Source organism: Triticum dicoccoides, chromosome 7B (assembly GCF_002162155.2).
Source record: "Triticum dicoccoides isolate Atlit2015 ecotype Zavitan chromosome 7B, WEW_v2.0, whole genome shotgun sequence".
Classification (NCBI taxonomy): domain Eukaryota; kingdom Viridiplantae; phylum Streptophyta; class Magnoliopsida; order Poales; family Poaceae; genus Triticum; species Triticum dicoccoides.
The window spans coordinates 518,957,419-519,029,507 of NC_041393.1; the positions used below are offsets into that span (position 1 = coordinate 518,957,419).

At 47.1% G+C, this 72,089-nt stretch overlaps 2 protein-coding genes across 2 annotated transcripts; one reads left to right on the top strand and one right to left on the bottom strand.

Annotated features, from left to right (window-relative positions):
• The first annotated feature begins 52,127 nt into the window (after positions 1-52,127).
• Positions 52,128-53,101, top strand: LOC119340820. The gene is made up of 3 exons (XM_037612725.1): positions 52,128-52,243; positions 52,359-52,694; positions 52,792-53,101. Exons 1-3 carry the CDS (start codon positions 52,238-52,240, stop codon positions 52,840-52,842), a joined length of 393 nt encoding a protein of 130 aa, XP_037468622.1. The 5' UTR covers positions 52,128-52,237; the 3' UTR covers positions 52,843-53,101.
• Positions 53,102-54,971: 1,870 nt separating this feature from the next.
• Positions 54,972-57,290, bottom strand: LOC119339055 (ethylene-responsive transcription factor 1-like). The gene is made up of 3 exons (XM_037611232.1): positions 56,972-57,290; positions 55,057-55,934; positions 54,972-54,977 (listed from the first exon to the last, which is right to left on the bottom strand). Exons 1-3 carry the CDS (start codon positions 57,288-57,290, stop codon positions 54,972-54,974), a joined length of 1,203 nt encoding a protein of 400 aa, XP_037467129.1.
• Between the last annotated feature and the right edge of the window lie 14,799 nt (positions 57,291-72,089).

Here is a 72,089-nt window from a genome sequence, read left to right on the forward strand (position 1 = left end):
AAGTAAACTTGGATCGACCGTACCAACACCATGAACAGAAGCATGAGGCCCGTTCCCCATCAGCACGGGTGAAGTTCTTGTGAGCTGATAAGAAGAAAACATGTTGATGTTAGAACACACATGTATATTGGCACTGGTGTCAATCCACCAATCAGGAGAATGACAATACTGAAAGAACGGTAGGAAATTTACCATACCCAACATCTTTCATTTCGATATCGCCAATAACAACATTGGCAGTTTTGCCGTTGTTCTCATTTTGACCCATGTCCCGACGGTCATTGCAAGATGAAGCCCAATGATTCTCACTGCCGCATACATGACATTTTCCTTTCTTCTTATATGTCTCCTTCTTGAAGGTGGCAGGCTGTTGGACTTTGTTCTTGATGTCAAACTTTCCTTTGCCCGCATAGTTGTTTTTGTTCTTGGGTTTGTGAGGTTGGACATTTTTCTTCTATACCAAATTGGCACTAGAATTCCCCTCATGAAAACAAGCATGTGTGTCTTTTGCCCTCGCCTTCTCTTCCACATCAAGAGTGCCAATAAGATTGACAATAGTAAACTCTTGCCTTTTGTGCTTCAAAGAGGTAGCAAAATTCCTCCATGAAGGTGGAAGCCTGACAATGATGCCCCCGATAATGAATTTTTCTGGTGAATCTCATGAGCCTGCTCAACAGCGGAGCGGTCATCAGTCATCTTGTAGTCATGATACTGTTCCATGATATACAACTCACTTTCTACGTCCGCGTCCCCAAACTTGGCCTCGAGCGCATCCCACACATCCTTACCGACCATGATGGTCATGAATGGATCGATAATCTTGTCGCCAAGAACACTCAGAACAGCACCTCTGAAGAGGGTGTCTGTTGCCTGGAAAGCTTGCTCCTGCTCGGCAATCAGCTCTCCCTCTGGCTTGCCTTTAGAGGCATGAAAACAGTTCATGGTGGTAAGCCAAAGAACTGCCCTTGCACGCCACCTCTTATAGTTAACACCCTCAAATAGTGCGGGCTTGAAAGTTGTAGCAAAAGCAATAAGATAAAATTGCCCACACATATTAGGTTTTTGGATTGTTGAATAATTAGGCATTTTTCCATTATGTTTAATCCATAAAAACAATAGGTAAAACATAATCAACATGATAGAGAGAACTATTGAGACATGCAACCGATTGATGAAACTAGTCAAGCAGTTGAGATAATAAGCAACGAGCAACATATCCATGTCGATCACTAGTAGTAGTAAACCAAATGCTAGCCCTGACAGAGAGGATAAGATGATGTACGGCACAACAACAGAAGATGCAAACGTGTTGTTCGTCATGTCGTCAAAGAGGTCTTCGACGTTGGGGAAGTCTTCGTTGTTGGGGAACTCGTTGTCGAGGATGTCGTCGCTTGAAGCCACGATGAACAAAAATCCAGCAGTCTTGCAGAGACACTCCCCAAAAACCTAATCGGCCCTCTCCCGTATCGGATCACAAGAGGCGGAGTTTCGGAGGCCTGTTGTCTCACTCCCCGGTGCACGCCGAGAAGCGAGATAGGAAAGAGATAAGCGGCGCAATGCTTTGGAATGAGACGAAGAGTCGTTGTTCTTGCAAAACAGAGGAGCGACCTCTTATATACGCGAGAAGAGTTGAAACTGGCCCTTCGTTAGTAAAAGAGAAATCGGAGCAATAAACACCATTAAACAGAGGCACTAAACACCATTAAAGAGAGAAGAAATGAGCACATTAAAAACACATGAAGTGTTCTGTTTTTTCTCCCATTTATGCATCATTCGTTTCAACTTTTTTCTTGCATGATAGAAATAAAGCAGCGCATACATGTATTTTTCACACCACCTTGTCATGCTTGGGCCACATAAGCCTCTGGGATTTCCCTTGAATTATTGGAAGAAAATATGAATTATTATATGGGCTAGACCCAATAATTCCAACAAGTAGAACCATGTCGATATCTTTTATGGTGAGCACACACGGGAACTGCTAATAAAGCTAGGGCTCCATGGAGTATGAATTTTGAAAAAACCCACTAATTAACCTTTTATGTTCTATTCATAAAAGAATACACACACATACGGATGTATACTACATGTTTGTAAAGTTTTATTATCAAACATATTTTGATGCGACGTGCACAAAAAAATCATGAATTTCTAGCACATGCACTATTCACTATGAAAGTTTGTGATTCTTTTTAGTTCATATCGAAACACATTTGATCATAAAGTTGCTGCATGAAGATGTACACGGAGCCTTGCCCGCCACCGTCAGCCGCACGGGCTTGCCCAGCGACGTCGTTCGACAGTGGCGAGGGATACGCAAGAGGCAGGGAAGGCGTGGAGTAACTGGATCAGGAGTTTTCCATGCCATCCATCCGAACGACGCACGGGAATTTAGCCTCTAAACTAGTCTCACACTTTTTCTGCAGTATGTCTAGCGAAATATGTTCGTATTTGGTTGTTCACCCAACTTCTTTATGCCCTCTACGTTGCACGGGATTTTAAAAACATAGGAACAGAAAAAACACATAAATGTGATAGAGTTGTATGTGTAAAACATGACTGTGGAAACACATGAATTGTAGAATTGGGTGTTTCACATAAATAGGAAAAACACAAGAATGTTAAATACAATGGTCAAATTAAGGTTAACACATATAAAGAGGTAAGACAAAGTTAATATTATGCTATTTACGACCTTTGCCTTGCTCTTTGTGAGTGGCAACGTAAAAAAATAGATTTGTTAAAATCCCTTTATTTTTCTTATGAAACTCAATCCAAAGAAATATTTCTCTGTATTACCTGTGGTGTATTCCTTATAGTTAAATGGATGAATAGTGTCATCATAGGAAAATTTTGTATTGCTACATTTCCCTCCACTATTCCTATGAATCAAAGAGGTCCTTCGCGAATCTTATCTGGCAGTAAGAGCCTGTCCTTGTTATATTCACCTCAATTTTCTAACAAGTGGTATTTTTCTAGAATAAAGGCTCAAGAAGAGCCCTTCTTTAGAATAAAACGATCAATACCTTAGAAGGAAAAGAAATGACATATACAAAGTGCTACCAGACAACTAACAAGCACCGGGAACAAAATGCAACAACAAAAAATGAAATGAAAATGAAAAGACATGCTTGGTGTTGGCAATATCCTCCCAACGCAAATGGAGCACCAGAGTGGGAGTACGATCTTGAGGTGGAGATGTATGCTGTCGGATATCGGGTTCCGGCAAAACCCTTCAGGTTCAAACTCTGGGGTGCGCACGAAGATCTTCTCCCTACCGATTTATGCCCCAAAGCCTCACCGCGATTCTAAGCTAGCACGATGAACAACACAAGGGACACGAGATTTATACTGGTTCGGGCCACCGTTGTGGTGTAATACCCTACTCCAGTGTGGTGTGGTGGATTGCCTCTTGGGCTGATGATGAACAGTACAGAGGAAGAACTCCCTCGCGAGGAGAGGTGTTCTCGTGCTTGGTGGTGTGCTTAGGGAGGAATCGGTCTAATCGGTCGGGGGTCCCTCCATGCCGTGGTGGTGGCTAGCCCTATTTATAGAGGCCCTGGTCCTCTTCCCAAATATTGAGCGGGAAGGGAGCCAACAACGACCATTTTGAAAGGGGACAGCTAGTACAGGCTATCCTGACTAAAGGTGGTCTTCGACTGCTAAAGGCACTGGTGATGACGCCATCTTGGGCTCCATGGTGACCTCCGTCCTACCGCTCTGCTGGTCTTGGTCTTGTTGCACTGATATGGAAACCTTTGCTTGATGTCTCGGTACTCCGCGCCTGCGCTTGCCCCCTTTGCACCAAAGGGGAAACGAGGACACTACACAAGCTGGCACCCGCCTGGTCTCGATCGTCATGGCTTGCGTCATGAGCACCTTGCGAGGTACCCCTTGCCTTGATCTCTCCGCCTCCTTACGAGCCCGCCTGGTGAGGCCACCCCTGAGGAGGCCTTGTGTCGTCCGCCCCGCGAGGCTTGGCCTCTCGCGAGGGTCTTAAACTTGGGTTGATGAAGGCGGGCCGTACTGGGCCACTGCTTGAGCCATGCTGCGGGCTGCAGGCAGGCAAGCCTGGGGACCCCCATTCCCAGAACGCTGACAGTAGCCCCCGGGCCCAAGGCGCGCTCGAACTTGGCTTAGCAGCGAAGCCAAAGGGCAAGTGTGGAGCGCCGCGGGCTCCAATAGCCTGCGGCCTTGGCAGACGTGTGGTGACTGATTGGACGTGGGCGTCTCCGCTTCCCCACGCTGCCTCAGCAACTGCCCGATTAACAAAAGGCTGGCCTGGGTAAGGCTTGCCTTCATTGCTCTCCTTCTCCTTACTCCAGATCCCCTTCCTTGCTCTCTTGCTTCCGAAATCTCCAGATCCGCTCCATCCTTCCTTTTTTGGCGAGCAATGGCGCCCCGCAAGGCCGCGGCCAACGCCCTACCAGCTTGGTACTTGCCGGCCTTGGACGCCCCCAACATGTCGGAGAAGAACCTCGCCGCTACGTGCCTGATGACGGCGGTGGAGGGTAACAAGATGGGGCGACCGAACTCCGGGCCGGCTCTGCCGAGCCGGAGGCCAAGGGGAGCACCTTCTACCCCTTCTTCATGAACACCGTCATCGCCAGCTTGGTCCCTCCTTTCTCTGAGTTCTTCTACGCCGTCCTCCGCCATTACAGGTTTCAGGCCCTTCATCTCCATCCTAACTCCATTCTCCTTTTGCCAATTTTCGCCTACTATTGTGAGGTGCACGTTGGGGTGATGCCATCTGTGGCTTTGCTGTGCCACTTCTTCTCCCTCCGAATCACCAGTGAGCATACCTCGGCGTGCGCCGGCTTCGTTGCGTACTCCAAGGCCAACGTAATCTCGAAGACCAGGAAGCGGGTCGACGGCTTCCGTAGCAAGTGGGCTATGATGGATGCTAGATGCATCCACTCCCGGTTGGTGCTGCCAACAAAATAGCCTCAGCCCGATGAGGGGTGGTCCCGCACGAAGCTTGATGACAGTCGGGCGAAGTCGGCGCTGGAGAAGATGAACACCGACCTGAGGTCGGGCAACATGAAGGCAGCAAAGTGGACCGGGTCTTCGCTCCTGAGGGAGTTCCTGACGCAATGGGTGGCTCCACTCCAGGCGCACTCACGCCCGTTGTGGACGCTTAGGGGCGCGAACGATGATCTTCGCGTGAACCCGGAGGCCCTGGCCGACGAGGACCTGATCGCAGCTCTCCGCCTTTTGGTCGGGGACGACCTGGGAGTCATGGAGGGCGCTCATGCCCCCCTGTTCCTCCGCGGCGACTAGCAACTGGCGGTGGATGCCATGCCCACCTTTGATGGGCGTGGCCTGGTGCCGGCGGTGCCTCCTGAGGGTCAAGGGGCGACGGTGCCGGTGGAAGTGTCTTCTGGTGAATCCCGTGGGGGAGGAGAGGAGGACGAGGAAGAAGAGGAGCACGACTCGGAGGCGACCGCTGAGGGAACAGGGAGACCTCCCACTAGCGCAGGGCCAACATCCTCCGCACCCTGGACGATGATGAGGCCGACGCCATGCGGGAGGAGGAGGACTTGCTCGTGGTCCCGAAGAAGGACAGGTCGGTGCTTATCTCCCGAGGGGTTGCTGCTGCCAAGGTGCCGCCCAAGGCCACTTCCAATTCTTCCGGTGCGCCCCCTTTGCATCTGGACCTCCCGGGGCTGCGCCCATACCAAGAGGCTTATGGGCTTTAAGCTTGGCAAGAGGCCGGCGACCTACGCCGCGATTGACTAGTAAGTGCTTGAACTCCGTCTTGTTCTCGTTTTACTGCTAGGGCTTGACGTTCTCCATCACTTGATTAGGCCACCGCTTGCGGCGAAGAAGAAGAAGGGCGACACGGTGGCCCCGTTTGGGGCAGGCTCATCTGCTGCGGCCGCGCCTTCGCCCGTGGGAAGGGGAGGCAGCGGAGCTCGCACCTTCCCTATGAAAGGATCGAGATGGACCTAGAGGGGGGGGTGAATAGGTACAATTACAAATTTTAATTATTACTAAGCAATTTTAGGCAATAATGCGGAAAATGAAAGTGAGCCTAACAATTGCAAGTATGATACTAATGAGCTAAGCAAGATAATCAAGGGGCACAAATATATGAGTAAGTAAGCACAAGATGAGATAAGTAAGTGCTAAGAGACAAGTAACCACAAGTAGAGAGATAGGGTTAGGAATAACCGCAACTCCGAGAGACGAGGATGTAAGCCGATGTTCATTTCCTTGGAGGGAAGCTACGTCACCGTTTAGAGAGGTGGATGTTACCACGAAGGCACACCAACTCCACGAAGGCTCACCCTATTCTCTCTTTGAGACAACACCACGGAGGCGTTTCTCAACCACTAGTGGTAGACCTTGGGGTGGTCTCCAAACCCTCACAAACTTTTCTGAGGGTAATCACAAAGGTCGATTCCTCTCCGGATGACTCCTACCGCCTAGGAGTCTCCAACCTCCAAGAGTAACAAGAACGATGGGGAAATGCTCAAAACTTGCTCAAGTCACGAATTCCTTTGGTGCAAAGAAAGGGAAGAAGTGGATCTATCACTTGATTGGAGAACTTCTCTCAAAAAGCTCCTAGAACACTTGGAATCTAGGATTTAGTGTGGATGAATGAGAGAGAGAGTGAGGAGTGTTCTTGTGGGGGCTCAAAGTGAATGGTCAACCCTATCCCGTGGAAGGGAAGGGAGTATATATAGGTGGTGGGAAAAAGTGACCATTTGGGGTACAGGATGGCCGGACGTCCGGAGAACGTCGGACGTCCGGAGGCCCAAATGGGTCCGGACGTCCGACAGTCATCGGACGACCGGCCGCTGTGAAAAGTGTGACCCACAATCCAGTGTATAGGATACGGACGTCCGAGCTGGGCCGGACATCCGTAAGAGTGCTTCTGATGTGAAAGTGTCGGACGTCCGGAGGGTTCCGGACATCCGCAAAAATGTTTCTGTTGTGGAAGTATAGGACGTCCGGAAGTGTCCGGACGTCCGGGCAATCAGGAAGGACCGGACGTCCGTAGAACACCGGACGTCCGAAGGTAAGGTAGCAACTTTGAGCAAGTATTTCACAGATCCATCGATCCCCTCTTAGTAGTGCGGGATCCCTATACTCAAGAACAAACCATAAATGAAGTTAACATCTTGTATCTCCATTCTTGAGTTATATGCTTTTGTCCCTAGTCATGATCCATGCACACGGTCTTTGGAACATAATCCTGAGATATACTTGATAAACATGATTAGTCCCGAGCATATGTGTTGTCATCAACATCAAAATATGATTAAGGGCATGATTGCACTTTCAAGCTCCCCATTTTTGGTAGTTGATGACAACTCATATGCATACTCATAATAGTAATCGGAAGTATTTGTTGTGGAGCTCAATACCATAATAAGAATAAGTAGCGAGCGAGCTCCCCCTCAAAGTGATACCACAGATACTACTAAAAATAAAAATGAATGAGGGCTCCCCCTCAAACTGATGCCACGATAGTTGGATCATTTCATATAGATTCACCAAATCTCAGATTCAACAAACTCATAACCAACAAACTCATAACATAGTTCAACAACTCATAACATAGTTCAACAAACTACTCCTAACATAGGTTCGATTACATAATGAGCTAGAGTAATGCATATGGAGCCTACTCCCCCTTTGGCATCAAGTATCCAAAAAAGAACTAGGGGGAATGACATGACAGTATTAAAGATCATCCTCATCATCATCATCATGAACACCACTGCCACCAGCCTTGTCAAAGAAATCAGCCCACTCAGGACCGGAGGGAAAACCAAAATCAGAAGGGGGAGCTGCAGGAAGACGCTCATCATCACTCACATCATATACGCCTGAGTCTCTCAGACGAGCCTTCAGAGCATTCTTGGAAGTGACCATGCGGGTGACCACATCGTGGTGTTGGGAGCAATGGAAGGTGAACATCTTCATCATGGCTGAATGAGCCTTCCCAAGAAAACAAGCAATGCGCCCAAAGGGGGCAGCACTGGAAGGAGGATGGGTAGCGTGAGAGGGAAAACTAGCGGCGGTGCGACTAGCAGTAGCGGGAGGAGGAGGAACATGGTCAGCCGCCATGTGAGGTGGGATGACCCATCTCTCATGTATCTGAGTGCGTGCAATGGGAAAGGGAGCTACACTCTCGATAAATGCCTGAAGAAAAGGTGCATGAGGGAAAGCCCGCTTGTGCTGGAAGCTAGCAAGGCGAATCTCATGCCATAGAAAGTGTGGAATATTGATCTTCCCTTTAGGAGATGTGTAGAGGCGATGCATGAGATCAATGCAGTAGCTGCTGCAGGAGCCCTTGTCACCCATCTTGGGATAAATGGTGCGGATGACACACTGATAAATGATGTTGAATGGAAAACGCCAAATGGAGACTTGATTTAGACCCTTTTGTTTTTCAGTACTAGACAAAGATGATATGGGTCTAAGGAGATCCGCACAGACCGCAATGCCTTTGGGCTTATGGTTGGGGTCATTGGTGTGGATTTTGAACCCAGTGTCGGGAAATCCAAGTGCGGTGACAAACTCAGCATAAGATGCTGTGAGTGCAGTGTTGGAGGTCATCCATGTGACAGTGTTATCAGGAGCAAAGTAACATGTGGCATAAAACTGATGGATGGCAGCGTGCTTAAAATCGTGTTGAAAGGCGAATGGAGAAGCAAGATTTGACGACTCAATGAGCTCAATGGCTCCCGGATATTTCTCCAGATGAGTGCGAATGTGCTCAAGATCCATGCAAACGTGAAGTGACAAGCCTTTCGGGATGACAATCGTGGTGAAGATGTCGGCTTGGACATTTGTGCGAAAACGACTATCCTGAGAATCCCTAACAATAGTAAATTGATCTACATCACGACGCAATTTGAGATAAGAAGATTTGGGGACCTCATTGAAACGCTTAACATGACGGCCTAGTGATAGTGGAGGCTCAATGGAGATGTGACGGGCATCACCGTGGGGTTGCACCGGAGGAGGAGCAGGTTGAAATGTTGGACGACGAGCGCCGGGCTTGGGGGCAGCGACGCGGACGCCAATCATCGGGGATGGATCCACCTCTTCAAGCTCATCCTCAAAATCGGACCCCTCCGAAGAGGAATCACTGGACGAGCTGGGAGGACGAGCGGCACGTTTCCGAGGGCGATCTTCCTCCTGGGAGTCATCGGAGCCACCACGACGAGACGGACGAGCCGGCCCTCTGGTGACTTGCTTGCGTGCGGAGTGCTTGGACCGAGGCATCGTGACCTAGGGGAGAAGGAAAGCACATGTCAACACCCCTCCATAGATCAGGGTGAACCAAGTGGAGAGGGGGGTGAATGCATGAGGAGGTTGTGCCCTACCTTGCGAGGGGGGGGGTCGACGGACGGGCGGGGAGAGAAGCAGATCCGCGGCCGGACGGCTGGACGGGCCGGACGGCTGGACGGGCCGGACGGCAAGTGGCAGATCCGCGGCGGGGAGAAACCCCGGCGAGGGGTACGGCGGCGGGCGGCTGCGGGGAGATGATGCACAACAGGAGCGGCGGCGGCGGCGAACCGAGTGGAGAGGATGGGGTTGGTTGACCAAAACCCTATGGCGCAGTATATAGAGACCCCAGTAAAAACGTACGGACGTCCGGAGCCTACGGACGACCGGAGTCATATATGCGTCCGGACGTCCGGGAACGGACGGACGACCGGAGTCAGGACCATCAGCTAAGAGAGGATAACAGAGATGATTTTACGGACGTCCGACGACGTCCGACGACCGGGCATATTGTAACAGAATGGTTTTTACTGACGTCCGGAGTCTTCCGGACGTCCGGAGCTTCATTTGCTAGGACAATTTAAGTGAACCAGTGGATTTTACGGACGTCCGGCGAGGCCGGACAACCGGTCGAAGGTAACCAGAGCAGAATATACGAACGTCCGGATGCTTACGGACGTCCGGCAGTGAAATACCACACGGACGTCCGGAACCTACGGACGTCCGATGCCAGAAGTTTGGACAGGAGGGCTGATCATGATGATGAGAAAAGCATTTTCTCATAGTAAACCTTATCTATTTTAGTAACTCAGATCCTATCTTACTCAATCATAGCCATAGACTACAAGTGGTGGCTAATTCCACCATGTCTGAGTAGACATGACATGACACAGAAAGACTTGAACTTTAAGTGCATAGTCACTACTCCATCATGTTAAAGCACCATAGGTCTAGACCCATGGATACTTTGAGAGTGTTGGTTCTTTTTATGCATTGAGTAGGGAGAGAACATTCATGAATTGAATGTCTCCCCCTAAGTATATGCCTACATCATGACAAGACATTAGATTCATGTATGACTGGGTACTAGATTTCACATAATGTTGTCAAGCTCCAAGATACCAAGTTCACGCCTAAGTCGACAGAACCTTGCTTCATCTAGAGGTTTGGTGAAGATATCTGCTAGTTGAAAATCTGTACCAATGTGATCAATGTGAATATCACCCTTTTCAACATGATCTCTCAAGAAATGATACCTAATATCAATGTGTTTGGTGCGGAGATGATCTCTGGGGTTCTCAGCAATATTGATGGCACTTTCATTATCACACAGAAGAGGCACATTTCTATAGGTGATACCGTAATCCTTCAAAGTTTGCCTCATCCATAACAACTGAGTTGCACAACTAGCGGCAGCAATGTATTCAACTTCTGCGGCAGAGAGAGCAATACAATTTTGTTTCTTCGAGGACCAACTCACCAAGGATCGTCCAAGAAACTGACATGCACCGGATGTGGACTTACGATCCACTTTGTCTCCAGCCCAATCCGCATCCGTGTACCCAATGAGATCAAACTTAGCATCCTTGGGGTACCAGAGGCCCAACTTTGGGGTGTGAACAAGGTATCTAAGAATATGCTTAACCGCTTTATGATGACTTTCCTTAGGGAAAGCTTGAAATCTAGCACACATGCATACACTGAACATGATGTCTGGTCTAGATGCACAAAGATAAAGCAATGAACCAATCATAGAGTGGTAAGTAGATGGGTCGAAAGGAGTAACATTTGTGTCTTCAGTGAGAATGATTTTGGTTGGCATGGGTGTCTTGCATGGACTAGCGTCAGACATACCAAACTTTTCTAGAATATCCTTGAGGTACTTTGCTTGAGATAAGAAAATTCCTTCTTGAAATTGTTGAATTTGAAAACCGAGGAAGAACTTCAAATCCGTATTGAGTGACATTTCAAAATTCTTGGTCATGGAATCCGCAAACTTCTTGCACAAATGAATGTTAGGAGAACCAAAAATGATGTCATCTTGCCTTGTTTCGGATGATGACACCATTTTCATCTTGCTTGTTCTTGAAAATCCATTTTGTTCCAATGACGTTGTGCTCGGTGGACGGCCTCTTGACTAGTGACCACACTTGATTGCGTTCAAAACTGTTCAACTCTTCTTGCATAGCAACAAGCCAATCATTGTCCATCAAAGCTCTTGTACCTTGAGTGGTTCAATACTAGACACAAACGAGAAGTGAGCACAAAAGTTTGTCAAATGTTTACGAGTGAGTCTACCTTCCGAGATGCCGGTGAGGATTTTGTCAACATCAACACGACCGGCCACTCGAGGCATGATGGAGGTGAGGGTTTCATGAGGTTCAACTTCATGTCCATCATCCACATCTTCAACATATGGATCATTCACGTGTGGAGGAAGATCTTCTTGTTCATGTTGCATTTGTTGAGGTTCGTCATCCATGATTGGACTTTCTTGTTCTTGCTCTTGATGATGATCTTGTTCTTGATGGTTATCATTTAGTGAGACTTGATGAACCTCATCAACTTGGGCTAAGGATATAGGTTGAACAATAGGAAGTTGTGTTGGTATGGATGTTGAAGTAGTTTGAAGATGCGTGAGACCTCCATCTTCTTCTTCATCATCATGAGGTTCTTGTTCCATAGGAAGAAGTGCACCGACACCCATGTTCAAAATGTCTTGAGAAGAATCTTCTTCACCTATATCACTTAGATCAACTTGATCCCCATGGGAGCCATTAAATTCATCAAACACCACGTCACAAGTTTCTACAACACATCCATTGGATTTGTTGTAGACTCTATAGGCGTGAGAGTTTGATCCATAACCAACAAATATACCTTCAATAGTTTTGGATTGAAATTTTCCTAACCGTTCTCTTTTGTTGAGAATGAAGCATTTGCACCCAAATACACGAAAGTACTTGACATTTGGCTTGTTACCAGTTAGAAGCTCATATGGAGTCTTTTCCAATATAGTGCGGAGGAAGAGTCGGTTTGATGCATGGCATGTGGTATTGATAGCTTCAGCCCAAAAACTATGTGGTGACTTGTATTCATCCAACATGGACCTTGCCAATTCTACAAGTGTATGGTTCTTCTGTTTGGCTACACCATTTTGCTGAGGAGTGTATGGAGATGGATATTGATGCTCAATCCCTTCATCACTAAGAAATTCTTCCAAGGTATAGTTCTTGAACTCAGACCCATTGTCACTCCTTATTGCTCGGATTTCTCTGTCAAACTTGCGTTGAGCTTGCTTGGCAAAATCGATGAAGGTGATCTTCGTTTCGTCCTTGGACTTGAGGAAGAACACCCATGTATAGCTTGAGTAATCATCAACAATGACAAGCCCATACTTTTTCCCACCAAGACTATCCCATGAAGGAGGCCCAAAAAGATCCACATGAAGGAGCTCCAGGGGCCTTGAAGTAGATACTATGTTCTTGGGTGGGTGCTTTGATTGTTGTTGCTTCCCGGCTATGCATGCACTACACACACGATCTTTCTCAAAAGAGACATTGGTTAGTCCAAGGATGTGATTTCCCTTTAAGAGATCTTGAAGATTTCTCATGCCGACATGGGCTAGCCAGCGATGCCATAGCCACCCCTTGTCAGCCTTAGCCATTAGACAAGTTGCATGGAATGTGCTCTCTTTCGAGAAATCAACCGTGTAAAGGTTGCCATCCAACTCTCCAACAAAGGCCACTTCGAGAGTATCTCTCTTAAAGACTTTCACATCCGTTAGTCCAAAGAGTGTATCATAACCAACAGAAGCCAATTGGCGAACAGAAAGCAAGTGATATTTAAGGGATTGGACAAGCATAACATTTGCAAGAGACATGTCATTGGTGATAGCCACCTTGCCCAACCCGAGTACCTGTCCTTTTGAACCTCCACCAAACATAATGCTCATGAATGGTTGAATAGCTTCCATGAAATCGTAGAGCAATTTGCTATCTCCGCTCATATGATTTGTACATCCACTATCAATCACCCATTTCACTCCACCGGAGAAGCTTACCTACACACAATTAGGACTTGGTTAGAGGCACCCATTTTGCAATGGGACCTCTCAAGTTAGTTACAAGGGTCTTAGGGACCCAAATAGCATAGAAACGGAATGCATTTCGAGGACCAACAAATTTTGCAAAGACTTCTCCATCCTTAGTCTTCCGAAGTACATAGGAAGGAGGCATGAACTCTTTAGGCTTGTTGAGAGTGGGCATGCCCCTTGTGGCCTTTCCACTCACAACCTTACCTTTCTCCTTGTGCCCTTCTCTTACAAAAGTTTCGTTTAGAGGAGTTGTGCACTTTTGGGAGAGCGTCTTCTTCTTACTTGTGCTAGGGTCAAACCCAAGTCCCTCTTTGGCAAACACTTCATTGTGTTGACTCAAAATCTCATCAAGATTCTTTTGCCCTTGAGCACATGTCATGAGACCTTTCTCAATTTGAGCCTTGAGAAAACGATTTTCCTCAAGAATAGATGCTAGATCACTACTAGAGTTAGTAGCACAAGCATCAACATTTATAATAGGGGAAGAGTAAGCCTTGGCTAAAGTTTCAAGATAAGTAAGTTTGAGCGTCTCAAAACTCTTTCTAAGAATGGTGAGCTCTCCTTGCTTAGTCTTGAGGGACACAGATAGAAGCTCACAATCCTTAGATAGAGAAGCATGAGACTTCACAAGCTTGCTTTTATCATTCATTAACTCGTCACAAGAGTCAATAGCCTTTTTCAAGGAGGCAAGATCATTAGTGTGAACATCAATGTTTGCACCAATTTTTAAGCATAGTTCATCATTTCGTGCTTCCTCATATTGGACTTTCCGCTGAAGGATTTCACACTTTTCCTTTTCCTTGGTGACGAGGGTTTCGAGTTCCTTAATGGTGATGGTGTGCTTACTCACCATCTCCATAAGCATACGAAACATAGTGAGTTTCTTTCCTTTGAGGGAGCACATGAACTTATTAAGTTTAGCAATCATAGGATCATCTAGATCATCATCCTCATAGCTATCCTCCGCATCAAGGTACTCATCACTAGGAGTAGAAGGTGTGAAAAGAGGAGGATTTGATCGTGGAGTTACCTTGACCTTGTCAGAAGAGCTTTGGTCCTCTCCTTCTTCAACCATGGCCTTTGCCATTAGGCACTTGTGAGCGTTGCCCTTGTAATCTTTCATGTAGTTGTAGGTGACCACGTCACCACTCTTGTTTACTAACCTCAACGTGTTTTGAGAGTCTCGAGCAACTCCGGCAACACCACTAACATCATCCGGATCAGATTCTTCTTGAGCAACCATTGCCATTCCATCTCTCTTCTTGATCTTGGAGTTCAAAGGATTTGGCAACTTCTTCTTGGGAAAGGTCTTGGGAAACCTTGCTTTATCTTCTGTCTTCTCATAAGGGCACTCGTTAGAGAAGTGACTGGTTTCTTCACAGTTGTAGCATTTTCTCACTTTCTTTTTTTGAAATCTTCCCTTGAATTTTCCGGCGCTAAACTTCTTGACAAAAAGAGCCATGTCTTCATACGAAGGGCCCTCGTCGGAGTCAATCTCATTACCATCTTCATCCTCATCATCTTCTTCTTCTTCTTCACTTTGCTCATCTTCACATACTTGCTTGGCCTTCAACGCAAGATTGATTTTTGATGATGGGGAACCATGCATGGCAAGATGTTTTGTGGCATTGGCCTTTGATTCTTCAAATAGTTGGAAGGTGGATATGATGTCATCTATAGTCATTTCTTTGAAGGTATGGTGTTGTCTTATGTCCCACACCATTTGATGATGATATGGAGCAAGAGCATGAAGCAACTTATCCACAAGAAACCTCTTAGTCATATTGAATCCATCTTGAGTCTTGTCACACTCACATGACTCAATATCCGCAGTGAGAGTCATGAGACGCTAAAGGAGTTGATTGGGGGTTTCACCTTTTTCGATACAAAAATTTTGCAATTGCCCTTTGGCAATTTCATATTGAGCACTCCGGAGGGTAGAAGTGCCAGTCCTGGATCGTATAATACTTTCCCATAGTTCCTTGGCACTTTTGATGTGTATGAACGGTCTCCTTTGCTTTTCATCCATACCTCTCCTTATACACATGATTGCCGTGTCATTGAGGTTCTTGTCATATATTTCTCTTGGTGTGGGGATCTTTGGATCAAGCACATGATAGCCATACTCTATAATGTCCAGCATCTCATCGTTTCCATGTCGAAGATGATCCTGCATAGCAACTTTCCACAATGCAAAATTGGCAGTAGCAGTAAGTAAAGGAGGTTTGCCTTGAGGGTTATATCTTGGTTTCTCAACCTGAGGTCTTGCGTAAAGCCAAGGAACACTGGTGTGTTCATTGCTAGGAGGTTGTTGACCAAGTGATGAAATAGGCACAGTTGGGCTCGGACTCACACCACTTGAGTGTGGTGCAAGCACCGCGGACAACGTGGCTAATCTTAGTTGGACCAAGGCCTCAAGAGAAGCATCATGCTCCTCTTTTTGCTTAGCAAGGGCCCGTTCTAGATCCTGAGATGTAAAGGACTTGACTTCAGAAGAAGCCTCGCCTTTATCCTTAGGATCTACAACCAGAGGAGTCCCATCTGGGTTCATCTCGCTCTAGGGCGGTTAAGCCACAAGAATAGAGCACGAGGCTCTGATACCAATTGAAAGGATCAAGATGGACCTAGAGAGGGGGTGAATAGGTACAATTACAAATTTTAATTATTACTAAGCAATTTTAGGCAATAATGCGTAAAATGAAAGTGAGCCTAACAATTGCAAGTATGATACTAATGAGCTAAGAAAGATAATCAAGGGGCACAAATATATGAGTAAGTAAGCACAAGATGAGATAAGTAAGTGCTAAGAGACAAGTAACCACAAGTAGAGAGATAGGGTTAGGAATAACCGCAACTCCGAGAGACGAGGATGTAAGCCGATGTTCACTTCCTTGGAGGGAAGCTACTCACCGTTTAGGGAGGTGGATGTTACCACGAAGGCACACCAACGCCACGAAGGCTCACCCTATTCTCTCTTTGAGACAACACCACGGAGGCGTTTCTCAACCACTAGTGGTAGACCTTGGGGTGGTCTCCAAACCCTCACAAACTTTTCCGAGGGTAATCACAAAGGTCGATTCCTCTCCGGATGACTCCTACCGCCTAGGAGTCTCCAACCTCCAAGAGTAACAAGAACGATGGGGAAATGCTCAAAACTTGCTCAAGTCACGAATTCCTTTGGTGCAAAGAAAGGGAAGAAGTGGATCTATCACTTGATTGGAGAACTTCTCTCAAAAAGCTCCTAGAACACTTGGAATCTAGGATTTAGTGTGGATGAATGAGAGAGAGAGTGAGGAGTGTTCTTGTGGGGGCTCAAAGTGAATGGTCAACCCTATCCCATGGAAGGGAAGGGAGTATATATAGGTGGTGGGAAAAAGTGACCGTTTGGGGTACAGGATGGCCGGACGTCCGGAGAACGTCGGACGTCCGGAGGCCCAAATGGGCCCGGACGTCCGACAGTCATCGGACGACCGACCGCTGTGAAAAGTGTGACCCACAATCCAGTGTACAGGATACGGATGTCCGAGCTGGGCCGGACATCCGTAAGAATGCTTCTGATGTGAAAGTGTCGGACGTCCAGAGGGTTCCGGACATCCGCAAAAATGTTTCTATTGTGGAAGTATCGGACGTCCGGAAGTGTCCGGACGTCCGAGCAATCAGGAAGGACCGGACGTCCGTAGAACACCGGACGTCCGAAGGTAAGGTAGCAACTTTGAGCAAGTATTTCACAGATCCATCGATCCCCTCTTAATAGTGCGGGATCCCTATACTCAAGAACAAACCATAAATGAAGTTAACATCTTGTATCTCCATTCTTGAGTTATATGCTTTTGTCCCTAGTCATGATCCATGCACACGGTCTTTGGAACATAATCCTGAGATATACTTGATAAACATGATTAGTCCCGGGCATATGTGTTGTCATCAACATCAAAATATGATTAAGGGCATGATTGCACTTTCACCCTGCCCAATCATCCTCGCGAGGCCCAGAGGAGCGCTCCGGCATGGTGCCAGCCCCCGTGGCCCCGCTGACTCTGGAGGTGCTGGTGCCTGACGTTGTTGCTGAGGCGGACATGACTCGGGAGCTCCCAGCCTCCCAAGTCGTGATCACGCTGCCGCCTCCTCCTCCTGCACCACAGGTTCTGGATTCTTCTGCCTCCTCCGTCATCTTGGACCATGCCCTCACTGAGCTGGGCCAGCTGCGAGAAGACCTCCAGGGCACCAACTCCCGTTTGGTGGCTGGGCGCCTGGAGCTGATCTCTGACTGGGTTCACTTTGACGCCTCTGTCCGAGCGGCGCTGAGCCAGGCTGCGACAACTTCTGAGGAGGAGAAGCAAGCCGCCACCTAGGCCGCATCCGCCCATGATGCGGCACTGAAGGACGCCATGGTCACCCAGGACCGCTGCAAGGCGCTAGAGACCGAGCTGCAAGGCTTGCACGATGAGCTCGCCAAGGAAGCTCGCGACCGCCAGGCGAAGGAGGAGGAGATGAAGGCTCGGGAGGACGCCATCGGGGACTGCGATGCCGAGCTGTCCGCCGAACACAGCCGGATGAGGACGCTGGAGCAGAAGCTGAAGACGGAGAGGGCCGAGCTGGACGCCAAGGCGAAGGTCCTGGCCGAGGACCGCGTGGCCTTCGCGGATCTTGAGGAGAGTTCTCGCAAGGCGCGGAAGACACTCTACGATGGTGGCTTGGAGAAGACGCTGGCCGGGGCCAAGGACGGCCCCACCCAGCTGCTTCTCTTCCTGGTCGAAGCGCTTGAGGAAGTCGTGACCGGCGTCGGCCCCATGGCCGAGGTTTAAGCTTGCATCCTTTCTTCTGCAGCGCTGACGCGTGTCCTCAGCCACGTCTACCTTCGCGACCCTGGCGCCAACCTCGACGAGCTGCTGGATCCTGTGGACGTCGAGTGCTCCGCTGCTGCTGCTGGCGAAGTTCCGCACCTTTGCCACTGTGCCCCGGGAAGGTGCTACTGATTTCACGAACTCGGGAGGTGTAGCTGACGGAGGCAACCCTACCAAAGAGGCGGGGCTCCTGGCGAGTGGTGGCATTGCCCAAGGGTGATCTTCTCACGGCTTCTTTCCTGTTTTAACTCCTGCAACATGCACTGTGCCTCGTGGGGGCGTTTAACCTTGCGTTTGGTATCGTGAGGACAATTATGGTTTGTAATATTTGCTTCTAGATTTGCTTCGAAATCTAGCAGTTTCCTTCCTATTTGCTTTGTGTTCTAAGTCGGCAGGGCCCGGCCCCGCGCATACCTCAACCGCCGTTAGCCCCAACCGGATCACCAGGACGGGACCAAGGAGTGAGGGGCTACATGACAAGTTAGGCTCATGAGTCGCGATGCTCAGGAGTCCCCCTTGACGTGCAAACAACAAATAGGGAGGGAGAGTAGGGGTGAGTCTGGCATTCTATATCGGCAGGGCCCGGCCCCGCGCATACCCCAACCGCCATTAGCCTTTCAGAACTAAGGAGTGAGGGGCTACGTGACCAGTTGGGCTTCTGAGTCACGATGCTCAGGAGTCCCCCTTGATGTGCAAACGATCTTCGTACCTTGGCTCCGCTCGGGGAGGGATGTGCGATGACCAGGTCCAAGGGACCTGGCTGGGTGGCGTGCGTTCGGGCGTGGCCCGGGCATAGGCCCCGTGTCTAGCCCCCTCGCATGACGCTCCCGAGGGGAGGTGTTGCGATGAGGCCAGACATAAGCTCTGGGCACCCTGAGGTTGATACGGCCATGGGCCGCCCTCAGTTGTTTATCACCAGCACGGAGCATAGTGCTTCCATATGTGTACGGGCATAGCCGCTCCTCGGTAGTGTCGTCAGCCAGCGCAGAGCATGGTGCTTCCACTGGTACGTGGGAGCCCCCCCCCTCCGGGAGGAGCCCCCGGGGCGTGTACAGCCCCGTCCGGACATGTGGCTCACACGACAGGGCTAGACGAGGTGTATCTGGGCACTCGTGAGCCAGCGCCGGACTCATGAGTCCCTACCTCAAGGCGGGTTACACCTGGCTTTGGGACTTTGATGGTGGTACGTTCCTGCAAGATGGTTAGATGCAAATGCTCTACGTCCTCAGGTCCCGGCCCTCGAGCTAGCTCAGCCGCCGCTGGTATGTTAGGTCGCGATGCCGTGGACAAGGCTAGGGGGTGAGGGCTGGAGAGCTAGTAAGAACTCCTGAGTCCCGATGCTCAGGTGCCCCCTTTTAACGTGCAAGCGATTTGCATGAGGGAGAGGAGGCCCGTGGTAGGCGGCAAATGATAATCATAGGCAGGTTAAGCATGAAAGGCGAATCAGCTTAGATAAAAGCAGGAGAGATACAATGCCACTGGGTCAGGCCCGAGCGGCTTGGGGATGATGCAGCGCGAGGGGCGCCCCCAGTAAAGTAAACTTAAAGACATAAGCAAAAGGGATACACGCCGCAGGGATGGACCTGTGCGGCCTAGGAATGATGCAGCCCTGAGGGCGCTCCCAGCTGAAATGAACTTGAAATATGTCACCTGGTTCCGTTGTAGAGGAGGTGTTGAAGTGGCTGGAGATGCATGGTGAGGAAACCGACCCTCACGAGCCACCGGAACCCTAAGCCTCGGGAGGCTCTAGGGGTCCCGGCGGTTCCTCGAGGCCCATCTCCATCTTCGCCAGGGCAGCGTGATGCCTGGCCTCCTGAGCCGCCAGAATGCTCCACAGATGGCGCTGGTGAGTAGCAGCCGCGTTCGGCAGACCGAAAGGCATGTGAACGTAGTTGTGCGGCGGACCCTCGCAACATCCCACGCGCGAAGGCCAGAGGCGCTCCTGAGAGACGGCTCGGTTGAGCCCTGGGAAGTCGATGCAGACGCGTAGCTCGCCATCCTCGCCTGGATGGGGAGCTACATCGGGCAGACGGTGATCGTCGCGTATGACTCTTGATTCTTGAAGCTCCTGAGTAACCTTGGTGACGAACTCCTGAGGGTTGGTCCTTCCTTGCCCCATGCCTTCCTGAGGGAAACGTGCTGCAAAGCACGCCTCCAAGTGGTGCCCGAACGCCTCCCTCGTGATCTTGGCAAAGTCTGAGGCCCTCCAAAAGAGAGCCCCCGAGCCCTGCCCGAGGAGGGCGCCAGGCGTGCCTTCCTATGCGATGGAGGGAGGCACCCCTTGTGCGGGCGTAGGCCCTGAGGAGGCACCTCCTGAGATGCCAACCTATGTCTTCTTCTTCTTGGGAGCTGCCCCATGAGGGTTCTCGCCCTTGCTGTCTGGGTCTTTGATTGATGCAACCTGGAAGGCACGCTCGAGGGAGCACACCACATCTTTCTCTTTGCAGGGGACTGTGATGATCCCACCACTTCCTGGCATCTTGAGGACATTGTAGCCATGGTGGGTCACCGCCATGAACTTGGCCAGGGCCGGATACCCGAGGATAGCGTTGTATGGCATGCGAATGTGGGCGACGTCGAAGTCGATGAGCTTGGTACGGTAGTTGCTATGCTGTCCGAAAGTGACAGGGAGGCGGACCTGCCCTATCGGGGTAGTGGAGCCGTCTGTGACTCCTGAGAAAGGCTTGGAAGGCTAGAGTTGATCATATGGCACTTGAAGGTTGTTGAACGTCTCGATAGACAGGATGTTGAGCCATGTGCCGCCATCGATGAGGGTCCTGGGAACTTGCACGTTGCTAATGACCGGAGAGCAAAGCATTGGGAGGACGCCAGCTGTAGCCACACACTTGAGCTGATCTGCTGAGCTGAAAGTGATGGTGCACGTGGACCATTCGAGTGGGCGCGTGGCCTCGAGCTTGGGGAGGACTGCATTCACCTCGCGAGCAAACTGCTTGAAGATGCGCTGAGAGGCTGGGGCCTGAGCTCTGCCCAAGATGCATGCGATAGTACGCGGCTCCTGGAAGCCCCCAGCCCCCTCGTCCTGGTGGTGGTCATTATTCCTTCTTGGCAGTGGTGCAGAGGAGTAAGGCCAGCATTGCCCTGCAGGCGGTCCTCACGAGGTTGGTCCCTCCAGGCTCCCTCGCGAGGCTGGTCCTGCCACCGATCCTCGCGAGGGCGGTCATGCCACTCCTGGCGAGGGCCTCGATCGTCCCATCATCCTACACCTCTTCCTCCGCCTCGGCTGTAGCCCTGGTCGTTGTGCTCGGGGCGTCGACCGACGCGTCCTTCTCGAACGGCCCTGAGCTCCTGGCATTCGTTGGTGTTGTGAGTGTAGAGGTTGTGGTAGGCGCAGAATCGGTTGCCCTTGGACGACTCCGGCTGGTCCCTGCTGTTGGGGAACGTTGCATAAAATAAAAAAATTCCTACTTTCACCAAGATCAATCTATGAGTTCATCTAGCAACGATAGAGAGGAGTGCATCTACATACCCTTGTAGATCATGAGCGGAAGCGTTCAAGAGAACTGGGTTGAGGGAGTCGTACTCGTCGTGATCCAAATCACCGGAGATCCTAGCGCCGAATGGACGGCACCTCCGTGTTCAACACACGTACGGTTAGCGTGACGTCTCCTCCTCTTGATCCAGCAAGGGGCAAGGAGAGGTTGATGAAGATCCAGCAGCACGACGGCGTGGTGGTGGATGCAGCAGGGATCCCGGCAGGGCTTCGCCAAGCGTCTGCGGGAGGGAGAGGTGTAGCAAAGGGGGAAGGGAAGCGCCAAATGCAAGGGTGCGGCTGCCCTCCCTCCCCCCTCTTTATATAGGGACCCCAGGGGGGCGCCGGCCCTAGGAGATGGGATCTCCTAGGGGGGCGACGACCAAGGGGGGAAACTTGCCCCCCAAGGCAAGTGGAGGCGCCCCCTCCCCTAGGGTTCCCAACCCTAGGCGCAGAGGGGGGCACAGGGGGGGGGGTGCACCAGCCCACCAGGGGCTGGTTCCCCTCCCACTTCAGCCCATGGGGCCCTCCGGGATAGGTGGCCCCACCCGGTGGACCCCCGGGACCCTTTTGGTGGTCCCGGTACAATACCGGTGAACCCCGAAACTTTCCCGATGGCCGAAACTCGACTTCCCATATATCATTCTTTACCTCCGGACCATCCCGGAACTCCTCGTGACGTCCGGGATCTCATCCGGGACTCCGAACAACTTTCGGTTTGCTGCATACTCATATCTCTACAACCCTAGCGTCACCAAACCTTAAGTGTGTAGACCCTACGGGTTCGGGAGACACGCAGACATGACCGAGACTGCTCTCCGGTCAATAACCAATAGCGGGATCTGGATACCCATGTTGGCTCCCACATGCTCCTCGATGATCTCATCGGATGAACCACGATGTCGAGGATTCAAGCAACCCCGTATACAATTCCCTTTGTCAATCGGTACGTTACTTGCCCGAGATTCGATCGTCGGTATCCCAATACCTCGTTCAATCTCGTTACCGGCAAGTCACTTTACTCGTACCGTAATGCATGATCCCGTGACCAGACACTTGGTCACTTTGAGCTCATTATGATGATGCATTACCGAGTGGGCCCAGAGATACCTCTCTGTCATACGGAGTGACAAATCCCAGTCTCAATCCGTGTCAACCCAGCAGACACTTTCGGAGATACCTGTAGTGCACCTTTATAGTCACCCAGTTACGTTGTGACGTTTGGTACACCCAAAGCACTCCTACGGTATCCGGGAGTTGCACGATCTCATGGTCTAAGGAAAGGATACTTGACATTGGAAAAGCTCTAGCAAACGAACTACACGATCTTGTGCTATGCTTAGGATTGGGTCTTGTCCATCAGATCATACTCCTAATGATGTGATCCCGTTATCAATGACATCCAATGTCCATAGTCAGGAAACCATGACTACCTATTGATCAACGGGCTAGTTAACTAGAGGCTCACTAGGGACATGTTGTGGTTACGACTCACAAGTGTATTACGATTTCCGGATAATACAATTATAGCATGAATAAAAGACAATTATCATGAACAAGGAAATATAATAATAATCCTTTTATTATTGCCTCTAGGGCATATTTCCAACAGTCTCCCACTTGCACTAGAGTCAATAATCTAGTTACACTGTGATGAATCGAACACCCATAGAGTTCTGGTGTTGATCATGTTTTGCTTGCGGAAGAGGTTTAGTCAACGGATCTGTGACATTCAGATCCGTATGTACTTTGCAAATATCTATGTCTCCATCTTGAACATTTTCACGGATGGAGTTGAAACGACGCTTGATGTGCCTGGTCTTCTTGTGAAAACTGGGCTCTTTGGCAAGGGCAATAGCTCCAGTGTTGTCACAGAAGAGAGTGATCGGCCCTGACGCATTGGGTATGACTCCTAGGTCGGTGATGAACTCCTTCATCCATATTGCTTCATGCGCTGCCTCCGAGGCTGCCATGTACTCCGTTTCACATGTAGATCCCGCCACGATGCTCTGCTTGCAACTGCACCAGCTTACTGCTCCACGATTCAACATATACACGTATCCGGTTTGTGACTTAGAGTCATCCAGATCTGTGTTGAAGCTAGCGTCGACGTAAACCTTTACGACGAGCTCTTTGTCACCTCCATAAACGAGAAACATATCCTTTGTCCTTTTCAGGTACTTGAGGATATTCTTGACCGCTGTCCAGTGTTCCTTGCCGGGATTACTTTGGTACCTTCCTACCAAACTTACGGCAAGGTTTACATCTGGTCTGGTACACAGCATGGCATACATAATAGATCCTATGGCTGAGGCATAGGGAATGACACTCATCTCTTCTTTATCTTCTACCGTGGTCGGGCATTGAGCCGAGCTCAATCTCACACCTTGTAATACAGGAAAGAACCCTTTCTTGGACTGATCCATATTGAACTTCTTCAATATCTTATCAAGGTATGTGCTTTGTGAAAGACCTATGAGGCGTCTCGATCTATCCCTATAGATCTTGATGCCTAATATGTAAGCAGCTTCTCCAAGGTCCTTCATTGAAAAACACTTATTCAAGTAGGCCTTAATGTTGTCCAAAAGTTCTATATCATTTCCCATCAAAAGTATGTCATCTACATATAATATGAGAAATGCTACAGAGCTCCCACTCACTTTCTTGTAAACGCAGGCTTCTCCATAAGTCTGCATAAACCCAAACGCTTTGATCATCTCATCAAAGCGGATGTTCCAACTCCGAGATGCTTGCACCAGCCCATAAATGGATCGCTGGAGCTTGCACACTTTGTTAGCATTCTTAGGATCGACAAAACCTTCCGGCTGCATCATATACATCTCCTCCTCAAGATAGCCGTTAAGGAATGCTGTTTTGACGTCCATCTGCCATATCTCATAATAATAGTATGCGGCAATTGCTAACATGATCCGGACGGACTTCAGCTTCGCTTAGGGAGAGAAAGTCTCATCGTAGTCAACCCCTTGAACTTGCCGATAACCCTTAGTGACAAGTCGAGCTTTATAGATGGTAACATTACCATCCGCGTCCGTCTTCTTCTTAAAGATCCATTTGTTTTCTATCGCTCGCCGATCATCGAGCAAGTCTGTCAAAGTCCATACTTTGTTTTCATACATGGATTCTATCTCGGATTGCATGGCTTCAAGCCATTTGTTGGAATCTGGGCCCGCCATCACTTCTTCATAGTTCGAAGGTTCACCGTTGTCTAACAACATGATTTCTAGGACAGGGATGCCATACCACTCTGGTGTGGAACATGTCCTTGTGGAGCTACGAAGTTCAGTAGCAACTTGATCCAAAGTACCTTGATCATCATCATTAATTTCCTCTCTAGTCGTTGTAGGCACCACAGGAACATTTTCTTGAGCTGCACTGCTTTCCGGTTCAAGAGGTAGTACTTCACTGAGTTCTACTTTCCTCCCACTTACTCCTTTCGAGAGAAACTCTTTTTCCAGAAAGGATCCGTTCTTGGCAACAAAGATCTTGCCTTCGGATCTAAGGTAGAAGGTCTACCCAATGGTTTCCTTGGGGTATCCTATGAAGACGCATTTTTTCGACTTGGGTTCGAGCTTTTTAGGTTGAAGTTTCTTGACATAAGCATCACATCCCCAAACTTTTAGAAACGACAGCTTAGGTTTCTTCCCAAACCATAATTCATATGGTGTCGTCTCAACGGATTTAGACGGTGCCCTATTTAATGTGAATGTAGCTGTCTCTACATCGTATCCCCAAAATGATAGCGGTAAATCGGTAAGAGACATCATAGATCGCACCATATCCAATAGAGTGCGATTACGATGTTTGGACACACCGTTACGCTGAGGTGTTCCAGGCGGCGTGAGTTGTGAAATGATTCCACATTTCCTTAAGTGCGTACCAAATTCGTGACTTAAATATTCTCTTCCATGATCTGATCGTAAGAACTTTATCTTTCGGTCACGTTGATTCTCTACCTCATTCTGAAATTCCTTGAACTTTTCAAAGGTCTCAGACTTGTGTTTCATCAAGTAGACATACCCATATCTACTTAAATCATCAGTGAGAGTTAGAACATAACGATATCCTCCGCGAGCCTCAACGCTCATTGGACCACACACATCAGTATGTATGATTTCCAATAAGTTGGTTGCTCGCTCCATTGTTCTGGAGAACGGAGTCTTGGTCATTTTGCCCATGAGGCATGGTTTGCATGTGTCAAATGATTCATAATCGAGAGACTTTAAAAGTCCATCAGCATGGAGCTTCTTCATGCGCTTGACACCAATGTGACCAAGCCGGCAGTGCCACAAGTATGTGGGACTATCGTTATCAACTTTACATCTTTTGTTTTTCACATTATGAATATGTGTAACATGACGTTCGAGATTCATTAAGAATAAACCATTGACCATCGGGGCATGACCATAAAATATATCTCTCATATAAATAGAACAACCATTATTCTCGTATTTAAATGAGTAGCCATCTCATATTATATGAGATCCAAATACAATGTTCATGCTCAAACTTGGCACTAAATAACAATTATTGAGGTTTAAAACTAATCCCGTGGGTAAATGTAGAGGTAGCGTGCCGACGGCGATCACATCGACCTTGGAACCATTCCCGACGCGCATCGTCACCTCGTCCTTCGCCAGTCTCCGCTTATTCCGTAGCTCCTACTGTGAGTTACAAATATGAGCAACGGCACCGGTATCAAATACCCAGGAGTTACTACGAGTGTTGGTAAGGTACACATCAATTACATGTATATCACATATACCTTTAGTGTTGCCGGCCTTCTTGCCCGCTAAGTATTTGGGGCAGTTCCGCTTCCAGTGACCCTTCCCTTTGCAATAAAAGCACTCAGTCTCAGGCTTGGGTCCATTCTTTGACTTCTTCCCGGCAACTGGCTTACCGGGCACGGCAACATCCTTGCCGTCCTTCTTGAAGTTCTTCTTACCCTTGTCCTTCTTGACCTTAGTGGTTTTATTGACCATCAACACTTGACGTTCTTTCTTGATTTCTACCTATGCTGACTTCAGCATTGAAAATACTTCAGGAATAGTTTTCACCATCCCCTACATGTTGTACTTCATCACAAAGCTCTTGTAGCTCGGTGGGAGCGACTGAAGGATTCTGTCAATGACCGCCTCGTCCGAGAGGTTAATGTCCAGCTGGGACAGGCGGTTGTGCAACCCAGACATTTTGAGTATGTGCTCACTGACAGAACTATTTTCCTCCATCTTACAACTGTAGAACTTGTCGGAGACTTCATATCTCTCGACCCGGGCGTGAGCTTGAAAAACTATTTTTAGCTCCTCGAACATCTCATATGCTCCGTGGTGCTCAAAACGCTTTTGGAGCCCCGGTTCTAAGCTGTAAAGCATGCCGCACTGAACGAGGGAGTAATCATCAGCACGTGACTGCCAAGCGTTCATAACGTCTTGGTTCTCTGGGATGGGTGCTTCACCTAGCGTTCCTTCTAGGACATATTCTTTCTTGGCAGCTATGAGGATGATCCTCAGGTTCCGGACCCAGTCCGTATAGTTGTTGCCATCATCTTTCAGCTTGGTTTTCTCTAGGAACGCGTTGAAGTTCATGTTGACATGAGCGTTGGCCATTTGATCTACAAGACATTTTTGCAAAGATTTTAGACTAAGTTCATGATCATTAAGTACATCTAATCAAATTATTTAATGAACTCCCACTCAGATTAGACATCCCTCTAGTCATCTAAGTGTTACATGATCCGAGTCGACTAGGCTGTGTCCGATCATCACGTGAGACGGACTAGTCATCATCGGTGAACATCTCCATGTTGATCGTATCTTCCATACGACTCATGTTCGACCTTTCGGTTTCTGTGTTCTGAGGCCATGTCTGTACATGCTAGGCTCGTCAAGTTAACCTAAGTGTTTTGCATGTGTAAAATTGTCTTACACCCATTGTATGTGAACGTAGGAATCTATCACACCCGATCATCACGTGGTCCTTCGAAACAACGAACTTTAGCAACAGCGTAGAGTTAGGGGGAACACTTTCTTGAAATTATTATGAGGGATCATCTTATTTACTACCGTCGTTCTAAGTAAACAAGATGCATAAACATAATAAACATCACATGCAATTAAATAGTAGTGACATGATATGGCCAATATCATATAGCTCCTTTGATCTCCATCTTCGGGGCTCCATGATCATCTTCGTCACTGGCATGACACCATGATCTCCATCATCGTGTCTCCATGAAGTTGCTCGCCAACTATTACTTCTACTACTATGGCTAACGGTTTAGCAATAAAGTAAAGTAATTACGTGGCGTTAAATCATTGACACACAGGTCATACAATAATTAAGACAACTCCTATGGCTCCTGCCGGTTCTCATACTCATTGACATGCAAGTCGTGATTCCAATTACAAGAACATGATCTCATACATCACAATATATCATTCATCATTCATCACAACTTTTGGCCATATCACATCACAAAGCAATTGCTAAAAAACAAGTTAGACGTCCTCTAATTGTTGTTGCATCTTTTACGTGGCTGCAATAGGGTTCTAGCAAGAACATTTTCTTACCTATGATAAAGCCACAACGTGATTTGTCAACTTCTATTTACCCTTCATAAGGACCCTTTTCATCAAATCCGCTCCAACTAAAGTGGGAGAGACAGACACCCGCTAGCCACCTTATGCAACTAGTGCATGTTAGTCGGTGGAACCTGTCTCACGTAATCGTACGTGTAAGGTCGGTCCGGGCCGCTTCATCCCACAATACCGCTGAAGCAAAATAAGACTAGTAGTGGCAAGAAAGTTGACAACATCTACGCCGACAACCGATTTGTGTTATACTCGTGCAATAGAGAATTACGCATAGACCTAGCTCATGATGCCACTGTTGGGGAACGTTACATAAAATAAAAAATTTCCTACGTTCACCAAGATCAATCTATGAGTTCATCTAGCAACGAGAGAGAGGAGTGCATCTACATACCCTTGTAGAACGCGAGTGGAAGCGTTCAAGAGAACAGGGTTGAGGGAGTCGTACTCGTCGTGATCCAAATCACCGGAGATCCTAGCGCCGAACGGACGGCACCTCCGCGTTCAACACACGTACGGTCAGCATGACGTCTCCTCCTTCTTGATCCAGCAAGGGGGAAGGAGAGGTTCATGAAGATCCAGCAGCACGACGGCGTGGTGGTGGATGCAGCAGGGATCCCGGCAGGGCTTCGCCAAGCGTCTACGGGAGGGAGAGGTGTAGCAACGGGGGAAGGGAGGCGCCAAGTGTAAGGGTGTGGCTGCCCTCCCTCCCCCCTCTTTATATAGGGACCCCAGGGGGGCGCCGGCCCTAGGAGATGGGATCTCCTAGGGGGGGGGGGGCGGCGGCCAAGGGGGGAAACTTGCCCCCAAGGCAAGTGGAGGCGCCCCCTCCCCTAGGGTTCCCAACCCTAGGCGCAGAGGGGGGCCCAGAGGGGGCGCACCAGCCCACCAGGGGCTAGTTCCCCTCCCACTTCAGCCCATGGGGCCCTCCGGGATAGGTGGCCCCACCCGGTGGACCGCCGGGACCCTTCCGGTGGTCCCGGTACAATACCGGTGAACCCCGAAACTTTCCCGATGGCCGAAACTCGACTTCCCATATATAATTCTTTACCTCCGGACCATTTCGGAACTCCTCGTGACGTCCGGGATCTCATCCGGGACTCCGAACAACTTTTGGTTTGCTGCATACTCATATCTCTACAACCCTAGCGTCACCGAACCTTAAGTGTGTAGACCCTACGGGTTCGGGAGACACGCAGACATGACCGAGACTGCTCTCCGGTCAATAACCAACAGCGGGATCTGGATACCCATGTTGGCTCCCACATGCTCCTCGATGATCTCATCGGATGAACCACTATGTCGAGGATTCAAGCAACCCCGTATACAATTCCCTTTGTCAATCGGTACGTTACTTGCCCGAGATTCGATCGTCGGTATCCCAATACCTCGTTCAATCTCGTTACCGGCAAGTCACTTTACTCGTATAATGCATGATACTGTGACTAGACACTTGGTCACTTTGAGCTCATTATGATGATGCATTACCGAGTGGGCCCAGAGATACCTCTCTGTCATACGGAGTGACAAATCCCAGTCTCGATCCGTGTCAACCCAATAGACACTTTCGGAGATACCTGTAGTGCACCTTTATAGTCACCCAGTTACGTTGTGACGTTTGGTACACCCAAAGCACTCCTACGGTATCCGGGAGTTATACGATCTCATGGTCTAAGGAAAGCATACTTGAGATTGGAAAAGCTCTAGCAAATGAACTACACGATCTTGTGCTATGCTTAGGATTGGGTCTTGTCCATCACATCATTCTCCTAATGATGTGATCCCGTTATCAATGACATCCAATGTCCATAGTCAGGAAACCATGACTATCTGTTGATCAACGGGCTAGTTTACTAGAGGCTCACTAGGGACATGTTGTGGTCTATGTATTCACACGTGCATTACGATTTCCGGATAATACAATTATAGCATGAATAAAAGACAATTATCATGAACAAGGAAATATAATAATAATCCTTTTATTATTGCCTCTAGGGCATATTTCCAACACTTGCCGTGCTTTGTGTCTGGCTCTGATGACCCGCAAGTATACGGGATAGTTGTAGCCTCTTCGATAAGTAAGAGTGTCGAACCCAACGAGGAGATAAAGGTAGAAAAAATACTCTCTCAAGTCCTATCGGCCGCTGATACGACTCTATGCACACTTGACGTTCGCTTTACCTAGAACAAGTATGAAACTAGAAGTACTTTGTAGGTGTTGTTGGATAGGTTTGCAAGGTAATAAAGAGCACGTAAATATAAGCTAGGGGATGTTTAGATAGAGAAGCAAATAAAGTAGATATAGCGAGTGTGGAAAAGTGGTGGTAGGAGTTGTGGAATTATCCTTAAGCAATTGACTATGTTACTAGACTGGTAATCACTATTGCAATTCTATTTGAGGGAGAGGCATAAGATAACATACTTTCTCTTCTTGGATCATATGCACTTATGATTGGAACTCTAGCAAGCATCCGCAACTACTAAAGATCATTAAGGTAAAACCCAACCATAGCATTAAAGCATCAAGTCCCCTTTATCCCATACGCAAACAACCTACTTACTCGGGTCTGTGCTTCTATTCACTCACGCCACCCACCATAAGCAAATCATAATCATATTGCAAAACCCTACAGCGGGAATCCCTCACACTTGCGCGACATGGAGGGCACCATAGGAGAGCACCAATAATAAAACATGCAACTCAAACCAATCATAGAAATTCATCAATCACCGATAGGACAACGGAAATCTACTCAGACATCATAGGATGGCAACACATCATTGGATAATAATATGAAGCATAAAGCACCATGTTCAAGTAGAGGGTACAACGGGTTGCGGGAGAGTGAACTGCTGAATATAGAGGGGGGAAGGTGATGGAGATGTTGGTGAAGATGGCGGAGCTGTTGGTGAAGATCGCGGTGATGATGATGGCCCCCGATGGTGTTCCGGCGCCACTGGAAGAAAGGGGGAGGGTTCCCCCCTTCTTCTTCTTCCTTGACCTTCTCCCTAGATGGGAGAAGGGTTTCCCCTATGGTCCTTGGATCCCATGGCGTGGGAGGGGCGAGAACCCCTCCGAGATTGGATATGTCTCTCTGTCTCTCTCTGTTTCTGCATTCCCAGATTTTGCCCCTTCACCGTTTCTTTTATATCCGGAGATCCGTAACTCCGATTGGGGTGAATATTTCGCCCATATTTTCCCATAAAATTAGCTTTCTTGCGGCAAAAGAAGGGCATCAACCACCTTACGGGTGGCCCAGGAGAGTGCCAGGTGCGCCCAGGGGGGAGGGCGCGCCCCCCTATCTCGTGGCCACCTCGGACACCGTTTCGCATTGATTCTTCCTCTGGAAAATCCCAAATATTCCAAAATAATTCTCCGTCCATTTTTATCCCGTTTGGATTCCGTTTGATATTGGGTTTCTGCGAAACATAAAACATGCAACAAACAGGAACTGGCACTGGGCACTGGATCAATATGTTAGTCCCAAAAATAGTATAAAAAGTTGCCAAAAGTATATGAAAGTTGAAGAATATTGGCATGAAACAATAAAAAATTATAGATATGACGGAGACGTATCAGCATCACCAAGCTTAATTCCTGCCCGCCCTCGAGTAGGTAAATGATAAAAAAGATAATTTTTGATGTGGAATGCTACCTAGCATAATCTTGATCATATGTCTAATCATGGCATGAATATTAGGACACGAGTGATTCAAAGCAATAGTCTATCATTTGACATAAAACAATAATACTTCGAGCGTACTAATAAAGCAATCATGTCTTTTCAAAACAACAAGGCCAAAGCAAGCTTATCCCTACAAAATCATATAGTTTGGCCATGCTTCATTTTCGTCACACAAAATGCCCCTATCATGCACAACCCCGATGACAAGATGAACAATTGGTTCATACTTTTTAACGCGCTTCAGCTTTTTCAACCCTCACGCAATACATGAGCGCAAGCCATGGATATAGCACTATAGGTGGAATAGAATATGATGGTGGGGGTTTATGTGGAGAAGACAAAAAGGGAGAAAGTCTCACATCGACGCGGCTAATAAACAGGCTATGGAGATGCCCATCAATTGATGTCAATGCGAGGAGTAGGGATTGCCATGCAACGGATGCACTAAGGGCTATAAGTGTATGAAAGCTCAAACTGAAAACTAAGTGGGTGTGCATTCAACTTGCTTGCTCATGAAGACCTAGGGCATTTGAGGAATCCCATTGTTGGAATATACAAGCCAAGTTCTATAATGAAAATTCCCACTAGTATATGAAAGTGACAATGTAGGAGACTCTCTATATGAAGAACATGGTGCTACTCTGAAGCACAAGTGTGGGAAAAGGATAGTAACATTGCCCCTTTTCTTTTCTTTTTTTCTTTTTTTTCCGGTGGGCTTCTTTGGCCCCCTTTTTTTATTTAGGCTTCTTTGGCCTTTCCTTTTTTCTCTCTTTTTTTTCTTTTTTTCATGGGGCAATGCTCTATAATGATGATCATCACACTTTTATTTACTTACAACCCAATATTACAACTCGATACTAGAACAAAGATATGACTCTATATGAATGCTTCCGGCGGTGTACTGGGATGTGCAATGATCTAGCATAGCAATGACATCAAAAAACGGACAAGCCATGAAAACATCATGCTAGCTATCTTACGATCATGCAAAGCAATATGACAATGAATGCTCAAATCATGTATATGATGATGATGGAAGTTGCATGGCAATATATCTCGGAATGGCTATGGAAATGCCATAATAGGTAGGTATGGTGGCTGTTTTGAGGAAGATATAAGGAGGCTTATGTGTGATAGAGCGTATCATATCACGGGGTTTGGATGCACCGGCAAAGTTTGCACCAACTCTCGAGGTGAGAAAGGGCAATGCACGGTACCGAAGAGGCTAGCAATGATGGAAAGGTAAAAGTGCGTATAATCCATGGACTCACATTAGTCATAAAGAACTCATATACTTATTGCAAAAGTTTATTAGCTCTCGAAGCAAAGTACTACTATGCATGCCCCTAGGGGGATAGATTGGTAGGAAAAGACCATCGCTCGTCCCCGACCGCCAGTCATAAGGAAGACAATCAAAGAAACACCCCATGCTTCAAATTTGTCACACAACGGTTACCATACGTGCATGCTACGGGACTTGCAAATCTCAACACAAGTGTCTCTACAATCAACAACCACCCAATAGCATGACTCTGATATCACCATCTTTATATCGCAAAACTATTGCAAGGAATCAAACATATCATATTCAGCGATCTACAAGTCTATGTAGGATTTTATGACTAACCATGCGAATGACCAATTCCTGTCATCTCTCTAAATAGATATAAGTGAAGCAAGAGAGTTTAATTATTTCTACAAAAGATATGCCCACACTCTAACAAATATAAGTGAAGCAAAAGAGCATTCTACAAATGGCGGTTTTCTATGTGAAGAGAAACATGCAATCCAAACTTCAAATGATATAAGTGAAGTACATGAAGCATTCTATAAAGCCACACTCAAAAGATTTAAGTGAAGTGGAATGATCATTCTATAAATCAACCAAGGACTATCTCATACCAGCATGGTGCATAAAATAAAAATGTAAACTAAATGCAAAAGACACTCCAAGACCTGCACATATCGCATGAACGAAATGAATCCGAAAACATACCGATACTTGTTGAAGAAAGAGGAGATGCATTCCGGGGCATACCCAAGCTTAGACGCTTGAGTCTGCTTGAATATTTACTTGGGGTGCCTCGGGCATCCCCAAGCTTGAGCTCTTGCCTCTCTTCCTTTTCCTCATATCCAGACCTCCTTGATTAGACACTTCATCCACACAAAAGTTCAATAGAAAACTCGGTAAGATCCGTTAGTATAATAAAGCAAATCACTAATCTAATTACTGTAGCAAACCAATTTATATTTTGTTTTTGCATTGTGTCTACTATAATATAGATTTTCATGGCTTAATCCACTAATAGAAATTGATAGATTCATCAAAACAAGCAAACTATGCATCAAAAACAGTATCTGTCAAAAACAGAACAGTCTGTATAAATATGAACATTCACCATACTTATGGTACCCCAAAATTTCTACCAAAATTAGTAAAAATAAAATAAATTGTACATAAAGACAGTGCAAAAGGAATTAGAACCGTTTGACGTTCCAGTTAAAAATGTAAAATCGCGCACTACAACCAAAGTTTCTGTCCTGCACTGTACAAACCAACAAGCATTGTAAACATCCTAAAGGCAAACCTTGGCACATTATTTTTATAATACAATGGAATTATACAAGGGGATAATTATTTTTGATGAAAAGTTTCTGTAATCAAGATTCACAAAGTTTCTGTGAGCATGAACAAAGTTCAAGGCTAGCTCCCACTTCAACAATGCTTGTCTTTCTCACTTTCACTTTACTTTTTGAAAAGTTTTTAGGTTCCCCTCTTTTTTTCTAAAACTATATGAAAGCACTCAACAGAAATAAATGACTCTCTAAAACTTCCGGGTTGTCTCCCTGGCAGCGCTTTCTTTAAAGCCATTAAGCTAGGCATATAGTGCTCAAGTAATGAATCCACCCGGATCCCAAGGTATATCAAAGCTAATTTTAATTAACAATGATTTGTAATTTAGTAGTGATAACAAAGTAACATATATAATACAACAACAAAGTCTAACTCTCTTCCTATGCATCGGCATGTCATAAAAGAACAATTCATGCACACCAAGTAAAGGCCAATGCATAGTATAAGCAGTTTCTTGCAATTTTATCATATTGGAAACATAAAGAGGCGGAGATATAGTTCCTCTTTCATAATAGTTGCAAGTAGGAGCAGCAAGCACATGCATATTATATTCATCAAAATCATCATGTGCAATGGTAAAAGGAAACCCATCAATATAATCCTTAATAAGCACAAACTTCTCCGATATAGTGTAGTCGGGAGAATTAAAAAAGATAATAGGACTATCATGCGTGGGTACAATAGCAACAATTTCATGTTTAACATAAGGAACTATAGCAAGTTCATCTCCATAAGCATAATTCATATTGGCATCTTGGCCACAAACATAGCAAGCATCATCAAAAAGGGATATTTCAAGAGAATTAAAGGGATCATAGCAATCATCATAGCAATCATCCTTCGGTAAGCACGAAGGGGAATTAAACAATGTATGAGTTGAGGAGTCACTCTCATTAGAAGGTGGGCACGGGTGATCAATCCGCTCTTCCTCCTTTTGTTCTTCGCTCTCCTCATCATCTTTTTCATCCAATGAGCTGACAGTTTCATCAATTTCTTCTTCCATAGCTTCCTGCAAAATATTAGTCTCTTCTTGGACAACGGAGACTTTCTCAATAAATGCATTAATATTGTAATTGTATTCATAATTTTCATAGCAATATCTAAGTATAGCTAAATTTTCTGGTCTATAAACTGAATCATCAAAATCGTCAAACGCTTTAAACATAGATTCAATCTCATAAGCACCCATAAAAGCAAAAAATTCTTCTATTTGTTCCACATCATAGTAATCATATCTACCATTAGCATAAGAAGCTAAGGTTTCATTATCATTAAATTTGCATGAAAAGGGAAGGTGTGGAGCCTTCATCCTAGAGCAGCAAGTATAATCATGTATCAAGCATAGTTGCCTAGCATACCACTTCAACATTTGAATTTGATCCCATAATAGTTTCCTTTTTTGTGTCAAGCGATAATCCCTAAAGTATTCACGTTGATCCAACGTTACTCCCAGTATAAAGTTGAATGGGGTTTTCTCAGGATTTTCAAAGTAGTACAAAATATTTTTCACATGATGATCATCGAGGGTTTTAGGAGGTTCCCCGTCTCCATGAGTAGCAAGTACACCTAATTTTTTGGTATTTCGTGTTCCATATCCATAACTAAAGATACAGAACAACTAAGAACAACAAATAAAAATTACTTAGTGATAAAGAAAACAAGCACACACGAGAATATTCACCCCACGCTATGACTCCCCGGCAACGGCGCCAGAAAAATGTCTTGATGACCCGCAAGTATACGGGATAGTTGCAGCCTGTTTCGATATGCAAGAGTGTCAAACCCAACGAGGAGCTAAAGGTAGAACAAATACTCTCTCAAGTCCTATCGGCCACTGATACGACTCTACACACACTTGACATTCGCTTTACCTAGAACAAGTATGAAACTAGAAGTACTTTGTAGGTGTTGTTGGATAGGTTTGCAAGGTAATAAAGAGCACGTAAATATAAGCTAGGGGTTGTTTAGATAAAGAAGCAAATAAAGTAAATATAGCCAGTGTGGAAAAGTGGTGGTAGGAGTTGTGGAATTATCCCTAAGCAATTGACTACGTTACTAGACCGGTAATCACTATTGCAATTCTTTTTGAGGGAGAGGCATAAGCTAACGTACTTTCTCTTCTTGGATCATATGCACTTATGATTGGAACTCTCGCAAGCATCCGCAACTACTAAAGATCATTAAGGTAAAACCCAACCATAGCATTAAAGCATCAAGTCCCCTTTATCCCATACGCAAACAACCTACTTACTCGGGTCTGTGCTTCTGTTCACTCACGCCACCCACCATAAGCAAATCATAATCATATTGCAAAACCCTACAGCGGGAATCCCTCACACTTGCGCGACATGGAGGGCACCATAGGACAACACCAATAATAAAACATGCAACTCAAACCAATCATAGCAATTCATCAATCACCGATAGGACAATGGAAATCTACTCAGACATCACAGGATGGCAACACATCATTGGATAATAATATGAAGCATAAAGCACCATGTTCAAGTAGAGGGTACAACGGGTTGCGGCAGAGTGAACCGCTGAATATAGAAGGGGGAAGGTGATGGAGATGTTGGTGAAGATGGCGGAGGTGTTGGTGAAGATTGCGGTGATGATGATGGCCCCCGACGGTGTTCCGGCGCCACCGGAAGCAAGGGGGGAGAGATCCCCCCTCTTCTTCTTCTTCCTTGACCTTCTCCCTAGATGGGAGAAGGGTTTCCACTATGGTCCTTGGCTCCCATGGTGTGGGAGGGGCGAGAGCCCCTCCGAGATTGGTTCTGTCTCTCTGTCTCTCTCTGTTTCTGCGTTCCCAGATTCTGCCCCTTCACCGTTTCTTTTATATCCGGAGATCCGTAACTCCGATTGGGGTGAATCTTTCGCCCATATTTTTCCCATAAAATTAGCTTTCTTGCGGCAAAAGAAGGGCATCAACCGCCTTACGGGTGGCCCAGGAGAGTGTCAGGTGCGCCCAGGGGGAGGGCGCGCCCCCTATCTCGTGGCCACCTCGGACACCGTTTCGCATTGATTCTTCCTCCGGAAAATCCCAAATATTCCAAAATAATTCTCTGTCCGTTTTTACCCCGTTTGGATTCCGTTTGATATTGGGTTTCTGCGAAACATAAAACATGCAACAAACAGGAACTGGCACTAGGCACTGGATCAATATGTTAGTCCCAAAAATAGTATAAAAAGTTGCCAAAAGTATATGAAAGTTGAAGAATATTGGCATGAAACAATAAAAAATTATAGATATGACGGAGACGTAGCAGGCTCCACTGTGAGCACGGCTGCTCCTTTGCGCTTCACATCCTTGGCCTTGGATTTCTTCTCTTCTGGGTCAGCACCTGGAAGCTCGAGGAGGGAGGGGCATCCTTCCTCAGCCCTGACACACTTGGTTGCCAGGTTGAACAGCTCCAGAGATGTGCACAGATCCTCATGGATGGCAAGCTCCTCCTTCATCTTTACGTCGCGGACGCCATCAGAAGACGCTGAGATAATGGCCTCGTCCGTCACCATGGGGATCTTGAGGCGGGCGTTGTTGAAGCACTAGATGTATTTCTGCAGGGTCTCTCCTGGCTGTTGCTTGATGCGGCGTAGGTTACCCACGGCCGGGGAGCGGTCACAAGTGCCCTGGAAGTTGGCGATTAAGTGGCTACGCATCTCGTCCCAGGAGGAGATCGAGCCGGGAGGCATGTTTAGGAACCAGGTGCGAGCACCATCCTTGAGCTCCATGGGAAACCAGTTCGCCATGACCTTCTCATCTCTGTTGGCCGCCTCGATGCCCAACTCATAGAGCTGCAGGAACTCCGCGGGGTCGGTAGTGCCGTCGTAGCGAGGAGGCAGGTATGCTTGAACTTGCCACGCCAGGCAACGCTACGCAGCTCGGTGGTGAAGGCGAGGCAACCTGCCTTGGTCACCGGAGCCCTTTGCTGATGCGGGGCTGGGTCCTGATGGTCCGCGCGTGCCGCCGCCGGGGGCAGTGCGGGGTCTTGATGCGCTGGTGCAGGGATGCGCTCTTGACACGCTGGTGCAGGAAGAACGCGAGCGCCATCTTGAGGTCGAGGGATTTCTTGGCAGCTTGTTTCTTGGCGTGCGGGCGCTGGACGCGGTGGGTCTCGCCCAGGAGCCATGCGCCTTGGAGCCAGGGCGCCTTCTTGGGGAGGAGGTGGTGGAGGCGCTCCCTGAGCAGCACCGCCCATACATGACGGAGGGCGAGGCATCGAGAGCGACGACGCAGGAGAGCCCCCTACGGCGCTGACGAGCTCGGTGATGCGAGCAAGCCACTCCTTGTAGAGGTCGTCAACGGGGCGGTAGTGCAGGAGCTCACGTGCCAGGAGCAATGCTGCCTGCATGTCTGTGGGGGCGCGGCGAGCGTGAGACGACGAACCGGCTGGGGGCAGCGACGGAGTGGCGGTGCGGCTTTTTCGCTACACCGAGGGGTGCAACGAAGATGCTTGCTGCTTGTTCCCCGCTGGGCCGGTGGCGGCGTTGGTAGCAGGCGATGGAGAACAACGAGGAGGCCCACCGACGGGAGCCGTCTAGGCGACGCGGGCGGCGAGAGCAGCCTGGCGCTCGGCGCGGGCTCGGCGAGTGTCTGCCATGGATGCAACAAAACGATGGAACGCAGATCTGCCGAGAAAATATTACGGCGCACCCCTACCTGGCGCGCCAAATGTCGGATATCGGGTTCCGGCAAAACCCTTAAGGTTCGAACTCTGGGGTGCGCACGAAGATCTTCTCCCTACCGATCTATGCCCCAAAGCCTCGCCGCGATTCTAGGCTAGCACGATGAACAACACAAGGGACACGAGATTTATACTGGTTCAGGCCACCGTTGTGGTGTAATACCCTACTCTAGTGTGGTGTGGTGGATTGCCTCTTAATGGCACTGGTGATGACGCCGTCTTGGGCTCCATGGTGACCTCTATCCTGCCGCTCTGCTGGTCTTGGTCTCATTGCACTGATATGAAAACCTTTGCTTGATGCCTCGGTACTCCGCACCTGCGCTTGCCCCCTTTGCACCAAAGGGGAAACGAGGACACTACACAAGCTGGCGCCCGCCTGGTCTCGATAGTCATGGCTTGCGTCATGAGCACCTCGCGAGATACCCCTTGCCTTGATCTCTCCACCTCCTCATGAGCCTGCCTGGTGAGGCCACCCCTGAGGAGGCCTTGTGTCGTCCGCCCCGCGAGGCTTGGCCCCTCACGAGGGTCTTGAACTTGGGTTGATGAAGAAGGGGCGTACTGGGCCACTGCTTGAGCCATGCTGCGGGCCGCAGGCAGGCAAGCCTGGGGACCCCCGTTCCCAGAACGCCGACACATGCCCTCATTTACTCCAGGGAAAGGTAAGCTAGTACTGAAGCAAACTGTTCCAAATATGAAGGGGTCTTTTCCCTCACCCTGGTTTGAAGGAATTCGTACCGTCAAGAGTTGGAGCTACCCTTGATCTAAGTTGGGTGCCGACACCAGCCACCGCAGGTGATTCTCAGCCTAACCACTCTACTGAGGCAATCTCGCCTTGAGTAGAGCCTCACCCACACTCACATATCTACTCATGAAGTGAAGAAGCTGCTAGGAACAAAGATACCAAGAAAAAAATTATAGTAGAGATGATGACTCTCTAGCTATGAGAGCAAGGTCGAGCCCACAGAGATCATGATCATGTTCACAGCATTGTCACCATGCTGCTGTTGTCAAGGGAGGGGAAACCTATCCCCTCCTCGCCCAGAATCGAGAATGCCAACCTACTAGCAAACAATTCAACATAGTTCAGGAGGAGAACAACCAAAGGAGCTACGAAATTGCGCAAAACCTAGCAAGACGCGACACCTAGGATGCAATTCCAACAAAGCATCTGCCGATAGCACACACCACATCAATCGCACGTCCGACTAGCTAGAGTGGCACTCCCAAGAAGGTGATGTTGCATGCCACACCTCTATCGCCCCATCTCGGAAAGGATGTGGTTTCACCCGGGGGAAGAGGGGGGCGGAAGTACCTCGATGACGCCTCCAAGAAGAGGGGCTACACCCATTAGTCATCATGATCATGATCAATGAAGACGACCAAGGATTTGTCCAAAACAAAATTGCTCCTCCAACACCTCAACCAACACCAAATCCAGTCAGATGGCCGCCACAGACCAAATACGGCAAGGTGGAGGGTGTTTAAATATATCCCCTGTCTCTCTCCACCAGTTCAGATTTTTTGAGCAACTAGCTGATGCATGGATCCTATATATACCTAAAAGAGTCATCTTCATTAATTTATTTATCTCAACATACAAGCATGTCACCTAACCACACAATTATGAATTGGATAATACACATCTCAACATGCAACCATGCATGTGAAAGGAGCCACCACAACATTCAACAATGTATGATAAAATGTTTCCGTTCAGTTATTCTACTTATATTAGATAAATATTTTCATCACTATAAATGTTATCAACACAATATTTAATTTTGATCTCATGTTATGAACCTAATTTTTCATTAACCAATTTCTGCAACAATGTGCGGGGTATCCTGTAGTTGAATATTGTATCAGAGCCAAGACATATCGAATTTAAGACTATCCCAACGCAATCAGTTCCGATTTTTGAAGTGACTTGTTGATGCATGAATTCAATAAAAGGCGCTCAGAGGGAGGAGGGAACGAACTTCAAATCTGGCGTTGTCCGCTAGGAAGAAGACCACACATGAAAACTAGCTGCCACCTAGCCACCAGCACAACCGAGCTGGAGCAACAAACGCCGCTCGTCGTAGAGTGCGTGCCACCTCCACTTCCATAACTCCCCGCATGTAGGTAGAGCTGAAAATCCTCGCCGACACCGATTTTCAGTGGATAAATAGGCTTAATACTAAGGGATACTGAGGGAGTCCCGGACTAGGGGGTGTCCGGATAGCCGAACTATCATCATCGGCCGGACTCCAAGACTATGAAGATACAAGATTGAAGACTTTGTCCCGTGTCCGGATGGGACTTTCCTTGGCGTGGAAGGCAAGCTTGGCGATACGGATATGTAGATCTCCTACCATTGTAACTGACTCTGTGTAACCCTAGCCCTCTCCGGTGTCTATATAAACCGGATGGCTTTAGTCCATAGGACGAACAACAATCATACCATAGGCTAGCTTCTAGGGTTTAGCCTCCTTGATCTCGTGGTAGATCTACTCTTGTAACACACATCATCAATATTAATCAAGCGGGATGTAGGGTTTTACCTCCATCAAGAGGGCCCAAACCTGAGTAAAATATCGTGTCCCTTGTCTCCTGTTACCATCCGCCTAGACGCACAGCTCGGGACCCCCTACCCGAGATCCGCCGGTTTTGACACCGACATTGGTGCTTTCATTGAGAGTTCCTCTGTGCCGTCGCAATCAGGAAGGATGCCTTTTCCCGTCTTTAAAGACGGCGCCGTCGTCAAGGGAGCTTTGGCCGCCGGCCAAACTATCCGGCTAGGCAGTTTTCTTATGACCACCTGTTCGACCACCGCTCCGACGGTGACCTCTCAGGTCATCAAAAGCGATCTTCACGTTAGCTCGGAATTCACCGAGCAGTTAGATCCGATTGAGCTCTCCTCCGTAAACGAGCTCTTGGATCGCATCGCCGCCCTGGGAGTCGCTACAGACTACGATCAGATTGGGCTTAAAACCGATCTGAGAGAAATTAACTCTCCCCAGGCTACCCACCACATTGTTGTGGTAGAGGAACAATGCGGCGACTCTTCTTCTATGTTGAAAACCAACTATGTCCGAATTCCCGATCCCTCCATGCCGGATTCCCGCAGGGGGACGGACGCCAATCAAATACTGAACCTAGAGTCAGGCATCGGACCAGATTCGTTGGAAAGCATCCAACAAACCAAGCTTCCGAATCCGGAAGCTTCTTGGCCTTTGAGCCTCAGATCGGGCGGGGTTCCGAACTTAATTCCACCCGCCCACCCAAACATAAGCGATCTATCTCAAATACGGCAAGAGCCCGATGAAACAGTACATCGTTACTGGGCCAGATTCCTCCTGGTTATGAACAGGATAAAGGACTGCCGTGAAGAAAGCGCGATTTCAATTTTCTGCAACAATTGCACGGACAAGGGAATCATAAACGCCATCAGTCGTCGCGAAGTTACACGCTTTGCCGACCTAGCGACCATTGTACAAAAATACTGTGCGATGGAGAGTGCCTGGAAAAAGTTCTGGGACAATCCGGCCCTGAATACAACCCCAGTCCGAAATAAAAGAGTGCGTCATACTCAAGCACCTGGGTTAAAAACCAAAAAGCAAAAAAACCCTAAAGGGTACGGAACCATACTGGAGGGATGGCTCAACGAACCCTACAAAATCCATAGTACGGAGGGCGCCACTCCAACACATAGCCTCCGAGCATGTTGGATACTATGGCAGGTGGCCAAAAGTGGCGAAGGCTTTTTAGCCCCGGGCAACCAGCCCAGCAGTACCAGTACGATATTAATAGTCTTCGAGACTTTCGCATCAAATAACATGCGGAAACGAACAATCCGCAGCCTCGTCGAAGTCTACCAAGTAGCAACAGCAAATCCATGGAGCGACACGGCTATCACCTTCAATGCCAGCGACGAACCTAAATTCCGAACAGCTAGAGCACTAGCCGCATTGGTCCTCAGTCCGATAATGGACGGCTTTCGTCTTACCAAGGTACTCATGGATGGCGGCAGTGGATTAAACCTCATCTACGAAGAAACCCTTCAAAAAATGGAAATTTACTGGAGCCGCATTGAGCGAAGCAACACAACCTTCAGGGAATAATCCCTAGTCGAGAAGTACGATGCACAGGAAAAATCACGCTAGATGTAGTGTTCGGCTCGCCGGACAACTACAGGTCCGAAGAGGTCACATTCCAAGTGGTCCCATTCGGCAGCGGATATCACGCCTTGTTAGGGCGAGAGGCATTCACAATCTTCCAAGCTATACCCCATTACGGGTACATGAAGCTCAAAATGCCCGGACCCAATGGAATAATCACTCTTGCCAGTGATCCAGATACATCACTCCGCGCTGAAAATAAGACAGCCGCACTAGCCCTAGAGGCATTATTCGAAGCCTTAGCGGCAGAGGAACTAACTGCGCTGCGCTCCACGGTGGATAGGGACGATGTGATACTTGATAAGAGGTCCAAGTCCACCTCTTTTAAACTAGCAGACGAAATAGTCAAATTCCAGGTCCATCCAACGGACCCCACAAAGACGGCCTCCATTGGGGCACAATTAAATCCTGATGTAGAAGCCGCACTACGAGAATTCCTTCGGAAAATTTGGACATTTTCTCCTGGCACCCTTCAGACATGCCAGGAATCCCACGCAGGCTGGCAGAGCACAACCTAAATATCCTAAAAGGATTCAAGCCAGTCAAACAGGCTCTTCGGCGATTTTCCGAACCTAAAAGACAGGCAATGGGAGAGGAGCTAGCCAAACTCTTAGAAGCCGGATTCATCAAAGATATCAAACATCCGGACTGGCTAGCCAACCTGGTAATGGTACCAAAAAGGACAAATCCTGGCGCCTTTGTGTCGATTTCAAAGACCTTAACAAGGCCTATCCAAAGGACCCCTTCCCTCTCCCTCGCATCGACCAAATCATCGATGCTACCGCAGGGCACGATTCATTGTGCTTCCTCGACGCATACTCCGGATACCATCAAGTCAAGATGGCGGAAAAAGACCAGGCTGCAATGGCATTTATTACTCCATATGGACCATTCTGCTTCAACACAGTGCCCTTCGGACTCAAAAACGCCGGCGCAACATATCAGCGCATGATTCAGACATGTCTGGCCACCCAGATAGGCAAAACAGTCGAGGCATACGTAGACGATGTGGTCGTCAAGACCAAACACGTCGAAACTCTAGTAAACGACTTGAGGGTGACATTTGACAACCTCCGAGCATATGACATTAAGCTCAACCCGGAAAAATGTGTTTTCGGCGTACCAGCCGGAAAGCTCTTGGGCTTCATTGTATCCGGTAGAGGAACTGAAGCAAACCCAGCCAAGATCCGAGCTCTGTCACAATTGGATATCCCAAAAGACCTCAAGCAAATACAAAAGCTAACCGGATGCGTGGCGGCTCTAAGACGCTTCATCTCCCATTTGGGAGAAAAGGCACTGCCCCTCTATCGCCTCCTCCGGCGCACCGAACATTTCGAATGGACGGATGCTGCCACGGCCGGACTCGAAGAAATTAAAGCCGTACTGGCAACAAATCCGGTCCTGGCCGCGCCCAACCTGGGCGAACCAATGCTATTATATATCGCAGCAACACATCAAGTTGTCAGCGCGGTACTCGTCATCGAACGAGAAACAGAAGGGCACAAATTCCCTCTTCAAAAACCAGTGTACTACGTATCCACTGTCTTAACCCCATGCAAGTCCCGATACCCACACTATCAAAAGATAGCGTACGCGGTGTTCATGGCATCCCGGAAGCTGCGACACTACTTTCAAGAGTGTTCCATAACGGTGGCCTCCGAAGTACCTCTCAACGACATTATAAACAATCGCGACGCGATGGGAAGGATTGCAAAATGGGCCATTGAGCTCTTACCATTTGATATAACCTACAAACCACGGCGAGCTATCAAGTCGCAAGTTCTGGCTGACTTCATCGCCGAATGGACCGAAGCCGAACTCCCTAAAGAGTACGGCGCATACTCCAATTGGATCATGCATTTCGACGGCTCCAAAATGTTGGCGGGCTTGGGGGCTGGCGTCATCTTGACGTCCCCAACCGGAGACACAGTCCAATATGTACTCCAAATAATGTACATGGACTCCAACAATGCAGCCGAATACGAGGCCCTTCTACATTGTCTCCGAATGGCAATCTCCATGGGTATTCAACGCCTAGAGGTGCGTGGGGATTCAAACCTCGCAATATCCCAAATAAATGGAGACTTTGACGCCAAGGATCCGAAAATGGCAGCCTACCGTAACGTTGTGCTAAAAATGTCAGCCCGGTTTGAGGGACTCGAATTCCACCATGTAGCCCGGGATAATAACCAGGCAGCAGACGTGCTGGCACGTATCGGCGCAAAATGCGACACCGTCCCTCCAAACATCTTCCTGGAACGGCTCTTTAAGACATCCGTATTATGGGAAGGGGAGTCCGGAAATAACAACCCGGAACCAATTGCACCACCCGACACAGAACATTCTGACACAATTGGTGGCTCAGCCAATGAAATAACACCTTCAGCCCATGAAATAATGGCAGTAATTGCCCCATGGACGGAACCATTCCTAGCCTACCTAATCAGGCAGGAACTTCCCGAAGACCAAAATGAGGCCCGCTGCATAGTCCGGCGATCTAAAGCCTACAAGGTCCATGAGGGAGAACTTTATAGGAAAAGCACAACCGGAGTCCTTCAAAGGTGTATCTCCGAAGAGGAAGGGCGAAATCTCCTGGCTGAAATTCACGTCGGACTCGGCGGGCACCACGCTGCAGCCCGGGCCCTTGTAGGCAAGGCCTTCCGTACAGGATTTTATTGGCCGACAGCCTGGGCAGATGCTCAGGACTTAGTCCAACGATGCGTTGGTTGCCAGGTCTTTGCTAATCAGAGCCACATGCCACCCACCGCCCTCAAAACTATACCCATCACTTGGCCGTTCGCGGTCTGGGGGCTTGACATTGTTGGACCCCTTAAAGGGGGAACCCACAAGCACAAATACTTATTGGTCATGGTGGACAAATTCACCAAATGGATAGAGGCCAAGCCGGTTAAAACGGCAGAATCCGGACCTGTGATAGACTTCATATCCGGGGTAGTACACCGTTTTGGCGTCCCCCACAGCATCATCACTGATAACGGCACGAATTTCACGGCCAACGAGGTTAAACTCTGGTGCAAAAACATGGGCATCAAGCTCGACTACGCTTCAGTCTACCACCCTCAAACTAACGGTCAAGTGGAACGAGCAAATGGTCTACTCATGAGCGGCATCAAACCCAGATTAGTGCGATCCCTCACGGAATCTAACACGCACTGGGTAGAGGAGCTCGACTCCGTACTCTGGGGGCTGCGGACCACGCCAAATCGCATAACCGGATTCACACCATTTTGTATGGTATACGGCGCTGAGGCAGTTTTGCCCTGCGACATAATTCATGACTCACCTCGCGTGCGCATGTACGAGGAAATAGAAGCCGAGTTAGATCGGCAGGACAGTTTGGACGCTTTAGAGGAGGAGCACGATGTGGCAAAATCCCGTTCCGCATTCTATCAACAGCAGGCTCGAAGATATCAAAGCAGAGAAGTACGAGCCAAAACTTACAACGTTGGCGAGCTAGTTCTACGCCTGCCGGACAAGAAAAAGGACAAACTTAAGCCCAAATGGGAAGGTCCCTTCATCATTGACCAAGTCCTTACCGGCGGTGCATACCGTCTACGCAACGCATCTGACAACCGACTCGAGCCAAACCCATGGAACGCAGCCCGTCTCCGAAGATTTTACGCCTAGCGCCGGACTCAGGGTTCGTCTCCTTCCTCCGTCCACCTTTCATATTTTTTCGCTGTCATTGTTTTCCCTCCTTTCTCCTCCCCTTTCTTCAGCACAAACCTCTTGAGGACTGAGCTGCGCTTTGTTCGCACTTACTCGATGTGCTACTCGCACTCGTTATACCTGGGGGCTTCTTTAACAAAAGCTTATTTATATGGGCTTCATGCCCAACACATGTGTCACACTTCCGCATGTACCTTTTGATCACCATTGTATGCATCGATATGACTTAAGTTTTGGCCAAGGCGGGTTGCCTGGCTCCTGTGCTTACCCCTACGTTCCCGATTGTTCGGCTAGGAGGTAAAGGGAGCACCTATGCAATTGTTACTGCTGGGTCAGCCGGATGTGTACCTTAGACTGGGTGAAGCCGAAGGCTAGTGTTCTTAAGGGAATATTCGGTCGGTGACCTGAAAGATGATTTATTACTTAATTATTTATCTGCCCCCAGATGCTTTTTCTGCTATTTTCGCAGTCCAGGCATGCACTCCCAGGGAAAGGAACCCTTAAGGGAACTATTCTCCCTGGAAGATGTTTCTTACTAACCATGTAATATAACATAGCTAGTTGGGCACTTGTCTGATAAAGCAATTATGACCCCTACGCCTTGTCTCCATGCATGCCCCGGTTCTTTTATAACTGTAAGGGTATTCGGACACACTCCGGACTGTTGGGTCCCGAGGTTGAAGCGAAAAGGTCCGCAAAGACAAACGATCTACAATCCGGCTAGAAGGCATTTTACATGTCATTTTTAAATTACATTGTCAAACTGACTGATTGTACTCCTCTTCAATCCCATCTAACAGGCTGTCTAATTTACAGTCCTGTTCGGAATATTTCGTGGCCAACTCTACTTGGCCATACATTAGGCTCACAGGGATCTCCTTCCCATCGGGCCCCGCAGGTCCGACCTCGGCCATGTGGTTTGGGTCAGCCTTCGGGTACCGCGTCTTCACCATGGCCCAGACCTCCCTGGTGCCTTGACGGCAGGTCGATATCTTCCACAGACGGAGCCGCCGCCGTACTCCCTGAAGCTTCTCAGCAAGCCCTCCAAGACCCTCGGGTAGGGAGACGGAAGGCCATAAGGCCTGAACGACGCCGCTCATCGCCTGCCGAACACGTTCGTGCAGTTGCAGCAGCTCAGGAAGAGGGTCTCTCGTGGAACCAGGCATCTCCTCCGCCGGACGACCTGTGAGCACACCTACAGACATATTTCTGTCAATCAACTTCCTTGCTGAACTCTTCTTTTCAAAAGAGTTTGCTCAAGCACTTACTATAAATGCTGCGACGAAGCCGCCGATTCTCCTTTACGGAGTTCGACAGCTGGACCCGAACATCTTTTAGTTTTTTGCCCAGCTGGGTGTTGGCATCTTGGAGTTTGTTCCTCTCCTGCTGCACCCTCATAAGCACCCTCTCGCCGGCCTTCACCTGGCGCAGCAGCTGTTGCTTGTCCGGATCTAGTCCGGCATCCTCTGCAATACTATTGTCAGACTATCCACACACACCGCACTTTATAAACTACTTCTCTTTTTAAAATATGAATTACTAGAGGGGGTCTCCGTGGCTCCCCCGACAGCGGCTAGTGCGGCCTCAAGTTGGGCCTTGCACTCTTGAAGCTCCTGAGACAGGTGGGTATTCTTCTCAGTAAGATCCTGCATAACAAATGATCCTTAAATCAGTTAGTTTAACTATTTTAAGTCTCGGGGGCTACTGGCATATATAGCCATTAAAATTCCTTACCCGTATGTCCTTTACATACTGCTCCGTGGCTTTGGTTAAACCATCTTGAGCAGCACGGAGGTGCGCGTCTCCCGCATTAAAGGCATTTAACGCCTCAGGGGAGAAACACGCGTCACGAAGAACTGTGCGACGGCGCCTATGATTCATGGCGCTCTCCACCTCAGACCTGGTGGCGGACAACCTGTCGGCATCCTCCTTTGGAGGAGCGTCCGGCTCGCGCCTTGCGCTCGCCTCCCCTTCCGGACTAGGCGTTGGAGCCTGGCTGGCGGAGGCTTGGTGGGCACCCTCTCCGGACTCAGTCCGGCGAGCGCTTTTTCTCCTGGAAGAATCATGAGCATTAATATGCCTCCCAGGAGTCTTTCCCTTAAAGGACAATGGTGCACCGTACCTTTGCGGCGACGTTTCGATTCGCCTGCACTCCTCTTCCGCCTGTTAGGCCGAACTGACCTCGTTTGGTCAGTCGCCGCGGGCTCGGCTTCCTGCCGTGAAGGCACCTCCTGCCGAGCACCATTGGTGCACGGTGGTCAGAAATAAGCATTAAAAAAGTAACGGTGTCAGGACTTCGGTCGTACTCACCTAGGAAGCCGGACACAAACCGGGGTAGTTAGCCGTAATGGCGACTAAAGCATTATCTATGTTGAGTTGGTGGAACACCCCGTCAATTAAATCCACCTTAATGTCCGGATCCTCTTCAGAGGCCGGATCAAGGGATCTTCCCGGATCCTCGGGTTGTGGAGTCAGGCTTTTTATGCCCTCCACATCCCGGCGCAGTTCCTGCGTCGAAACCATAAGGTAAGACACTTATCTTTGAAAGCGCGGATCGGATATTTAAGCGTCCGCTTACCCAGCTTCGAGGGTTATTCATGGAGAATCCATTCAATGGACTCGAGCGGAGGAAGTCCTCCTCCTCCCCCTTATACAAGCCGGACAGGATCTTCACCAGATCGGCGGCCGATCCCGGTCCCGTGCGGCCATGACGGGTGACGTCATTCTCCCCGTTAAAATCCCACATGGGGTGGCCCCTATATTGGAGCGGCTGCACCCCTCGCATAATGCATGTGGCCATAACTCCAATCATGGTTAATCCGGAATGGGCTAGTAGCCGTATCCGACCCATCAGATAATGGACGCTCCTATCCTCTTCCCGTTGAGGGCTCCGCGGGCGCCAACTCAGGCGTTTCTTCAGAGGAGCGTTGCTAAACTCCGGGAGGCCGATCCGAACTGGATCCGACAGCGGGCGTCTTCCATATAGAACCACTCCGAAGGCCAGTCTTCGGACGCCTTCTTCGGAGTTCCGGATAGATATCCGGTCCCGGCGATGCGCCATATTTCGGCTCCGCCCACTTGATATATCGACCCCTTGTGAGAACGGGGTACGAGGCAAAACAGCCTCTTCCACAGCGCAAAATGGGGCTCGATGCCCAAGAACAGCTCGCAAAGAGCTACAAAGCCCGCGATGTGCAAAATAGAGGCAGGGGTGAGGTGGTGGAGTTGGAGTCCATAGAACTCCAGGAGCCCCCGGAGAAACGGATGTATAGGAAATCTGAGTCCCCTTATCAAGTAGGAGATGAAGCATACCCGCTCTCCTTTGGAGGGATTGGGGACACTCTCCGCCTGCTTCCCGCCCTTGTAGGTGGCCAGTCCGGCTCGAACCGGAACCATAAAGGCCGGGGGAAGGTATCCCTCTGTTTGGAGCACCACTAACTCGCTATGCGGGACTGAGCATCTCCTCCAATCTCCTGGTTTAGGACTGGGAGCGCGAGAAGAGGAGCCGCGTCGACTGTCCATGTTGGAATGGATTTTTTGTCAGATGCGCCTCGATGAGTACTTGCGGAAGGAGGGTGGTGTGATTTGGATCTGGATCCTCGCCTCTCTTATAGGCAGCTTATCCGCGCAGCTAGGGGAAAAAACGTAAGAATACCCTGGCTTTTCGCATTCGTACGACACGTGGAAGAAGGCCATTATTGAACGTAGAAGCCAAGGAGCGCAGCATTTATGAAGCAACCGGACACTATCCGGCAAATACATGGAGCACGAAGGAGAACCCACCTTGCAAACGCCGAAGACAACATACGCGCCGGACTCGTCGTCATTGAAGCCTGGTTCGGGGGCTACTGAGGGAGTCCCGGACTAGGGGGTGTCCGGATAGCCGAACTATCATCATCGGCCGGACTCCAAGACTATGAAGATACAAGATTGAAGACTTCGTCCCGTGTCCGGATGGGACTTTCTTTGGCGTGGAAGGCAAGCTTGGCGATACGGATATGTAGATCTCCTACCATTGTAACCGACTCTGTGTAACCCTAGCCCTCTCCGGTGTCTATATAAACCGGATGGCTTTAGTCCGTAGGACGAACAAAAATCATACCATAGGCTAGCTTCTAGGGTTTAGCCTCCTTGATCTCGTGGTAGATCTACTCTTGTAACACACATCATCAATATTAATCAAGCAGGATGTAATGTTTTACCTCCATCAAGAGGGCCCGAACCTGGATAAAATATCGTGTCCCTTGTCTCCTGTTACCATCCGCCTAGACGCACAGTTCGGGACCCCCTATCCGAGATCCGCCGATTTTGACACCGACAGATACACATGACTTTTTCTTATAAGCTTGTTAGATGGGGGGATTGGCACAGTTACTTCCAAGGAGGCCTTCTCTGTTGGCAAAGAGGGGGTGATGGCGGTGACGGGCGAGCTAGGGTTATGCCAATGCCCGAGACGCCTCGAGCGGAGCTTCATAGGGGGCCAGAGTGAACTACTTTGCTCAACAAGTTGTATTGGATCCAAGATGTCCAATTTCGGTTGGACTGGAGAAGCTATCACGTAAAAGTATATATTTGCCAAGCTCAGCTTTGAAATGCGTATTTTGGTTTATACTCCCAAGATAATCAGCCTGCAATGATGCCGAAATAAGAGGAGCGCGACAAAGGGGCTGCAAGTCAGCCGGAACCCGGCGCGACGTGCAGCAAGGAAGCGAAGCCCCCATGTGCAGCAGTAAAAGCTTGCGACCACACCGGGCCAGCGGCCACTGCTGCTGCGTCCATTGTCAGCCTACCGCTGCATGCTACAGCAAGCTAGTACAGCGCCTCTGCGAAGGTCCTTCCATTGCTGATGCGGCCTCTGCCGCGTGTCTCTGCACCCTATCCCCGGTCGCCAAGCCGTTCCTCTGATTATTAGTGTTGCATTGCATCGCTCCTCCCATTCCCATTCTCGCTATAAATATCAGCATCCGGCCATTGGAGGCCCCATTCCATTCTGTTAGCTAATACTCCTCCTACTCACCTCACCCCCTCCGGCCCCAGCTTTGCTTCTCTTCTTCTCCACCTCATTCTGTCCGCACCCCGTGCCGCGCAAGCCAGATGGAGGTAAGTGTCAAGTGTGTATGTGTCAACCGGGAACCATCCAACAAGGATCGATCGGAGTAGGAGTGTTTGAAGTTTCTGATCACCTGGCTAAGCATTTGTGGTTTCGGTTTTGCAGAAGGCGAGGAGGCGGCAGGTGCCGGCGTTCGGGGAGTGGAACTACTGCCACGGCTACGACGAGCCGCCGGCCGAGCGCTACGCCCCGGAGCCGGAGGACTGCAGCGACGTATGGTTCAAGTACTCGCCGCCTCCGCGCAAGCCGGCGCCCAAGAAGACGAGGAGCGACGTGGCCCGGGAGAAGCAGGGGAGGCGCGCGAAGGCGCCGGAAGGCGGCGGCCTGGCGCGAGCCACGTCCAGAGCCGCCTCCGCGTCCAGGGTGGTGCGGCCGGTCGACGAGGACCTGTACCAGGTGCCTCCGCCGGAGCTCGCCTCCCGCCGGTACCGGCCAAGACGGGTACGTACGAGCGGCACGGCCACAGACTTGAATTGGCTCAGTATGGTTCGAAGTGGAGCTGACTTTCTCTCTCTGGTCGGATGATGCCTTTCTGCAGAAGAGGAGCCTGTGGATGGAGTGCCTGGGCCTCAACTCGTGCGTCGCCTGAACACTTGTGGATAGGATGCTGCATGCCCGTTCTTGACAAGGAGTAGATCGATCGGCCGGTCGAATGCTGTGTGTTTTGTTTTGTGATGATCTCTTGGGCTGATTATGACTTGTAATGCTTTCTAGCTACTAGTTTCTGTTTCCACCGCAAGTTGTATTCCAAGACCAGCAGCAGGTCTGGTCTCGTGCCTAGGGCCCTAGGCTGGGCTGGGTCATTGTGTTGAGAGTGTAGATTAAGACTGACGTTCTTTGAGGTTGTTCGTGGCAAGCAATCGGCGGCATTTTGCTGACAGGAGAAATCAAACAATCGATTATAGTGGAAATAATCGGTCCATAAAAACGTGATAGCTAGAGAGATTAAGTACAAACGGCCTAGCCTCTGTACTCGTCAAAGTACTATACTCCTGAAAATGCATACTCATCCACCCGCAAAAAAAATAATAATGATAAAATAAAATGCATACTCACAAATGAAAGATGAGGGTAAATTATGGAAGCGGCTGTTATGATCCCGAGCACAGGTGAGCTCGGGTGAACAGGAAAATAAATAAAAAAATCGAAAAAAATTCAGAAAATTCTGATTTTTTTTGTATTGAACTTTGACAAATGTTTTGATAGCTTGCAAAGTTTCATCACTAGATGACATTAGTGTAAAATGTGGCAAAAGAAAAAGAAAACCGGTGCTCCAAAATCTTATTTTTAAACGCATTTTAGAAAATATATTTTGTTTTTTGCTACATTTTACACGAATGTCATTTGGTTATGAAATTTTGCAAGCTATTAAAATTTGTCAAAGTTTCACACAATATATCAGTTTTTTTACTGTTCACCCGAGCTCACATGAACTCGGGGCTAGAACAACACTTCCGGTAAATTATAGTCTTCATCCCAAGCTCATTCTTCTTAGGACTACAAGATGCTCCGTTTTCTGGTCTACCAGAATTAGGAGTCATCGGGAAGAAAACAACTGGCTCTCCAGAACAGCCTCCAGCAAGCTCTGGCCATGAATCGACAAAACAACAAGAAGTTTCGACAAATTGTTGTCCTGCTTGGACTACTTTGGAGCTTGTATGCACGGTTGGTAGCTGTAAAAATACCCGCATGGAAGTTGTCTCATACAGTACCTCACTTTGATGTAATCTCTGTGATCGCGGGAGGGACAGCTTTCTAATAGTATTCTGATAACGAAAACCAACCTCCATGTGAGTAACAAAATAGCCTCCACAAAACTATCCTCGGTGAGCCCCATGATTGTCGAGTAATAATAACATACTCATCATAAGAAGGTGACATGCACTACTTATGTCGATGTCAAATCAAATCAAGGACCTAAAATGAAAGTGACATGAGACCACCAATTCGGTGATTGTTCTAGCAATAAATCAAGTGAAATGTATACGTGTTTCACATGTCTTCTCACAACGAGAGGGGCTGAGCGATAGTAAAATGCATTGCTATAAGAATGTACTGAAATGGAACCAATCCCTCAAATCAGGAATTGGGCGCACTAACTGTTTATGTAAGAACTACATCGCTGAGAAGAACTACATGTAGAAAGAACGACTACTTATGATCACACATCTAGTATCAAAGACTAGTAACTGGTATATTTTCCAGAGCTTGAAATGAAGAGGTATAATGTACAGTACAATCTGGCTTAGCACGCCCTTCTTCAAAAAAGATGAGGACAGTTTGGCTTGCACATCCTTATTCGAAAAAGAGGTTGAAACCTCCAGAAAACTTACCAGACTTGTACAACAGAAATTGTGCAAGCAGCCAGGCGTATCCATATTCAACATATAAGCTTATGCTCGGAAATTAGATACATAGGTTACTTCTATCACCAATTAAATAGCCAGAACTAATGGGAAAAAGCAATCAAATGCACATATTAAAGCAAACTAGACACATATCCATGCTGTTCACATTCAGAAATGGTAGCGATGACATCAAAGTTAACAGAAGATAAAGACAACGGTTCATCCTAAATGGCTGCCACACATGCAGTCAACTAGGGAAAAATGGTCGATTACAAAACAGATTCAGGATGCACTTTTTTGCATCTAAACTTGAACATAAGCATATGCTGGACGAAGGTCACAATATGGTGCTTCCCAGTCTCCCATATTCCTATTCCTTAAACACAGAACAAAAAGTTCAGAGTAATGAAAAGATTATCAACTTCAGACTGAACATCTAAATTGCGAAGGCTTACCTCCAATACACAGGGGTTTGAATCCCTCAGGAAAAATTCGCCATAGATTGGCATGTCATCAAAGTTCCAAAGGTCCATCCCGCCGACGACATCCTGAGGCACATCAAAATTCAGAAGGCTATCAATCAGCTCATCCACACCATCATTCATAAAAAACCTCGAAGCTTCAAAATCGACAGCATCGTTCTCCATAACAGGAGGCACCATTGAGTTGTAGGTGTTACTCTGGACAAGCGCAAGTTCAGCTCCTTCAACAATCACCACTGGGTTGTAGGTGTTACTCTGGACAAGTGCAGATTCTGCTCCTTCAACAATGGTGGATATGAGAGCAATGGATGATATATCTGGAGTCTTGATGTCATATTCCCAGCCCAAGTCAAAGCAGCCAAACGTGTTGCTTCCCCGGTTAGAGTACATGCTCATAACAGGAGCTTCAATAGGGGTAGCGGAGTTCATTGCAGGAACAAATGACACGTTATCAAGCTGAACAAGTGGCTGGTTTGATGCAACGTCAACAGACTGGTACACGGAAGCATTTGGGTTGACAAGGTTATTGATTAGTGGTGTAACAGTAAATTCCTGTGCTGTGCTTGGCTTGGGTGCTTTAGGTTCCTGAACTGCTGGTTCCTCTGGAAAGTTAACCTTGGCCTTCTTGCCATGGATCCTACGTGCTTCAACATCATAAGCTCTTGCGGCTTCTTCAGCAATGTTGAAAGTACCAAGCCAGACACGGAAACCCTTGCTAGGATCTCTGATTTCAGCAGCCCACTTACCCGAGGGGCGCTGACGGATACCCCTGAATTCGTTCTTTCTCTTCCTTTTTGCTGGTCTTTCTGAAGGACCATCAAAACCAGCGGTACTCATAGTGCTTAAGTCATCTGCAATGGAAGATCAATGTCAATGCTAAGAGGGACCAACACAGACAAACTTCTCTCACAAAAGTAAATAATTTCATCATGGACATGAATTTATATGTAAAATATATTGATCGTAATGAACACTGGACCATGATGGGTCAAGTTCGGGTGAATGCATCATCAATCACCCACAAAACAAATAAAATGAAATAAAAATTACAACTTAATAAAAAAATCCAAGGTGCCGATAAACATACCTCATGTTATAGACCTTTGACATCATTTTGCAATTGTTAATCCACAAATTACATTATAGATGATTCAGAATCAAGGTCATATTTTTTCAGTCGAATTCAATGAACATCAGAATAATCCTTTAGACTGATAAATGAACCAAGTCTAGAACAATCCTCACGCACACCTACAACCATCTTACAAGGAAACAATTCAAGAGGCCAAGACCACCAAGCAAAGAAATTTGGCCCTTTTGCAGATTACACCTTTTGACTAAACGGTAAAGTTATGGATCAGCATCAAAGGTCAAGAGTATAAATCAAAAGATCGACAACCTAACAACAAAAATCGCTTATCCGAAAGAAAAGATCAGTGTTGGGAAGAGCTTGCCAACCGAACATAACATAGAAATGGAAAAAGCCTAACCCTTCACCCAAATCACTCCATGATAGCACTTCCAATCCAAAATCACTAAACAAACATGAGTAACACCGCCGAACCATACCCTTCCAACAACACTCCTTACTTCTACTACCTTCGTCCTGGTAACTAACCCCCCTCGTATTTTGAGTCAAATTTTGACCATGATTTTAACTAATAAAATACAAGTTAATCATAGCAAAAATAATATCAAAACTACATTAAAATAAGAATCCAATAATTTTGTTATATCATTCATTAACATTTTACTAGTTAATTAGGTGGTACTTTGACCCAAAATATGAGGAGAGATTAATAAACTTGGATGAGGGTAGACACGAGTCAATCACTAAAGGTAATGATACACACATTAAAAATTAGTCCAAGCCACCCGCAGTGGATACCTTGGGAGAGCGACGTCTTGATGGCGACAAAGGGCTTGGTCTCGATGACCTCGTCGTCGTCATCCTTCTCAGACACCCCACCACGCTGGAGCTCCAGGTTGGAGTCCCCGTAGTTGGCCTTGAACTCCTTGTAGTCGGCCTCGAAGTCCTCCTCCTCGTCGTCCAGCCCAAGTCCCCGGCGCCCGCCGAGCCCCATGAAGTGTTGGCCCCCACTGGCGCTCCATCGGGGTTGTTTCTTCTCGGGCCACAACACTACCTTCATCACCTTCCGCCTCACTGCGGGAACCTCGACATCCGGGAGGTTCCCTCCGCCGCACATGATGACCGCTGGTACCTTGTTGCAGTCGTCACCGGGGGAGGGGCCTCAATGGAATTGGTACATAGGCAGAGATTTTAATAAAGTGGGGCAACAAGGGTGGGTTTGCAGGGGGTAAGGCCAGTCCCCTATATAGATGGTGGCCGCGTGGCGGCATGAAGGGGCGTGTTGTGGGGACCACACATTAGCGAGCGGCCGCGTGGCATGCGGAAGGCACGAGGAAGGTGCCGAAAGCGAATGTTTCTACTTGGGGGAGTCGGGAATGAACGGATGGTTGTAAATTTGACTTTCTTTCTTCGGACTTTGGAGGCTAGTCTATATTTATTAGCTCAAAATTGTTGTACTACACACATGTACTATAACTGTACTACTACTGTCGTACACTCTTCCTCCAGATTTATTGGACGGGTTCAACCAGCCAAACAATTAACCAAAAATCTTCCCATAAATGATTGTATGTAATGCTAAGATCTACGCAAATCACTCATAGCTAGTTACACATTTATTAGCTCAAGATTACACTACATACCTGTAGTATGATTGTACTACTATTCTCGTACTACCCCGTTCGAGTTTATTGGATGGGTTCATCTAACCAAATGTTTAACCAATATATTTTCATAAATGATTGTCTGTAATTTTAAGATCCTTGCAAATAACTTATAGCTAATTACTTTATTTATTAGCTCAAGATTATTGTACTACACACGTGTAGTACGACTGTACTACTACTGTTGTACGCTCTTCGTCTAGGTTTATTGGACGAGTTCAACCAACCAAACATTTAACCAAAAATATTCTCACTAAATGATTTTGTGTAATGCTAAGATCATTGCAAATCACTCATAGCTAGGTATGTCCATTTATTAGCTCAAGATTATACTACAACATGTAGTATGACTGTACTACTACTGTCGTACTCCCCCATCCGTGTTTATTGGGCAGGTTTATACAACCAAACATTTATACAATATCTTCTCATAAATGATTGTATGGAATTTTAAGATCCTTGCAAATAACTCATAGCTAGTTATTTCATTTATTAGCTCAAGATTGTAGTATACACCTGTATTACTACTATTGTACACTCTCCGTCTGGGTTTATTGGATGGGTTCATCCAACCAAAAATCTTCTGATAAATGATTGTGTGTAATGCTAGATCTTTACAAATCACTCATAGACAATTACGCCATTTTTAGCTCAAGATTATACTACACACTTGTACTATGACTGTCGTACTCCCCCCATCTGAGTTTATTGGACGGGTTCATCCAACCAAACATTTCAGCAATATTTTCTTATAAATTATTGCATGTAATTTTAAGATCCTTGCAAATAACTCATAGATAGTTACTTTATTGGATGGGTTCATGCTACCAAATGTTTGACCAATATCTTCTCTTAATTGATTGTGTGTAACTCTAATATTCTTGTAAGTCACTCATAGGTACTTACTCCATTGTCCTCAAATAAAAATAAAGTTGCCCCATTGAGTTATTCTGTGTGGAATCATCAACATTATTATACGGTAGTTATATGAATTATAAGTTAGCATTGCAACTTTCTCATCACATTCTTGATCTAACCATGTATATGGAGATTCAGTACTTTGGTTAACCTAACATGACATATAATGTGGTTACAAATGTATCCTAAGTAACAATATCAAAAAGTAACTTCCGGATGGACTTTTCTGGGTTGGTTGAGGCATAAATTATGCTACGATCAACACGTAATTTTTTGTCGCCACTCTACTTTGAGAGATAAAAGGAGTGTAAATCGTGTGAAATCGAAAAATGTACGAGCATAAACAACATGAAACCTGGAAACGTATGTGTGTAAACAATGTGAGAACAAAAATTGTCTGTTACGGGCAGGCTTATTTGGAACATCTATGCATGGACGTCACACCCCGGACACGGTCAGGGGTCGGGTCCCATCTCCGCCTCGGGGTATGATTTATGCATATATTCAAAGCTTTACCAAGATAAGCGAATATTTAACCCCTCAAAAAATTGACCATATGCGGCTTCAAAATTTTGTGTCCCACCTAAAAATGGGAAAAATGTGATTCTACGGTATCTTCTACAATAGACAAGGATGAGAAGTAATCCTAATACAAGGATTAAAACGAGTTCCAATGATGTGGGGCCAATACCTTTTGAGAGGGACCACTTGTAGACTGTGAATGGATTGATCTTGATGACTTCCTCGTCATCATCACCCTCAACCATGCCCGCCATGCCTGAGATCCAAGACGGAGCCCCTGGTGTTGACCTCAAACTCCTGAAAGTCCATGCCATTGTCTTCCACCCTGAGCATTATCCCAAACCCATCAAACCCCGTGAAGCGCAGGCCTCTGCCGCCGCCCCATCGAGCCTTCTTGTTCTCGGGCCATGGCGTTGCCAGGGTCACCCTCCGTGTGACCGTGGCCGTCTTCAGGTCCGTGAAGATCACGCCGCCGCACATGGTAGCTAGTACCTCATCGCAGTCATTCGGGGAAGGAGCATCGCTTGAATTGGTAAATGGGCAGTGTTGTTAATTAAGAGGTGGATCGAGTGTGTAGGTTAGCAGGTGGAGGCAAGGAGAATCCCATATATACACGATGGTCGCGCGAAGGTGGGCAACTCGGCAAGGGGGCATGGGAGGGACCATGCACCAGTGAGGAGCTGAGCGGTGGGCCGAAGGCACGAGGTATGTTCCGGAAGCGAGTGTTTCCATTCAGGGTAATCTTGCGCATTCGCCCCTTGAAAGAAGTGTTATTTCTGGTATTGCCTCTCAAAAGTGAATGGATGGACAATTGAATTTCTTTGGTACCAAGCCGTTTTTTTGATCACGATTGTACGACATCCCCCTCCGTGAGAAAAAGGTTGTACGACACTCATGTACTACTATACTATATTCATACGATACTCACTACCACCATCTAACCAAGACACTCAAGGAAGATCTCTACCTCATCCTTGCAAATCACTCATGGACACTACTCTGTTGAGTTTTTTAGCAACTCTACTCCATTGAGTTAGTAGCATGTATGCGCAATCATTACCATTAGCATTATATGCAGTATTTATATGAACTAGACCATGATTTTGCGCGTTGCCACGCTCGCCAATTTTTCTAGTCAAAGGGTAGAGATTTTCAATAAAAATATGAGACGTGGGAAATAACATAATATAGGGGATGAAAAATATGGGTACCAACTTTGGACCAAAGTATTGGAAGAAATCTAAAAAACTTCTAGTACATTGGCATTGCTATAACTTAGGCTGGACAGTAACAAGAAGGTAAATAGTATTTGCCACAAATGTTTTAAAATATGTAGTTGGAGGAACTTTAATGGGTAACATAAGATTGAACTAAATATATCATAATCCGTTGATAGCGTGTAATAAGAGGTGCATTGCGTTATACATCCCTGTGATATGGGTGTTCCTACAAGATGATATATTTGTATTAGTTTAAAAGGATCTGTTTAACAAAGTTAGATGTATAATGACAAGACAAACATAAGTTGTTTAATGAAGGAAGAAGTGTGACAACAAAGACGAAAAGGAGGTGATATGACAAACCTTATTAGTGAAGGCACATATTATAGAACTTAGATGAGCATATGAAAGACAGATCAATTCTATGTCAAAAATTCAAAATTGCAAGACTCACTTTTGTGTCAAGTGCAAAACATATGATAAATTTGACCATGTCATTCCTGTGTCACCAAGTTTAGGACCTCCCATTGACGGAGCAAAATTCCGGCAAATCCCTCATTAGGGTTTATGATGAGATCAGAAGTACCTGGACGGAGTCTGCAGACACAATTTACCCATGTTCGGGCCTCCGAAGAGTAATACCCTACATCCTACTTCTTGTCATTCATGGTGAGGTGATACCTTGTACATAAGATTAAAATGGCGTACGGGAAGTCTACTGAGAGTTTAGATCTAGGATTGGATGATGAATGAAGCCCTAGTCCTTCCTTTATATAGGAAGGAGAGGTCTAGGGTTTACACGGGTGGTAGGTGAGTTTGTTGTGCTGCTAACGTCCTACCATGGAGATCACAAAGATGGCTTGGGGATCCTTTAGGTTTCCCTCCAGTCTTGGACCTAGTGGGCCCCGTAGGCTCCCTGAGGCCAGGCTTCCTTACGTCAGGCACCCGTGTGTAGGACCCCGTCAATAGCCCCTGAGCATGGTGGATGTCGCAGGTTTCGAGCATCGAGACCTCCACTAGGCTACTCTTTTCAGATGTCCGGCCTCCCTTTTCTCCGTTGCTTTTGCCTCTCCGGTGGCGTCGTCGCTTCCTTAGACGGGAGGCTCCAAGTCTTGTGGGCTGGCCCACTACTGATGTAGGTGCCGTCTTGAATAAGATTTGCGTGCCCCACCCACTTAAATAGAGGGGGATGGTGCCCCCGAAGGGTTGTGCTTCCTCTAGCTTCCCATCTCAATATCGCCTCCAGTTACCTCCCTGCGTTCTAGGGTGATCAATGTCAATATCCGCCGCTGCCTCTGACGATCACCGTCAAGGGGGCCATTCGGTCAACCCACAACCGGTCCATCCCACCGTCGCACCGGAGTGGGCCAGTGATTGGAAAAGGTCCCAGGTAAGTAGGAACCATCTGGAGTGCTTGGTGGAACAGGGGTGGCTGCCCAAGAAATCTTTCATGCCATGGTTGGCGCCCACCACGGGGAAGAGGGCCCCGTGCCTGGTGCTTTGGAACTTGGTAGTCCATGAGGCGTTCATCTTCCACATGCTTCGATTTCCTTCGAGTGCTTTTGTCCGTGGAGTCCTCACCCACTACGGGGTCCAGCTTCACCACCTGACGCCTGATAACCCACAAGTATAGGGGATTGCAACAATTTTCGAGGGTAGAGTATTCACCCCAAATTTATTGAATCGACAGAAGGGGAGCCAAAGAATATTCGCAAGTATTAGTAGTTGAGTTGTCAATTCAACCACACCTGAAAGACTTAATATCTGCAGCAAGGTGATCAGTAGCAAAGTAGCATGATAGTAAAAGTAATAGTAGCAGTTTTGTAGTCATTGTAATAGTAGTAGCAACGAAAGTAACTTAGCAAAGACCAATATGAGAAAAGCTCATAGGCATTGTATCAGCAATGGATAATTGTGTTGGATAATATTCATCATGTAGCAGCCATAACCTAGGGCGACACAGAACCAACTCCAATTCATCAATGTAATGTAGGCATGTATTCCATATATATTCATACGTGCTTACGGAAAAGAACTTGCATGACATCTTTTGTCCTACGCTCCTGTGGCAGCGGGGTCCATAAGGAAACTAAGGGATATTAAGGCCTCCTTTTAACAGAGAACCGGAACAAAGCATTAGCACTTAGTGAATACATGAACTCCTCAAACTACGGTAATCACCAGAAAAAATCACAATTATTGCCACCTTGGGGTATGCGGATCACAACTCGTAATCGGTCATATAACTTGCAAGATAGGATCAAGAACACAAATATATTCATGAAAACATAATAGGTTCAGATCTAAAATCATGGCACTCGGGCCCTAGTGACAAGCATTAAGCATAGCAAAGCCATAGCAACATCAATCTCAGAACATAATGGATGCTAAGGATCAAATTATAACAAAACTAACTCGATTACATGATAAATCTCATCCAACCCATCACCATCCAGCAAGCCTACGAAGGAATTACTCACTCTCGGCGGTGAGCATCATGAAATTGGCAATGAAGGAAGGTTGACGATGACGACAGCGACGAACTCCACCCTTTAGAGCCCTGAACGAACTCCAGATCAGCCCTTCTGATGAAGAACAGGAGGGGGGGCGGCTTCCTATTGTAAAACGCGATGAATCCTTCTCTTTGATTTTCTCTCCGTGAATAGGTATATATGGAGCTGAAGTTAGGGTTGCCGAAGGTCCAGGGGGCCCACAAGCTCATCAGGTGCGCCCTAGGGGGGTGGGCGCCCCCTAAGCTTGTTGCTCCTGGGTGCCCCCCTCTGATATATTCTTCCGCCAGTATTTTTTTTATATATTCCACAAAAAATCCCCATATATTTTCAGGTCAGTCGGAGCACTTTGATTTCTGCACAAAAACAACACCATGGCAATCCCGCTGAAAACAACGCCTGGGTTAGTTCCATTCAAATCATGTAAATTAGAGTCCAAAACAAGGGCAAAATAGTTTGGAAAAGTAGATACAATGGAGATGTATGAACGCCAAGCAAGGTACTCCATTTGTCGTGCTTCGTAACTTCCTGCAAGTGTTCCTAGGGATACCTCCCCATTTTGACATCTTCAGATATTTCTTTGAAGTGGTTTCCCTCCTGAAAGGAGGTAACACTACAAAAAAATACACTTCCATGATGATACGTGTTTGTCACAGTAGGTCGCGTTTTTTGTCATGCATGTACATCCATGACGATTTTATGACAGAATCAAGATAGTCATACCTGTGCTGTCGTAGAAGTGTTCGATGACATTACCGAAATTATCATCACGGAAGTGTCCACTTCCATGGCGATAAATCGCGCGTCACAGAAGTGCTTTCGTCAAGGGTGACCGACATGTGGCATCCATCGTAGTGGAATGCCGTTAAGCTATCGGGTCCGGTTTTGGATCCGATAACCCATTAACAGCCCGGACCAATGGGGATTTTCCACGTGTAAAATCATCATTGGCTGGAGGAAACACGTGTCAGCTCTGTGTTGGCACAGGTGTCACTCATCCAATGGGCAAGATGCGCCTATGATATGTTGACACATGGACCGGCCCATAAAGTTTAAATGGGCCGGCCCAACTAAAGGCCCACAAGATTTTGCGGACCATAATGGGCCGGCCCAGCTAAAGGCCCACGAGATTTTGCGGACCATAATGGGCTGACCTAGCTAAAGGCCCACAAGATTTTGCGGGCCATAATGAGCCAGCCCAGGTAAAGGCCCACAAGATTTTTGTGTGCCATAATGGGCCGGCCTAGGTAAAGGCCCACAGGATTTTTTGCGGATCATAATGGGCCGGCCCAGCTAAAGACCCATGAGATTTCGCCGACATTAATGGGCCGGCCCAGCTAAAGACCCATGAGATTTCGCCGACATTAATGGGCCGGCCCAACTGTAGGCCCACAAGATTTTGAGGAACCTAGTAGGCCGACCCATTAACTGGCTGCCATGTTTTTGGCCAAATGCCGGCCCATATTTGATCTGGTCCATTAATGGCCTGCCACGTTTCGGGCCTAATAATGGACCATATGAGATCTAGCCCGTTAAAAGCCTACCACATTCTGGGCTAAATTACGGCCCAGATCAGGTCCGGCCCTTTAAGAGTCTTTGGGCTAAATTATGGCCCATATAAGATTCGACCCGTCAACTGGATGCTATGCTTTTGGGCCCACTTGCTAAAGCCCCATTTAGTAATTCGGCCTGATATTAGTTTCGGCCTGTTAAGGGCCCGTTTAACATTTCGGCCCTATATTAATTTTGGCCCGTTAAAAGCCTCTCATATAGTTGGGCCTAAGTACAACCCGGTTTGCATCAGGCCTGCTCGCAGCCGATAATCTGATTGGGCCAAACAAGGACCGAGACAATTTTGGCCTGTTAAAAGCCCGTGATTTGATTCACACAATCATGGGTCTGGGTCCATTTCGGGCTGCTGCTGGCCCGTGAGCTGTTCGGCACGTTTCAGGCCCGACCTACTTCTCAACCTCCTAAAAGCCCATTGAGTTTTCTTGCGAAAAGAGGGCCGACGGTTACTCGGCCTATTAAAGGCCCGAATCTACTAGTGGGCTAGTTTACTTTTGGCCTTTTAACGAACCAAGATGACGGGGCCCATGATGCAGATCATACATCGTGATTTCATGACAGCCCGATTATGTACCGTAATTTAACGGTTTGGCCGGTTTACATACGCTGGGCATCAAAGTTCGCCACTATGATAATAAAGCACAAGAAGACAACAAATTACATACACTGGGCATCAAAGATCGCCAACAGTCAAATAAACACGTCGACAAAATAATATACAAAACCGACAACACTTTAATAGAGTTCAAGAAAGGTTAGCCCTACTGGGGAGCTACAGCGCAAGCAGCTGAGCAAGCTGATGAGACTGCGCTTGTTTAACACTTATATCTTCCTCACTCTGAAAGATAAACAAGCAGACAAATGACAGGCTTTGCACATAAAAGTATCAGTGCTGAAAATTCATCACATTTCTTACTGACGAATAAAGTGACACAGTTTAAAATTGCATTAACACAATATGGTATTGTTCAAGTCAAGACATGGCAGGAAATGATATTCTGAAGGAGTTGGCAGCTTCACGACACCACTGGATTATAGATCAAGAACTCATAAGTATCAATGGTTAGTGTACTGTCAATTTATCCCATTTCAGATTGGCAAATAAAGAGACACTTAAATAATAGTAGAATGATATGACATTGTTCATAGTTAAGACATTGCAGAATATGACATTGTGCTGTAGTGGGTAGGTTCACCACACCACTGGATTACGGATGAAGAACAGAAGCATACATGCAGTGCAAAAGAAGATCACTTGCTCTATATAGTTTAATTTACATGGTATGAAGAAGGAACTTGGTTGTACAACTAAAAACTTAAATTGAGAAGGACAAACTTTTGTTTATGAACTACATAATAAACTTTAAACATGCAAATTTGATGCAAACACCAAAAATAAATAGCTGTTGCAGTCATGCCTAACCAAATATACAGAACAAAGTTTGAAGGCTTGAGAAGGACAAACTTACATTATTGGTGAAGACATGCTCTATAAAGCCCTTGTCCATGCTGATGGGGGGGGGGGCAATTCAAGAAGTTTACCATAGAATCTTCTTCGTAAGCATTGCCTTTAATCTACATTTTGTTAAGAGTAAACATAGATGTGATAATATACGAAAAATGGAGAATATTTAAGATAAGATGAAGAGTGATGCTACATAACCAAGTAGCTATAAATGTAAGTGCAACGATACAGGCAAAAGGTACAGCCAAGAGCAATGCACAGCTAAACTTCTTCAGTACCATCAGTGTTATCCAACCTTATTGTAAGAGTAAATATATATTTGATGTGTAGAAAATGGAGGACAAAGGAAAATAAGCTGCAGAGTGATGGTACATGAACAACTACCTGTCAATATAAGTACACTGATAAAGGACAACATGTACTTACAAGAACAATGTAGATCTAAAAAAATTCATTGGCATTGGATATATTCTACACTAATGTAACCATTCATACAAATCAGATAATGTGGAGAAAACAATTGATAAGCAAGCTATCATGCATAATGCTGTCACATAATGAACCAGGTATGTATGCAAGTACAGTGATACAGGACAACATGTACTAACAAAAGCAAAGCAGCGGACAACATATTTGCGATATCCTGTCGTTCTTTTCAAACCGGAATTCTTCTTCGAGCAGATTTCCTGCAAAAAAGATCCGTAAGGCACATGCGGAAAAGTAGAAGTTCAAATTGTCATGTGATTTCATAGATAGTACCTCATCCTGGGAACGAGACCAGTGCATAACAAGGTTTTTCCATTCAATGTCTTCTAAATTTAGCACAGGAGACTTCACCGCATATTCGTTTATAGACTTGCCATCAAAGTGTGATTTCCTCAGGTAACACCGATACTGCTGCAATGCTTCCTTGAAAAGCACAAGCAAGATTTGCTCATCAGGACTATCCAGATTGACCCTCGCCTAGTTACAACAATGTAATGTAAATCATTGATGTGTTCAATCAGCAGAAAGCATGAAAATAATAACCATGAATAATAGCACTTACACGTAAGTTGGACAGGAAGATGTGAAAATGGTGTTTGTCTTCACTATAATCTTCCCATGATGGGAATATATGCACGTAGTCCCTAACAACATTGAAAGCATTGTCTTTTAAACCGGGAAAAACTAGAATGGGGTTACAATATGCAGGAATTGGCCGTCTTTGCAGTTGGGATAGGTCTTCGGCCGGTGGATTTGCTGTACTTTTTGCTGGAGTGGGATTTTTCTATGGTACGGCTGGTGCTATGGCAAATGAAATCGGTATACCTTTTGCTGGAGTGCAGGTCCTGTATGGTGGGGCTAGTGGTGTGGCCAGTGAAGTATGGGTACAGTCTACTGGAGTCGGTCCTACGTTTTGTGTCACTGGTTGTACAACCAATATAAGTGGGGTGCTGTCTGATTTCTCCAGCACCACCATGTTTTTCAAGGACTTTGCTGGTGCTCCTTCAGGTTCGGCAATCACCCTCTTCCTTTTTGATGTCTGATGCACAAGAACAACATTTGAGTGAAAAAAATATGGTATGATGATAGATGAAATATGTATTGATAATGGCTGGGCATGGCATCTCAACATATATGATGAGTAACCTAAGCAGATGGCGATGCAACAAAGTAGAAGAAATGCAAGACAACATATGCAAGATACGTGCAATCAATAAAACCTTGCCAAATTAGAACAGGCACCTTGATGGGTGAATAGGGCAGGCCATCTGCCTTTTACTCCTCGAGGTTAGAATAGTCATTAGGATCATATTCTGAACAAGAATCAACAGGTGGGGAGGGTATGAGTTTCATTGCATCCAGAATGGTACTCAATGCCTTGTTGCCAATTTTGTAAGTCATTGCAGTGTTTCACTTCAAGAGTGGACTACTGCTAGTGCGACACAAAGCAGCTACACAGATCATAGTGTAGATATAATGGGAAAACCGTAAGCATCAGAGTAAAATCAGCAAAGTGGAACTTGCTGGAATATATGTGCTAGTACTGCCGGTACGGCTAGAAAGGCTTCTGAAAGTGCGTTATATCGACTAGAGGGGGGGGGGTGAATAAGCGTTTTTTATGAATTCTTCACTTAGGAATTTGCTGGTGAGTAAATTCCTAAATGAAGAACTACTTGCAGCGAAATAAGTACTCAAAAGTAAACATAGCAGAACACACGCATAGTCATCATGATGAAATGAAGACAAGCACAAAGTACAGAAAGCATAAACACATGATAACACAAGATGAAGTCAGACAGACTGAAGAAATTGAATTGAGAAAATTGAGAAAGTCTTCAGTCAAAGTCTTCAAACAGATATGAACAAGCACACAACAATAGAGATGAGGAAATTAAAGAGTTGAGGAAATAGAACCAGTAAGCTCGGTGAAGACAATGATTTGGTAGACCAGTTCCAACTGCTATCTCAGTTGTACATCTGGTTGGAGCGGCTGAGTATTTAAACTTGAGGACACCCAGTCCCTGACACACAGTCCTCACCGTATTCTCCTTGAGCTAAGGTCACACAGACCTCACCCAATCACTCGTGGTAAGTCTTCAGGTGACTTCTGGACCTTCACAAACTCGGTCACTCGGCGATCCAGATTTCCTATTGGATGCTCTAGACCTTGACGCCTAACCATCTGGAAGAAGCATAGTATTCAAAGGAAACAAGCGTCGGATCCATGCAGGATCAATCTCTTTAGTGATGCTCAATCACTTTGGGGTTTGTAGGTTTGGGGTTTGGGTTTTCCTCACTTGATGATTTTCTCTCAAAGTCCTCGGAGGATGGGTTGCTCTCAATTGACAAGTGTCAGTTTTTCTCGGAGTAGCCAACCAGCTAGTGGTTGAAGGGGGCGGCTATTTATAGCCTAGGGAGCAGCCCGACATGATAAGACATAAATGCCCTTGTCTGATATGACCGTTAGGTGGGTAGATCTTTTGGGACAGCTGGCGCGTAGCATAGCAACGGTCGGAATATTATCTCAAATACCTCAGGGCTATCATGTTCCTCACTTTGAAGGCAATCCGCACTAGCGAATTCCTAAATCCTCAGTCAGAACAAATTCCTCAGAGATCAGAAGAACTTCGTCTCCATCACTGAAGAATATGACTGAACTGTGCGAGATTTCCAATGGCTTCACTCGAAGGGATTGGTAGGTGTAGGATTTTGAGTTGAGCATCACATGGAAAATTTTCCTTAGTATTTCCTCGACCCCCTTTAATAGTACGGTGTTTCCTATGACTCAAGAAAGAGAAAATGAAACTATAAAAACAAAAGTCTTCACGCTTCATGTTCCTCGAATGAATATCAAGTCTTCAAGGTCACACCAATTTCTTCACTTTCAAAGTCTTCAGAAAGTCTTCAGAAATCCAAAGTCTTCAGTTGAAGAACTTCATTTTTAGGGGTTAACTTTCTCTGTAAATATCAAACTCCTCATAGACTTATAGACCTGTGTACACTCACAAACACATCAGTCCCTTAACCTATAAGTCTTCAATACACCAAAATCACTAAGGGGCACTAGATGCACTCACAATCTCCCCCTTTTTGGTGATTGATGACAATATAGGTTAAGTTTTCAACGGGGATAAACATATGAAGTGTAAATACTGATATTGAGGAATTTGATTGCAAGATATAGAAGAACTCCCCCTGAAGATGTGCATAGTGAGGAATTTTGCTTTTGAAGCAATGCACACTTGAAGAGTATAATCATGGAAATCTCCCCCTATATCTTGTAATTCATACACGCATTTGACATATAATATGAGGAATTTGAAATGCATGATGAAATATGGTGACTGATGTAATTCAGCATGCGTGCAATAACATTTATGAGGAATAAGCATGCAAAAGGACACAACAAAAGTATCAGACCACCATAGAGTTTAAGATTACAACTCGATGCAGCAAAGTCATCAGAAGAATGAGAGTTGTAACTTAGCAAAAAAACGCCCATATATGATAGACCCGCTTGAAGACCAACTCAAATTTCTCCCCCTTTGTCATCGAATGACCAAAAGGGTTGAAAATGAGGACTAACGCCCCTAAAGAATATCATGAAGATGGAGGAGCGCCAATGTTGTTGGGGTCTTGAGTCGATGTAGGGCCTGCTCCAGTGTCGTCCAAGTCTTCATACTCGTCCGTGTCGCGCGATGAAGAATATGAACTGGCCACCAAGGAAGGAACCTTGACCTTCTTGAATTTCTTCAGAGGAGGAGCAGACCAGTCAAAATCTTCCTTGAAGCCCATTTGCTTCAGATCTTCTTCACCATATAGATGTGACAGAATAGCCCAGGTGCGATCAAATACTTCATGGAGGTAGTAATGGTTTTTCTTCACTACATTATGTGTAGAGGTCATGTTGTGAAGAATAGAACCAAACTGACGCTTAACCCATTTGTGGTTTTGATCCACCTTCTGGTGAAGACTTATAAGCAGTTCACGGTCAGACATCACACGAGGAGCAGTAGCTTGAGGACTTGACTTGGGAGCATTGGCAGCAGAATCATGAGTGGCAGAGTCGTCATTGGTGGAGTAAGATGCAGCTTTGCGGAACTGACCATCCAATGGACGAATGCCTTCATCGATAACGGCTGGTGACTTGCCCTTCTCATTAGATGAGGAAATTTTCCGCTTGAGGACTTCAATGGGGGGCAAGTAGCTGAGGTGATTCTGAAAATCAGCCTTGTAGTTGAGTGAAGACCTTGATCTGAGGAATTTCATGATCCACGACGCGTAAGGCTTCAGCTCAAACGGTGAAAGTGCAACATTTGCGAGAGTCCTCATGAAGAAATCATGATAGTTTATGGGGATGCCATGCATTATGTTGAACCGCATATTCTTCATCATCCCGATAACTTCTTCATCGGATGAGTCATGGCCTTTGATAGGACTCATAGTCTTCGTCAATATGCGATAGATAGTTCTTGGCACATAGAGCAATTCCTTCATGAGGAATTTGGTCCTTGGGGCTTGACCAGGGTTTAGCGGCTTCATGAGCACTTGCATATAGTGAGCAGTGAGTTCAGGCTCATCATACAGACAACGAGCACCTTCAGGTGGAGGACTGAGTGGCAAGGCACGGAGCAATTCAGAGGCTGGTGCCTTGTAGTGAGTGTTTTCAGTCATACAGTCCAACACCCAAGTGTTGATGTCATTTGCTTCACCAGTGATATGCAGCGCCGCATAGAACTGAAGAATTAGCTCTTCATTCCAGTTAATGATTTCAGAGCAGAAGTTGAGCAAGCCAGCATCGTGAATCATGCTGAGGACTTGTGTGAAGAAAGGCATGGATTCCATGTCCACGTGAGGAATGTGCTCGTGGTCGAAGACTTTGTCCTTGTTGAAGAGTACTGAGGAATAGAAGTTGGCCTGGCTGGCAGCCCAGAAGTGCTTCCTTCTAAGACGAGCATTGTCATATGGGTTGAATTCAATGAAGAATACATGCTCGCCGAAGAAATCATCAGCCTTGAATTTTTGCTTCTTTGAGAAGGTATCCTTTGACTTGGGCTGAGGAGTGTCAGTCAGTTGCAGCACCACTTCAAGAATCACAATCTCAGGTTCCTCAGGCTGAGGAATTTCAGGCTCTTCTGTAGCTTCAGCCTGGGTCTTCAATTCTTCATTTACATTTTCTTCAGCACTAGTGGCTAGAATTTCTTCATGGACGGACGAGGTTGCATGAGGTTCTTCAGATCCCATTTGCACTTCAATAGAAGCTGGGGACTGAGGAATTGCTTGGAATGGAGTGAACAACGGAGAGTTGGGGTGCTGACTTTCCCAAAAGTCATCATTGAGCACAGGAGTGGTACAGCCGATGTCCACTTCCTCATCTTCCATTTCTTCAATACTCGCCTCTTCAGCAGTGAACTGAGGCATAGGTGAGGAGACGACTGGGGTTGAAGGGATTCTATCCACTTAAATTTCTTCATCCAACTGCTCTGTTGATGCAGCAAAAGGAGTTTCTTCATTTGATTCCTCGGGAATCACATAATCTTCGCCAAACGGAACAAGGTCCTT

Coding starts and splice junctions, on each gene's coding strand:
- LOC119340820 (XM_037612725.1), top strand. Junction 52,695..52,791: donor GCCGGTACCGGCCAAGACGG/GTACGTACGAGC, acceptor GCCTTTCTGCAG/AAGAGGAGCCTGTGGATGGA.
- LOC119339055 (XM_037611232.1), bottom strand. CDS start 57,290: ATGTGCGGCGGAGGGAACCTCCCGGATGTCGAGGTTCCCGCAGTGAGG. Junction 55,935..56,971: donor CAAGACGTCGCTCTCCCAAG/GTATCCACTGCG, acceptor CTTCCATTGCAG/ATGACTTAAGCACTATGAGT.